The sequence below is a fragment of the Ricinus communis genome, chromosome 2 (genome assembly GCF_019578655.1).
Source record: "Ricinus communis isolate WT05 ecotype wild-type chromosome 2, ASM1957865v1, whole genome shotgun sequence".
NCBI lineage: Eukaryota > Viridiplantae > Streptophyta > Magnoliopsida > Malpighiales > Euphorbiaceae > Ricinus > Ricinus communis.
In genome coordinates, this window is record NC_063257.1 from 15,827,078 (window position 1) to 15,899,166 (window position 72,089).

At 38.1% G+C, this 72,089-nt stretch overlaps 5 non-coding genes across 5 annotated transcripts; 2 read left to right on the forward strand and 3 right to left on the reverse strand.

The window, feature by feature from the left end:
• The first annotated feature begins 3,027 nt into the window (after positions 1-3,027).
• On the forward strand, positions 3,028-3,134 carry LOC112534976. Its single transcript, XR_003079183.1, has one exon. It is a non-coding gene; the product is annotated as a small nucleolar RNA R71 (small nucleolar RNA).
• A 5,033-nt stretch (positions 3,135-8,167) lies between these two features.
• Positions 8,168-8,274, reverse strand: LOC112534981. The gene has a single exon (XR_003079188.1). It is a non-coding gene; the product is annotated as a small nucleolar RNA R71 (small nucleolar RNA).
• A 9,609-nt stretch (positions 8,275-17,883) lies between these two features.
• On the reverse strand, positions 17,884-17,990 carry LOC112534974. The gene has a single exon (XR_003079181.2). It is a non-coding gene; the product is annotated as a small nucleolar RNA R71 (small nucleolar RNA).
• Positions 17,991-51,591: 33,601 nt separating this feature from the next.
• Positions 51,592-51,698, forward strand: LOC112534982. Its single transcript, XR_003079189.2, has one exon. It is a non-coding gene; the product is annotated as a small nucleolar RNA R71 (small nucleolar RNA).
• A 12,837-nt stretch (positions 51,699-64,535) lies between these two features.
• Positions 64,536-64,641, reverse strand: LOC112534977. Its single transcript, XR_003079184.1, has one exon. It is a non-coding gene; the product is annotated as a small nucleolar RNA R71 (small nucleolar RNA).
• Between the last annotated feature and the right edge of the window lie 7,448 nt (positions 64,642-72,089).

Genomic DNA, 72,089 nt, shown 5'->3' on the forward strand with positions numbered 1-72,089 from the left:
GCGAAACCATGATCGGGGCTATAGTCAGAAGTTTCTTAAGTAACTCAAAAGCAGCCAAGCATGCATCATAAAAAACAAAAGGTACATCCTTAACTAACAATTGAGTAAGAGGCCTAGCAATCTTAAAGAAATCTCTAATAAATCTCCTATAAGACCCTGCATGGCCTAAAAAACTCCTAATTGTCTTAACAGAACTAGGAGGAGGTAGCTTAGATATAACCTCTATCTTAGATCTGTCCACCTCCATCCCAGCCTGAGAGATCCTATGCCCTAACACAGTCCCCTCTCTTACCATGAAATGGCATTTTTCCCAGTTCAATACCAAGTTAGCCTCAATACACCTAGCTAACATGCGCTCAAGATTTGCCAAACAAAGAGAGAAGGAATCACCAAAAATAGAGAAGTCATCCATAAATACCTCCATAGGCTCCTCAATCATGTCCTCGAAAATAGCCATCATGCACCGCTGAAATGTAGCCGGTGCATTGCAAAGTCCGAATGGCATCCGTCTGTAGGCGAACGTCCCATAGGGGCAGGTGAAAGTAGTATTCTCTTGGTCCTCAGGTGCAATAGGAATATGAAAATAACCTGAAAAACCATCAAGAAAATAATAAAACATATGACCTGCCAAATGCTCAATCATTTGATCAATGAAAGGAAGAGGGAAATGATCCTTTCGAGTTGCATCATTAAGCCTCCTATAATCAATGCAAACTCGGAAGCCCGTTACCGTCCGAGTCGGGATTAACTCATCCTTCTCATTCCTTACCACCGTGATGCCGTCTTTCTTGGGCACAACCTGCACAGGACTCACCCACGAACTGTCAGAAATGGGATATATCAAACTTGCATGAAGAAGTTTAATTACCTCCTTCTTCACCACTTCTTTCATGTTCGGGTCGAGTCATCTCTAAGGCTGAACAACCGGCCTGAAACTGTCCTCCAACGAAATCTTATGGGAGCAGAAACTTGGATTTATGCCTGGGATGTCAACTATCTTGAAGGCAAAGGCCTTCTTGTACTTCCTTAGAACTTCCAAAAGCATGGCTTGTTCTTTGGGAGTCAGATCAGCTTCTATGATCACTGGCAAGCGCTTCTCTTCATCCAAGAAAGCATAAATTAAGTGGCTCGGTAACTCCTTCAGTTCTAAGACTGGTGGGTCCTCGAATGAAGTCTTTACCTTCTGCACTCCAGACCTGTCAAGAAAAAGATAAGAATCAGTTGACAAGCTCGGCTCAGAAGCCAACAAAACAGTGAGTTGCTCCAACACTTGCTCACTGGACAACTCCTCCTCATCCTTAGCTAATGCTACCTGCAAAGGGTCAGAACATAACATTTCCTGCAAATGGGACTCAACCACATCATCAATCACATCAACAGAATCCACAGCATTATCATGGTCTAGTGACTGTCTCATAAAAGTGGCTAGGTCAAAGGTAATGGTCTCATCATCAACTCTAAGCTTAAGCTTCCCATCGCTTACATCGATAACAGCCCTCGATGTAGCTAGGAAAGGCCTACCCAGGATAAGAGGCACAGTGCTTTCACCCTCCATATCCATCACCATAAAGTCCACAGGAAAGATAAATTTATCCACCTTCACAAGTACATCCTGAACAATACCTCTAGGAATCTTAACAGTCCTATCAGCTAACTGAATACTCATCCTAGTAGGCTTGGGTTCATGCAATCCTAATTAACAAACAAACTAGTGGGCATCAAATTAATACTAGCTCCTAAATTAGCTAATGCACCACTAATTGGCAAATCGCCAATAACACAAGGGACAGTAAAACTCCCTGGATCTCGTCGCTTGAGTGGCAGCTTGTTCTGGAGAATAGCTGAACACTCCTCATTAAGTACTACCCGACCAAGATCCTCCAACTTCCTCTTATTGGTCAAAATCTTCTTTAAGAACTTGGCGTACTTCGGCATCTGCAAAATCGCCTCAACAAAAGGTAAGTTAATTCTCAGCTGCTTAAACAAGTCTAAAAACTTATTGTATTGCTTGTCCACCTTATCCTGCCTCAACCTCACAGGATATAGAATCGGAGGCTGATACTCCCGCACAGGGCTCTTTTGCCTGTCTTCTTTCTTCCTCTCGATCTCCACCACCTCAGGCTCTAGTCCTTCCTTAGCTGGCTCGTCCTACACAATCACATCATCCTTATCAGCTAAAGGTAAAGAACCAGACAATTGCTTACCTGATCGCAAGGTGATAGCCTTGCAATGCTCCCTTGGGTTTGCCTCTATAGTGCTGGGGAGCGATCCTGAGGGTCTCTCTGAAAGCATCTTAGATATCTGGCCAATCTGAGTCTCCAAGTTTTGAATCGAGGTCTGCTGATTCTTAAGTGCACTATCAGTCTGCTAGAATCTCATCTCCGTAGACGTCATAAACTTCATCATAAGCTCCTCTAAATTTGACTTCTTTTCTAGTGGAGGAGGAGCTTGTGCAGGCCCAGCTGGCTGTTGTTGTGGCTGCTGATGAAGTCTCTGAAAACCTGGTGGACCCTGGGCGTTATTGTTCCTCCAACTGAAGTTGGGATGGTTCCGCCACCCAGGGTTGTATGTGTTGCTGTAAGGGTTATTCTGTGCCTTGGGGCATTCCCCATATAATCAACCTGCTCAACATTAGAAGACACAATAAAAATAAATAGAAAAGTAGAGGAAGATGAAGCAAACATACCTCCCGCAGTACAGTTCGTACCGTAGTGCGGGCCACCACAAAACTCACAGCCAACGTTCGCTGCATGAATCGGCATCTAGAGTTGGTCAATCTTCTTGGTTAGAAGATCCACCTGAGCTGCCAAGGCTGTTGTAGAATCTACTTGGTTGACCACTCCCTATCTTCCTAGTCGGCTCCTAAAGGATTGCCACTGATAATTGTTCATGACCATTTCCTCTATCAAGTTCTAAGCCTGCTCGGGCGTCTTACTGTTTAGCGCCTCACCTACTGCAGCATCCATTATCTGCCCCGTCGTAAGGTTCAACTTGTTGTAGAAGGTTTGAACCTGCATCCATACTGGCAATCTGTGATGTAGGCAGCATCTCAAAAGATCCTTAAACCTCTCCCATGCATCATACATTCTCTCATCATCAAACTGCACAAAAGTAGATATGTCATTTCTAAGTTTAGCAGTTTTAGCGGGAGAAAATACTTATATAGAAATTTTTTAGCCAACGCCTTCCAGATAGTAATCGTCTGCTGTGGAAGAGATTGCAACCATCTCTTTGCTCTGTCCCTCAAGGAAAATGGAAACAATCTCAGCCGAATGGCGTCATCGGTTGTTCCATTTATCTTGAATGTGTCACAAATCTTCAAAAAGTTGGATATATGTGCATTGGGATCCTCGCTGGGCAATCCTCCAAACTGCACGCTCTGCTGGATCATCTGGATAACACTAGCCTTTATGATATGAATCAAGGCTGCCATGAGATTCCATTGCAAAGGCATGCACCAAAAGGTCCAAAATGGAAATGCAACTCATGCATGAAAATAAGAGTCAAGCCTTATAATGAAGCATCCAGTCCATTTTGAAGAATAAAATCCATTCGGCTAATGATTAGGCCTTTGGGCTTAATTCATATTTATATGGGTTCTTATTTTTTGGGTTTTAGCTTAAGTAATTGTTTTAGTTTATTTTTATTTAATTAGGGATTATTTTATTAGGTGTGAGTTATATGAGTGTAATATGGAGTTACAAATGAGTGCACATATTTAGTTGTCATTTGGGAGTTACAAAATGAGGGCCATCAATGTAAAAAACAACCATTTTTAATGAGTTTTTAGGGGAATTAAAGGGAAAACGTGGGAAAGTAGAAAAGACATCCATTTAGGTTTTCTTTGTCTTGTTTTGGCTATAAATATCAAAGCCAAATTCATTTGTAAGTATAGAATTTTGAATGATAATCTTTGTTTGCTCTTTGTGAGTGTTTTTGCTTAAGTTCTTGCATTAACTTTGAACTTATCAAACTATTTTTAGTTTGTGGCGTTCTCTAACCAAAATCTTGTGTTTGATTCATAATTTATCAAATCATACTTGGTTTGTGGCATTTGGAGTTGAATTCAAGTGCTAGTTTCATTGTTGGAACTAGTTTTTTCTATCTTCACTTGAGGAGATCCTTGGGTTTTGGAATCATCTTGATTGGAGGGTGTTTTCTTGCATTCCATATGTATCATAACTCATTAGTTATTAAAGTGTGTGTTTTATTTTTTTAATAATAATAACACAAGTGAAAAGAAATTATGAACAACACAATTTGTTTTAATAACTAATGAGTTATGATACATATGGAATGCAAGAAAACACCCTCCAATCAAGATGATTCCAAAACTCAAGGATCTCCTCAAGTGAAGATAGAAAAAACTAGTTCCAACAATGAAACTAGCACTTGAATTCAACTCCAAACGCCACAAACCAAGTATGATTTGATAAGTTATGAATCAAACACAAGATTTTGGTTAGAGAACGCCACAAACTAAAAATAGTTTGATAAGTTCAAAGTTCATGCAAGAACTTAAGCAAAAACACTCACAAAGAGCAAACAGAGATTATCATTCAAAATTCTATATTTACAAATGAATTTGGCTTTGATATTTATAGCCAAAACAAGATAAAGAAAACCTAAATGGATGTCTTTCTACTTCCCACGTTTTCCTTTAATTCCCCTAAAACTCATTAAAATGGCTATTTTTACATTGATGGCCCTCATTTGTAACCCCAAATGACAACTAAATATGTGCACTCATTTGTAACTCCACATAACACTCATATAACTCACACCTAATAAAATAATCCCTAATTAAATAAAAATAAACTAAAACAATTACTTAAGCTAAAACCCAAAAGATAAGAACCCATATAAATATGAATTAAGCCCAAAGGCCTAATCATACCGAATGGATTTTATCTTCAAAATGGACTGGATGCTCATTATAAGGTTGGACTCTTGTTTTCATGCATGAGTTGCATTTCCATTTTGGACCTTTTGGTGCATGCCTTTGCAATGGAATCTCATGGTAGCCTTGATTCATATCACTTTATCTCAAAATTGTTAGCCGCTACAGGAGGTCTGACTATACTAGTTTTCGTCCCATCCAAAGATGGTTGAGCAAACTCGTACATCATCCTCTGATCGTCATCGGCCTGGGGGTTGTGGTTCTCCATCACATTAGCTCTTTGAACCTGAACTATAACTCCGTCCTCCTCCTCAACTGCCTACAAACGTTGTCTCAATAATCTGAGAGAGCGCTCCGGGTCAGATAAGGGTTCTATGGGATCAGGATTAGAGCTCCTAGTCATAAACTACCCGAAAACAACAATCCAAACAACCACCAATCAACAAAAATAATAAAATAAAGAATAAAGAATAAATAAATAAACAAATAATGACTAAAGTAACACCAAAATAATTCACTTTAGTTCACCGTTACGGTTCCCCGGCAACGGTGCCAAAAACTTTATGGGCTACTGATGCAACCTACACCTAAGGCAGTGAACCTATCAATGCGGTCTAGCACTAGTGAGTATCAAGGTCGTATCCCTGGAGATCAGGTGAACCTAAAGTTACTACTGTTCGCTATGTTATCTAGTTTGAAATAAGGTTTGAGAAGTCTAAATTAATTAACTAATGACTATGAATGCAAATAAATGAATGAACAACAACTAACAATCGAAAGACAACCGCAACAAGAGAAACAAACCCAAAGGGGACCTAAGTGATGGAATTCTAAAGTTATTTATAAATTACCAATCTTGCTTACCCGTGCCTAAATCCTGAATCGAACTCGGTTCCTCTCTCGAGCATACCGAGTTCCTAAACCTGCACTAACCTAATGGAATCTCTTCCTATCAAATTATTACAGAATAGCATTAAGCATGATTTAGAACTATTAAAAGTTATTAATTCTTAATCCGGCGAGTAAATTAGCCTTATCTTTAAGTGTTAACTACCAGTTCTTACTATTCAAATTCGAGTTGTAACAAGCATTTCTCAATGTCAAGAAACAACCTAAAAGACAATTAATTCAACTTCTCAAATTAACTGAATCAAACTTTATTACTAAACAGCAAGAAGATTACAAGAATGGCAAATAAAAATCTAATAACTAAGCACAATCCATCAACAAAGGTGAACCCCAATGGGTTCGACAGCCCTAGCTACTCATAATGAAAGAAATAAATACAAAAGGAAATAAACAACAGAAAATGAAATGGAACACGTAACCCCTCTTCTCTCGAATCAGAGTGGAAATGTCGCAAGCACTAACTCTGAAACCAGCCTCGAGTATGGATTTCGGATGTCTCGATCAATCATCTAGAACCTTCAATCTTTGCTTGAATCTCCCAAATCAATCCTTTGAAATGACGTTGGTCTCCCAAAATGTCAAGAACAGAGGAGTAGAAGTGAGGGGTCGCGCGTATAGGGAAGTCTAGAAATTAGAAGCGGAACCCTGTCTCGTTTTGCATGAGCCTACTTATAGGCAGAAGTGCCATGGCCTGTGCCACGGTCCGTGCAGATATGCATGGCCCAGGCAACGGGCACCAACATCCACGAAATGCCAAATTTCCAAAATTGTCCAAGGGAGGCTGTGCAACGGACTGTTGCATGGCCCGTGCAAAAGCCTCGAAATGCGTGCCAACAAGGAATCGACTCCGACAAACATCTAATATGCGTAAGTCATCAAAATAGCTTGATTTCTGCTCGAAAATCAATCAATTTCTAATCATAGAGTTCGAAAACCTGAAAAACTCATAAACATACCAAAGTGCAATCAAACAGGAATAAATATGACTCAAATACACGAATAAACGACTGATAAACGGTCAATAAACATGTATAGAATCATCTACATCAATTATTAATGAGAAATCATATTATTCATGAGACGTTGTGAGTTGTGGTATTTAGATTGCTTTAAGTAATTGAGAAATTCATTTAGTAATTGGAAATTTGAATAGCAAGAACTGGTTTATGGTCACTTAGAGATAAGGGTAATTAGCCGGATTAAGAATTAACAAAGCTTAATAGAGGCGGGTTAAAGCTTAATAATCATTCGTTAGGAAGAGATTCCAACTTTAGGTTATTAGGTTTAGGAATTCGGTTATCTCGAGAGGGAGATCGAATTCAGTTAAGAATTCATCCACGGGTAATTGCAATTGGTAATCAATATAATCTCTATCTTCACTAAAATCCAACTAGCTTAGGTCCCCTTGGGTTTGCTTTTTCTTTCGATTATTTTCCTAAATCCTTTCAGATTATTTGACACTTAGTTAACCGGTTGTTTACATTTAATCATAGCACAATAACTTGATCGATTTTGTTAAGGTTAGATAATATAAGACGCTGCAGTAGTTCTAGGATCATCCTTTCTCGAGAATATGACCTTGATACTCACCATTTGTGTTAGTCTACATCGATAGGTTCACTGCCTTAGATTTTACTACACAAATAGCTTATCAAGTTTTTGGCACCGTTGCCGGAGAATTTTTTTGTGAACTAGAGTGAATTTGTGTTTTTGTTAATCTAGCCATTTTTATTTTCTTTGTCTTTTCATTTTTTATTTATTCTTTATTATTGTATTTATTCTTGTGTTCTTTGGTTGTTGTTTTTCCATTTCAGGTAGTTTATGGCCAGGAGCTCTAATCCTACTACTATAGACCCTCTTGCTGAACCAGAGCGATCCCTCCATTTATTGAGGAAGTGTATGCAAGAAGAAGAGGAGGCGCAGATAGAGTTTGAAGCCCTTATGAATAGACCAGCAGGGATGGGAGACAACAATCGGGCTGCGGATGAAGACAGGACTATGTACGAGTTTGCTAGACCTTCTCTTGAGGGGACACAGACGAGTATATTGCCACCACCTGTGGCAGCCAACAATTTTGAAATAAAGCCAAACATGATACATATGGTGCAAGATAGTGTACAAGTTGGGGGACTACCGAGCGAGGACCCAAATGCTCACATAGCCAACTTTTTAGAGATCTGCGACACCTTTAAGATAAATGGAACAACTGATGATGCCATTCGGTTGAGGCTGTTCCCTTTTTCTCTGAGGGACCGAGCGAAAAGATGGTTGCAGTCGCTCCCAGCCAACACTATTACGACATGGAGATCATTAGCTGATAAATTTCTCTACAAGTACTTTCCTCCAGCTAAGACTGCTAAATTAAGGAATGACATTTCTTCTTTTGTGCAGATGGAAGACGAGAGCATGTATGATGCTTGGGAGAGGTACAAGGACTTGTTGAGATGTTGTCCACACTACGGTCTACCAGTCTAGATGCAGTTCAGACATTTTACAGTGGTTTGAACCTTGCTACTAGACAAATGGTTGATGTAGCAGCAGGAGGGGCGCTGAACAGTAAGACACCCGAGCTGGCTCAAAATTTAATAGAGGAGATGGCCATGAACAATTATCAGTGGAAGTCTTCTAGGAGCCGATCAGTGAGGCAGGGAGTGGTCAATCATTTGGACTCCACAACAGCCTTGGCAGCTAAAGTGGAGCTTTTGACCAAGAAGTTAGACCAGCTTCAGATGCCAGTTCATGCAGCCTAGATAAGTTGCGAGTTTTAGGGTGGCCCGCACTACGGTGCAAACTATAATGCGGGAGGTATGTTTGCTTCAACTACTAAATCTTCATCTTCTATTGTTTCTACTGATATTGAATAGGTAGACTACATGGGTAATGCACCTAGACAGCAGAACAACCTATACAACAACAAATACAATCCCGTCTGGCGTAATCATCCAAATTTGGTGCGAAACAACGCCCGAGGTCCACCAGCATTTAGAGATCGGCCACCACAAAGCGCTAAGCGGTGTACTATCCGACTTCCTCCACCAACCGAGAAGAAATCTAACTTGGAGGAGCTGATAATGAAGTTTGTCACATCGATTGAGACGAGATTCCAGCAGACAGATAATGCTCTTAGAAATCAGCAGGCTTCCATTCAAAATTTGGAGAGTCAGATTGGGCAGATTTCTAAGATGCTGTCTAAGAGGCAGCAATGATTGCTCCCCAGCACAATAGAGTCAAACCTAAGGGCACATTGCAAGGCTATCATCTTGTGATCAGGTAAGCAATTATCTAGCTCTCTACCATTAGCTGATGATGATGATGTTTTATTGCAGGATAAGCCATCTAGGAAGGAGCCAAAGCTTGAGGCAATGGAAGATGAGAAGGTGGAAGACAGACAGAAGAACCTTGTGAGAGAGTACCAACAACCAGTCCCCTACCCTGCTCGACTTAAGCAGGAAAAGGTTGATAAGCAGTTTGGTAAGTTTCTTGACTTGTTTAAACAACCGCGTATTAACCTACCTTTTGTTGAAGCTATTTCACAGATGCCGAAGTATGCTAAGTTCTTAAAGGAAATTTTGAGTAACAAAAGGATGCTGGAGGATTTGGGACTAGTGACTCTAAATGAGGAGTGTTCAGCTATTCTTCAGAACAAGCTGCAACTCAAAAGGAGAGATCTAGGGAGTTTTACTGTTCCTTGCATTACTGGCGATTTGCCTATTAGTGGTGCATTAGCTGATTTAGGAGCTAGTATAAATTTAATGCCCACTAGTCTGTTTGATAAGTTAGGTTTGAGTGAACCTAAGCCCACTAGGATGAGCATTCAATTAGCTGATAGGACTGTTAAGATTCCTAGGGGTATTATTGAAGATGTGCTTCTTAAGGTAGACAAGTTTATTTTTCCTATGGATTTCGTAGTTATGGACATGGAAGGTGAGAGTACTGTGCCTTTAATCCTAGGTAGACCCTTTCTTGCAACATCTAGGGTTGTTATAGATGTTTGTGATGGAAAGCTTCAGCTTAGGGTAGATGATGAGACCATTACCTTCGACCTAGCTACTACTATGAGACACTCTTTAGACCATGATGATGCTGTGTTTTCTATTGATATTCTAGATGATTTGGTTGAGTCTCATTTACAGGAAATATTGCTTGATGATCCTTTGCAGGTAGCTTTGCAAGGAGAGGAGGAGGAGCTGTCCAACGAGCAAGTGTTGGAGCAGGTTGCTAGTTTGTTGGCTACTGAGCCTAGCTGTTCTACTGGCCCTTTTCTTTCTCTTGACAGGTCAGAAGTGCAGAAAGTAAAGTCTTCTTTTGATGACCTCCTAGCCTTAGAATTGAAGGAGTTACCTAAGCACTTGAGCTATGGATTCTTGGATGAGGAAGAAAAGTTGCCGGCGATTATTGCAGCAGATTTGACACCAAAAAAGCGAGCAAAAACTCTAGATTCACTCAAGAGGAATAAGAAGGCCTTTGCCTACAAGATTGCTGATATTCCTGGGATCAACCCTAGTTTCTGTTCTCATAAGATTCTTATGGAGGATAGTTATAGACCAGTAGTTCAGCCACAGAGGCGGCTTAACCTGAACATGAAGGAAGTAGTGAAAAAAGAGGTAATTAAGCTCCTTAATGCAGGATTGATTTATCCTATTTCTAACAGTTCTTGGGTGAGCCTTGTGCAGGTTGTGCCGAAGAAAGGAGGCATGACAGTAATTCGCAATGAGCAGGATGAGCTGATACCTACATGGACGATTACGGGATTCCGAGTTTGCATTGATTACATGAGGCTTAATGATGCAACTCGGAAGGATCACTTCCCTCTTTCTTTCATTGATTAGATGTTAGAAAGATTAGCAAGACATATGTTTTACTGTTTCCTTGATGGTTTTTCAGGATATTTTTAGATCCCAATTGCACCTGAAGACCAAGACAAGATGACTTTCACCTGCCCCTATAGGACCTTTGCTTATAGGCGGATGCCTTTTGGTCTATGCAATGCACCTGCTACATTTCAGTGGTGTATGATGGCCATTTTTGATAATATGGTTGAGGAGTTGATGGAGGTATTTATGGATGACTTCTCTGTTTTTGGTAATTCATTTTCTCACTGTTTGGCAAATTTAGAACGCATGTTAGCTAGGTGTATTGAGGCTAACTTGGTGCTAAATTGGGAAAAGTGTCATTTTATGGTGAGAGAGGGAATTGTTCTAAGGCATAAGATTTCAATGCAGCGATGGAAGTTGATAGAGCTAAAATAGAAATAATATCTAAGCTACCATCCCCTAGTTAGGGCTGTTAGGAGTTTCCTAAACCATGCTGGGTTCTACAGAAGATTTATTAGAAATTTCTCTAAAATTGCTAGGCCTCTTACTCAATTACTAGTTAAGGATGCACCTTTCATTTTTGATGATGCATGTTGATCTTCTTTTGAGTTATTAAAGAAACTTTTAACCACAGCCCCTATCATGGCTTCGCCTTATTGGGGGCTGCCCTTTGAACTAATGTGCAATGCTAGTGACTGTGCAGTTGGAGCTGTGCTTGGACAAAGGTTTGATAAGAAGTTTCAACCCATTTACTATGCTAGCAAGACTTTAACAGAAGCCTAGGTACATTATACTACTACAAAGAAGGAGTTGTTGGTTGTTGTTTATGCCTTCGACAAATTCATATCATACCTCGTCTTATCAAATCTTCATTAACCATTCAGCTTTGAGGTATTTGTTTAATAAGCATGGTGATAAGTCAAGATTGATCAGATGGATTTTATTATTGCAGGAGTTCGACATTGAGATCAGAGATAAGAAGGGCGCAGAAAATTTGGTAGCGGATCACCTATCCAGACTGGAGAATCCGAGCTTGGAAGCACTTGATGAGAGCACGATAGATGATCGATTTTCAAAGGAGCACTTGTATTCATTGAAGGTATACTCCGATTCTCCTTGGTTTTTTGATTATGCTAACTACCTTGTGGCTAGGGTCTTAGCAAAGGGTATGACTTATCAGCAAAAGAAGAAATTCTTTGCTGATTTGAAATACTACATTTGGGAAGATCCCTTCCTACATCGAGTGTATGCAGACCAGGTCATTCGCCGATGTGTTTATGGTGAAGAGAGTCTCCAGATTTTAAGGCACTATCATGAAGGACCAGTAGGAGGCCATCAAGTGGCAAACCATACTGCTAGGAAGGTATTGGATGCAAGCTTTTATTGGCCAACTTTCTTCCAGGATGCTAGGACATTTGTTCAGGTTTGCGACGCTTGTCAATGCTCAGGTAATATCTTTACCCGTGATGAAAATCCCCAAACTAGTATACAAACTGTTGAGATATTCAATGTTTGGGGTATTAACTTCGTAGGACGCTTCCCTTCTTCAAATGGCAATAAGTATATCCTCGTGGCTATTGAGTATTTCTCCAAATGGCCTGAGGCACAGGCCTTACCTACTGATGATGCCAGAGTTGTTTACAGGTTTCTTAAGAGTTTATTTGCTAGGTTCGGCACGCCTAGAGTGCTAATTAGTGATAGGGGAACACATTTCTGCAACGCTCAATTGGAGAAGGCACTCAAGTGCTATAGTGTAACTGATGTGTGCTACTTGCATTAGCTACAATCTAAGGCAGTGTACCTATCGATGCAGTCTAGCACTAATGGCGAGTATCAAGGTCGTATTCCTTGGGAAAGTGAAAGCCCAGATTTACTCCTTTGTTCTTTGTTATATTAACCTAAAATGAATGATAAATAATTTCTAAACTAACTAATAGCTACAAGCTAAGTTCTAAGGGAGATATAGGAGTAATTGATAAATAAAATAACCAAGACAAGAAAGCAAACCCAAAGGGAACCTAAACTAGTTGGCAATCAAACAAAAGATAAAGGATTGGTGAGTCTAATTATGCTACCCGTGGATGAATTCTTAACTGGATTCGGTTTCTCTCTCGAGATAACTGAATTCCTAAATCTAATAACCTAAAGTTGGAATCTCTTCCTAACGATTGAGTCTTAAATCAGCATTAAGCTTTAATCTGCCTCTATTAAGCTTTGTTAATTCTTAATCTGGCTAGTTAATTATCCTTATCTCTAAGCGATTATTAACCAGTTCTTACTATTCAAAATTCCAATTGCCAAATGGACTTCTCAATCACACAAAGCAATCTAAACACACAATTCACAACGTCTCATGAACAAGAAGAATACAAAACTAACCCAAACAATCCAACAATATAATATCAAGCCAATATAGTAAAGAAATCCCAATGGATTTAATCAATCTAGCTAATCATGTTCATTATCAAAATCCACAAGAATTCAATTACAACAATGAGTAAAGGTAGAGAAACCCGATTACACCCTTGGATGAGAGTAAACATCCCCAATTCCTCTTACTCAAATTGAATCGATTCTTGTTCCTCTTGCTCGATTTGAAAACCAATCAACGAACCTAGCCCAATCTTCAATCTTTGAAGGGAATCCAATTGAAACTTTGATCCAAGTCTCCTTTTCCCTTGGTTCCAGCTTAAAAAACCCTTAGAGAGAGAAATATTAGGGTTTGGGACGTTCTCCCTCGCTTTCCCTCTTTCTTTTCTCTCTTCTTTCTCTTAATTAATTCCCCCTGTCACCGCTAACTCGGCCGTGTTGATGACCGTGTTCCCAACACGGTCTGGTGTTTATGCCTGTGTTACTCTCTATGGTCGTGCTCCCTAAGAACTTCCTTTTCTTTGATGTTTGATGTACCCAACACGGCCGTGTTGGGAACACGGCCAGTGTTGAAATCAACACGGCCATGTTCAGCTTCCTCATGCTCGTACTTAGCTTGTTTCGGCAGCTTCAGCATCCAATTATGCTCCAATTCTTCCCTTTATCATCCTTTGACTTCTTTTGGACCTAATGCACACAAACAAACATATAGGGTGAGTGTTGGGACCAATTCACATCCAAATGTCCATAAAATCAATCTTAAAAACCCTATTTAGATTTTTGTATTTTACGCACATTAGTAACGCATCGGTTCTCTACTCCCTATCACCCACAGACCAGTGGGCAAGTTGAGGTTACTAATAGGGGTTTAAAACGCATCTTAGAGAGAACTGTGGGTGTAACTAGGAAGGATTAGGCTTCGAAACTGGATGATGCATTATGGGCATTTAGAACTGCATATAGGACCTCCATAGGTTTTACGCCCTATAGGCTTGTGTGTGGGAAGTCTTGTCATTTACTTGTCAAATTAGAACATAGGGCTCTTTGGGCCCTTAAAAGTTGCAATTTTGATGTTGATTCTGCAAGTAAGGAAAGACAGTGGCAATTTAGTGAATTGGAGGAGTGGCGTCAACAGGCGTATGAAAACTCTTCAATTTACAAGGCTAAGACAAAGAAGTGGCATGATCAGAGGCTCAAAGGTCCCAAGGAGTTTCAGATTGGAGATAAAGTATTGCTATATAACTCACGTCTTCGTTTGTTTCTAAGGAAGCTCAGGAGTCGATGGTCGGGGCCATTTGTGGTTAACCAAGTTTTCCCATACGGCACAGTCGAGCTTCATCATCCCAAGAAGGGTGATTTCAAGGTCAATGGACATAGGCTCAAGGTGTATCACAGAAACTCGTTAGAGATTGAGCAGCGGGTTAACATGATTCTGTATCTGCAAGGATAATCCATGTCGAGTCTAGCTAAATGACTCAAGAACCAAAAAGAAGCGCCCTTGGGAGACATTCCCATTTTACTTTTATGTTTTTCGGTTTACTTTTATGTTATCAATCGTTTGCATGCTTGATGATCTTTAGAACACTTACTTTATATACTAAACATAGTTGTATGAATCTAGGGTTTGAGTAACTTAAGTCAGATTTTTGGTAATTTGTGAAGACGGATTTCCCTGTTTGATATATTTTACTTGATTTACAGCCTAAATGTGTGTGTATATGTGTTAAATGTAGGTAGGGAGCTTGGCGACTCGAGATGATGAAGGAAAGCTCGAACTTCACCCGTCCACCACAGTTTCCATAGGCATCACGGGCTACAACACCAGGTCGTGCTAGAGTCATACTCGTGATGAGTATGCACATAAAGAGTTTGGGAAAATAGCCATCCACCACAGCTTTCGAGGCCACCACAGGCTGCAACACCAGGCCGTGCCGGTCACCACACCCGTGCCCCAGTCAGTGATGGAGATGCATGTAAAGCGCAAAGCAAAACCAGCCATCCACCACGGCTTCCGAAGGCACCACAGGTAGCAACACCAGGCCGTGCTGGTCAGTGCGGCCATGCCCTCGCCCGTGATGGATTGGCACAAGGATGTGGCTTCAGGGTTCAGCACAGACCGAGTGGTCAGCACGGCCTTGCCCTCACCCGTGCTGACCCCCGTGACTATATAAGCTGGCCTTTTCAATAAATTTCATACCTTTCCCTCTCTAAGCTCTAAGGTGTTGTTTCTTCTTTATCTTTGATTTTTCTTACCTGTCACGGCAATTTCAAGTAAGTCTCTTCGCCTTTTGCTTTTATTTGATTAAATTTGATTTTTCTTTTATGCAGTTTTTATTATTTAGGACAATTTGATATGCTTTAGTAGTTTGTTTTGTTATACTGCTTAAGTTTGACTTAGATTAGATTTAGTTAAGACTAGTTGCTATTTTTATGTGATTTTGAATAATGAAATGTTAAGTGTAGGGTTGGCAGCAATAAAGTTTATTCATGACATTTTATTATGAAAAATTAATAGCATAATTTTCTTTATCTGGTGCGCAATAAAGTGGGCTGGAATGTAATTGTGAATTAGTTTTCTGCAGGAGATTGAGGCTTTAGTTTTAGTTTTAAGTCTAAAGTTTTATGTTAGTCAAATTATAGCCGTTATGCTGTTTAATTTTCGGTATAATTTATGTTAACTTGATTCTTATTCGAATACTAATGATTCACTACATTAGGCATTACGAGGGACTGATAAGCATCATACTACACATGTTTTCATGCCCGATTGTTTACATTTTTATGCATGATTATCCCGTTTTATGCTAGAATCACCTGTCTTTTGTTTCCTTTCTCGTTTCGGAGTCATTTTGAAGGGCATCAATAATCGAGGGAAATACGTGTGATTACGGACCAAAATCCATCAAATTGGGTGAGAACTAGCACCAGGGTTCATGCGGCTGGACTCGGCCGTGCTGAATTACTAAAAGGCTATCCCCAATTGTGCCATTTGACGACTTGGTAGCCACCACGGCCTCCGGCCACGGCTGTGGTGGCTTAGCAGGCACGGCTTGGAAGAGTCGGCCTGTGAACTCCACAGTTGACCTTGCTGGACTCCGGCCGTCTGAATTATCCTGACACGGACTCGGCCATCTTGAATCAACTATATAGGCAATTTTGAGTTCTTTTGGAGGGGGACGATTTTTGGACTCAATTCCAAGACACACACTTAATCAATTATTTCCTATACCTCAATTGTAGACCTTGAGAGATAAAAATTCATCAATTGAAAGGGGGATTTCACTTGTTCCAACATCGAATTGAAGATCAAGACAAACTTTGGGAGCATTCAAGAGGCAACTAGGGTTTGAGATTTCGAATTTTGCAATTTTAGGGTTTCTCATTCAGCTTGAAAGAGAAGGGTGTACATGCCTTTAATTTGTTTTTCCTTATTTTCTTCCCTAATTGCTTTAACCATGAACATGAGTAGCTAGATCTTTTGAATCCATTAGGGTTCACCTTTGTTGATGGATTATGCTTAATTGTTAGTTTTTATAATTGTCATTCTTGCAATCTTCTTGCTATTCGGTAATAAAAGTTTGATTCGGTTAATTTGAGACGTTGGATTAATTGTTTATTCGGTTGTTTCTTGACATTGAGAAATGCTTGTTACAACTGGACATTGAATAGTAAGGCGGTAGTTAACACTTAGAGATAAGGTTGATTTACTCGTACGGATTAAGAACTAATAACTCTTAATAGTTTTAAATCATACTTAATGCTAATCTGTGTCAGATAGGAAGAGATTCCATTAGGTTAGTGCAGTTTAGGATTCAGTAAGCTCGAGAGAGGAATCGGGATTCGATTCGGGGATTTAGGCACGGGTAAGCAAGATCGGCAATCCATAAAATCCATCTTTAGAATTCCATCACTTAGGCTCCCTTTTGGGTTTGTTTCTCTCTTTGTAATTGTCTTTTGATTGTCCGTTGTTCTTTATTTACTTATTTGCACTCATAATCATTAGCTGGTACGTTAGAACTTCCACACCTTATTTCGGACTAGATAACATATGTGATAGTAACTCTAGGTTCACCCGATCTCCAGGGATACGACCTTGATACTCACTAGTGCTAGGCTGCATCGGTAGGTTCACTGCCTTAGGTGTAGGTTGCATAAAGAGCCCATCAAGCTTTTGGCTTCTGATGAGTGAACTAGAGTGAATTATTTTTTTGTGTTAATTTAGTCATTATTTGTTTATTCATTTATTCTTAATTTATTTTTTATTTTTTTTATTTTTTTTATTATTTATTATTTATTATTTATTATTATATTATTTTTGTTGATTGGTGGTTGTGTGGACTTTCAGTTTCAGGTAGTTTATGACCAGTAGCTCAAACTCGAATCTTATAGAGCTTTTATCTGATCCAGAACGATCCCTCAGACTCTTAAGGAAGAGGTTGCAATTAGAAGAGGAGGAGATTGAGGTTGAGGTACCTGTGGATAGGCTAGACATGATGGAAAACCATGACCCCCAGGCCAATGACGATCAGAGGATGATGTACGAGTTTGCTCGACCATCTTTAGATGGGGCCAGCAGTATAGTCAATTCTTTATGTGACCAATAATTTTGATATAAAGGCCAATGTTATCCAGATGATCCAGCAAAGCGTGCAATTTGGAGGATTGCCCAGCGAGGATCCTAATGCACATATCTCTAACTTTTTGGAGATTTGTGACACACTCAAGATAAATGGAACACCTGATGATGCCATTCGGCTGAGATTGTTTCCATTTTCCTTGAGGGACACAACAAAGAGATGGCTGCAATCTCTTCCACAACAAACAATTACTACCTGGAGGGCGTTGGCTGAAAAATTTTTATATAAGTATTTTCCTCCCGCTAAAACTGCTAAACTTAGAAATGACATATCTTCTTTTGTGCAGTTTGATGATGAAAGCATGTACGATGCATGGGAGAGGTTTAAGGATCTTTTGAGATGTTGCCCACATCACGGATTGCCGGTGTAGATGCAGTTCGGACCTTCTGGCCGGGTTGAACCTTGCAATGAGGCGGATGGTGGATCTTTGCGCAGCGGTGGGGCGCTAAGCAAGAAGACGAAGCGGCGGGGCTCGAACGATAGAGGAAATGGCCATGAACAACTATCGTTGGCAATCCTCTAGGGAGCCGAGCCGGGAAGGCGAGGGTGGTCAGCCAAGTGGACTCACAGCAGCCTTGGCGAGCTCAAGTGGAGCTTCTAGCCAAGAAGATCGACCAACTCAGGATGCTTGGCTCATGCGGTGACGTTGGCTGCGAGTTTTAAGGTGGCCCGTATTACGGTCTGTGCTCTGCGGGAGGTATGTTGCTTCATCTTCTACTAGTTTTCCATCTAATTCGCTATGTCTTCCGATGTTGAACAGTTGATTATATGGGGAATGCCCCAAGGCGGCAGAACAATCCTTGACAATACATACAACCACGGGTGGCGCAATCATCCCAACTTGATTGGAGGAACAATAACGCTCGGGGTCCACTGGTTTCGGAGACTTCATCGGCGGCAGCATTGGTGGGCTGCTAAGCTCCTCCTCTACCGGAAAAGAAGTCAAATTTAGAGGAGCTTGTGATGAAGTTTATGACGTCTACGGAGATGAGGTTCCGTAATCGATAGTGCACTTAGGAACCGGCAGGCCTCAATTCGAACTTGGAGACCCAGATTGGCCAAATCTCTAAGATGTTGTCCGAAGGCGAAGGAGGCGCTCAGAGCACCAGAGTCTAACCACAGGGAGCACGTGAACGCCATCACTTTGCGTTCGAGGTAAGTTAGTTTCAGCTCCTTCTAAGCCTATTTTGATGACGCCCACTATTGATGTGCGGGTTAAGGCAAGCGGTAAGGTTAGGGAACCTGAGGGACAAAAGGTGAAATCAATTCCGGTCGGGGAATATCAACCTAAGATTCCTTATCCCTGCTAGAGCTAAACAAGCAGAGGCGAAAGAGCGGTTTAGTAAGTTTTTAGATATTTTTAGACAACCCATATTAACTTGCCTTTTATTGATGCATTGGGCGAGTCAAGTATGGTAAGTTCTTAAAGGACATACTTAGCGGAAAAGGAAGTTGGAGGAGGTCGCCTATGTTCGACAATGAGGAGTGCTCGGTGTTTGAGCAAGTTGCCGGAGAAACGTCACGATCCAGGGAGTTTCACTATTCCCTGCACTTTAGGTAATTTATGTGTGGATGATGCATTAGCTGATTTGGGGGCTAGCATAAATGTCATGCCCACTAGTTTGTTCAATAAGCTAGGTTTGGGGGAGGCAAAATCCACTAGGATGTGCATTCAATTAGTGACGGATTACATTAAGCTTCCTAGGGGAATTGTGGAAAATGTGCTAGTTAAGGTAGATAAGTTCATATTTTCTATGGACTGTGTGGTTTTGGATATGGACAATGAGCATGGTGTACCATTAATTTTGGGGAGACCTTTCCTTGCCACAGCTAGAGCTAAAATAGATGTATTTGAGGGGAAGTTAGAACTTAATGTAGGGGATGACTATGTCACTTTTAGTTTACCCTCATTTGATAGTTCTTCCACCGACCATGTTCATGCCATTTGTTGTATTGATGGAATTGATCTTGCATGTAATACACAACCACAAGATGTACAAATGGATGATGCTATACATGTTTCTTCCCCTACTAGTATGTGTTATTCATCTGGAAAAAATAACTTGTATCAATATGAGACTTTGTGCTGTGATAGACCCGAGAAGGGTAGTTGCAAGTTTGTTTTTGACAAGTCACTTAGCCGGAATTCGGAGTGGATGAATGGACATCCTAAATCGGTCTAGAGAGCACCTCCTTGGTCATCTACTGCACACATCGGACCTTTTCATTGCGCTTTTATGCCTCGAGCCCCAACTTACATTGAGCCTACCTTCTTAATTTGCCCGCGATGCAGGAATGCTGATCTAGAGTCCAGCTAGATGACTCGAACAAAAAGAAGCGCCTTCGGGAGGCATTCCGAATCTATTTTGCTTTCCGAATTTTTGGACATTTTTATTTTATTTTATGTAGTCATTTGCGGTTAGATATTTGATTCTGTTTTTAGTAAGTTTGATTTTGAGGAGATGCTATCTTATTGAACCTTTTACTAGATGTTGCTTGGAATGTGTTTATTCTTGAATTTTGCAGGAGTTAGCCTACTTGATGCTCGTCACGTAATTTTGAGGACTAACATATTTTGAAGTGTTAAAGTACACATCAAGGCGGTATCTAGTAGACTTTCTAGTTTTTATCTCTTTTGTCGTCTTGTTTTTCTCTTAGTTTTCTAATTTCTTTTATGGACTCCCATAATTAGCTTCATTTTACGTATTTTATTCCTTTTATTTTGGAGTGCCTACCTTGTTCTGCGAGGGCAGTGTTTTTCTGAAGTGTGGGGTAGATGCAGTAGATGCGGTACCAATTTTATCTTTGCTATTTTTATCTTGTTTTAATATCCCTTATTGATTGAGTCCATTCATTATTACTGTCCTTATCTTGAGTTTTGTTTTAATCGAGTAGTTAATAATTTTCTCCTTTGAATGGATTCCCTTATAGCTTTTATCGAACCTTGTTGGAAGAAGGCAATGAACGAATCTCTTAATTACAATCCGGCCAATTAAAGCGGTATTTTTCCTTAAATTCTTCCATTTTACTTTATCTTAGATATAGAACACTGTTAATATTGTTGCTTATTATTGTGATTGATTGTTTAAACTTTGGTTTGAGAATTCATGCAATTTTAACCCACTCAAATGGTGAGATTTTGAGCCAATTGGTTCATCACTATTATGCTCCCTTTTCTTTCATTAGTGAGCATTGTACAGAATCTCTGTTTCTAGAACTTGCTTTACGATATCTTTTGAGATTACATGAATTGTCAATAATCGTGAGATGATTTGGGCACTTAGGATTTACACAATTTGGCCAAAAAGCCTAACCCTGTTTTTCCCTTAGTGAACCAATTTTGAGCCTTAGCCTTTCCTTTCGTGATAATAATAACGGTGACACTCATTTTATCACTTCTATTCATTTGACCATTCTTTCTACCATTGTTGCTGGAAATTATGTAAGTTTATACTGCATTTTATTTTGGATCAATCTGTAATCATATATTTCACTAAGTTGCTAGATTTTTCATAGATGCTCCCTTCAATTAAAAAAAAAAAAAATTTTGATATTCAGTCTTATTGTATGTGTCAATAACCAACAACCCCTACATAAGCTGTTGTAATATATATACATAGTATATATATATTCAATAAAAAAAAAGAGTATTAATTTAGTTCATTTTGAGCATCATCTTATTTTTAGAGCAACTTAGTGTTCATTTTGGTACAACACTTGATCCTTCGTTACTTTCTTGCATTACTTGCTTAACTTCTAGCAACTTGTAGCCTACTTTCCATATTTATACGTACCCTACCTTAACCCCATTACAACCTGGCTCAAGACCCTTTGATCATGATTATTGATTATTTCGTAGTAGTGGAGATTGGATCTATAAGGAAGCCTATGGTAAGCACTTTTTCTGTATTTTTTGCGTTGCGAGCTTGGCAATCTTCTTTCACCTATATACACTTGTGTGTTTTGAGTGACATCTTGTGAGGCATGGTTCTCAATTTCTCAATTTAGATGGTTTATCATTTTAACTTTAGCAACTTTATTAAGTTTGTTCTCTCTCTTAAAGATTTAGTGATTTAGGGATTTTGGAAAAAATCATTATGGAGTTTTGAAATTTGTTTTGAGCTAACCTCCTGCAATGCATTGGATTGAGTTATTTGGTATCTGTTTGAGGAGTGAGTTGTTGATTGCTTGAGGACAAGCAAAAGTTTAAGTGTGGGGTAATTTGATAAGCATCATACTACACATGTTTTCATGCCCGATTGTTTACATTTTTATGCATGATTATCCCGTTTTATGCTAGAATCACCTGTCTTTTGTTTCCTTTCTCGTTTCAGGTCATTTTTGAAGGACAAAATCAATAATCGAGGGAAATACGTGTGATTACGGACCAAAATCCATCAAATTGGGTGAGAACTAGCACCCCGAGGGTTGAGCACGGCCTGGACTCCGGCCGTGCTGAATTACCAAGAGGCTATCCCCAATTGTGCCATTTCGTACGACTTAGTAGCCACCACGGCCTCCAGTATGGCCTGTGGTGGCTCAAGACTTGGGCACGGCTTGGAAGGAGTCGGCAACAGATTCCAGATTCAAGATCGCCTAGACTCCACTGGTAGTCTTTGAATCATCACAGCCTGGACTCCGGCCATGCTGAATCAACTATATAGGCAATTTTGAGTTCTTTTGGAGGGGGACGATTTTTGGACTCAATTCCAAGACACACACTTAATCAATTATTTCCTATACCTCAATTGTAGACCGTGAGAGATAAAAATTCATCAATTGAAGGGGGGATTTCACTTATTCCAACATCGAATTGAAGATCAAGACAAACTTTGGGAGCATTCAAGAGGCAACTAGGGTTTGAGATTTCAAATTTTGCAATTTTAGGGTTTCTCATTCAGCTTGAAAGAGAAGGGTGTACATGCCTTTAATTTGTTTTTCCTTATTTTCTTCCCTAATTGCTTTAACCATGAACATGAGTAGCTAGATCTTTTGAATCCATTAGGGTTCACCTTTGTTGATGGATTATGCTTAATTGTTAGTTTTTATAATAGTCATTCTTGCAATCTTCTTGCTATTCAGTAATAAAAGTTTGATTCAGTTAATTTGAGACGTTGGATTAATTGTTTATTCTGTTGTTTCTTGACATTGAGAAATGTTTGTTACAACTGGACATTGAATAGTAAGAACTGGTAGTTAACACTTAGAGATAAGGTTGATTTACTCGCCGGATTAAGAACTAATAACTCTTAATAGTTTTAAATCATACTTAATGCTAATCTGTAGTAATCCGATAGGAAGAGATTCCATTAGGTTAGTACAGGTTTAGGAATCCGGTAAGCTCGAGAGAGGAACCGGGATTCAATTCAGGATTTAGGCACGGGTAAGCAAGATCGGCAATCCATAAAATCCATCTTTAGAATTCCATCACTTAGGCTCCTTTTTGGGTTTGTTTCTCTCTTTGTAATTGTCTTTTGATTGTCCGTTGTTCTTTATTTACTTATTTGCACTCATAATCATTAGCTGGTACATTAGAACTTCCACACCTTATTTCAGACTAGATAACATAGCAACAATAGTAACTCTAGGTTCACCCGATCTCTAGGGATACGACCTTGATACTCACTAGTGCTAGGCTGCATCGGTAGGTTCACTGCCTTAGGTGTAGGTTGCATAAAGAGCCCATCAGGGACCGCGACCAATCACGTAGAAAGCAACCCCAACGCGCCACTCCTAGCAAGCGCTCGCATGGTGAAGGAATATCTTCCACCGCTTCACCTTCATCAGCACCAGCACCAGCACTTCCACCACAACATCAACTAGTCCGCGTACGGAGAGCACCAGCTGTAAATCCACCCGTACCTGGTCGACATCCCTTATGGACATTTCAGAATGCAGATAACGAGAGCCGCTTCCAAGTGATGAGATGGAAGCAAGTGATGGCTGGATGTTGGATGGACTTAGTATCCCTGGAGAGAGTGGGATTGGCTCAGGATGTGCGTGCCCTGTTCGAAACTCTACCATACGCATGATTCTTCAACATCATTGAGCCAATCTACCGCAAGCTCACAATTGAATTCCTCAGTACCTTCTTTCTGCAGCAACAGATCACAAACTGGCATAAGCCTGATGCAGTTTACTTCAGACTTGGAGGAAGGGAGTTCTCAATGTCAGTTCCACAATTCGACATGCATTTGGGATTATGGACTGAGTAGGAGACCTCGGGCGAGGAGTATCAGGGATGCATCTACGTCAACCTAATCTCGTACGACACCATATGGGATTCATTAGTACTCGGGCTGGAATCATACTACCCCAGCAGGTTTAAGGCGTCTAGCCTTCCGGATCATCTCCGCTATCTCCATGCTTTATTAGCTTACACGATTACAAGCAGGGGAGATAGTTTTGGAGCAGTCACACAGACCGATGTATTCATCCTCTGGGCTATGCAACATCGTAAGAAGCTTGACTTGGGATATCTGTTGGCTCTTCAAGTCCGTTCATTCATAGTCGACGCCCATAAGAAGATGCACTGTTGTTTTGGCTCGTATGTGACTAGGTAAGCCAAGAGACTAGATGTATTGGATGACTGTCTGTCAGAGCTTTCATAGATTGGTTATATGACACCACTAGGGATCAGACAGATGATCAACATGTAGATGATCACGGCTACTCGACACCCATATGGCATAGAGTACAGGCTCGTCAGCGCAATAGTAAGGGAGGCTAGAGAGACAGCAGCTAGAGGAGCCCAAGACCCGACGGCTGAGATTCCAAATGTTAGGATTCCTAACCCAACCAGAGTGTTTATGCCTACATTTGGAGCCTCCTCTTCTTATTCTGTAGGGACATCGAATGCTCAGATTAGTGCTTTGGCTAACCAACTACATCGAGTCTGCGATTTACAACAGCAACATTATACTGAGTTTGTGTAGCATAGAAAGGAGTTTGGGTAGTTTCAAAAGGAGACTAGGGCACAGTTTCAGGGTTTAAACGATATGCTCTAGCAGCTTATGCATGGGCTGGAGGCAGGCCACCCAGACAGACCTAATGGCGGAGCAAATTCAAAAGATGGCGGAGACCGGAGCATAAAATCAGCGATTCATCGATGATATGGAGTTCGAGCTAGTAGGTTGCTTCACGGACCCTGTACCACCACCACCGCCCCCTCCTTCAGTGCCTTCCCCTACTCCTCACCCTCCAGCAGATCCAGCCAGTGAGGATGCGCCTTTGGCAGACTACCAGCAGTAATAAAAATTTGTGCTATTTTTCTTTTCCTTTTCCTTTTCTTTTTCCTTTTCCTTTTTATTTTCCTTTTTATTTTTATTTTACTTTATTTTCGTTTCTTTTTGCATTTTCATTTTATGTTATTTTCTTTCATTTTCCTTTCATGTTATGTTATTTTAGTGGAACATATTGCTTTGTCGTCTTGATATTTACATTTAATATGATCTTCATTTTTTTTATGATGTGCTAGTTATGTGCTAGACGTAGTTTTAATTTTTCTAACACTATGGATAGTGTTATACTCAAGTGTGGGGTAGGTATATGTGGCTCTATCCCTTAATTGTTTAAGGCAATGATAATGGACTATTCTTAGGATGTTAGGACCTAGGTTTTTCATAACATTTAAGTTTAGTTTATTCTTTCATAATTAATGACTTAATTCACACACTAGTAATTGATTGTCCTTTTCGATCGTTTGTTCTTGAAAGCAATTTCACTGTATTCAATATGTCAATTTGGTCGGGTTAAACCGGTGTTACTTGAGTTCCTTGCAAATTTACAACCTTTGACTTTGAACTTTGATTATGCCAATCTCGTATTCAATTTATGTGATGATTCAATTGATAAGTCTTGGAACCAATTGCAAATTTTAGCCACTTTAAATGTGAGTTTTTGAACCAAAATTTGATCATCCAATGCACATTATGCTCGTGACTTTTCTTGCTTGAGTGTGCGCTGTACTTAATTTTGTTTCTAGAACTTGCCCTATAATGCTTGTTGAGGTTACATGAATTTTGAATACCATAGGGCAACTTAGGATTTCACCACATCTGGCCAAAAGTCTACCCTTTGTTTCCATTAGTCAGCCAATTTGAGCCTTAACCTTTTCTTCATGATTTACACCTAATCACTACACATACACCATTCTATACATCTATTTTCCTTTCACCTTGTATACAGAGTAATTATGTGTTATGCTTCTTCATTTATGGAATCATAGTGCCTAACGTTGTTCTAAATTCACTTAGTCTTTTTTAGTCATTCTTTGATGCTCCCTTTAATCCAAATTGGATAACTATTCTTATTGTTTATGTCACTAATCATGCAGCCCCTATATAAGCTACTGTAATATATATACATAGTATATATAAAAAAAAAAAGAAAAAAAAATTTGACTTATTTCTTAGCTCTTAGTTCTTCTGAATTTAATTCTTATGAGCATCCTTTACTTCAAATAAGGTTTAGTGAGTATTTTTGTTGTTTTGGCACTCAGCTCCTGAAGCATTTATTTTAAATAAGTGCATGATTTTTCAGTATACCTTACACTTCTATCCAAATATTCTTACCTTTACCTCAGCCACATTTCAACCCTTGTAAAGACCCTTTGATTTTGGTATTCATTTATTCGCAGTAGCGAAGATGAGATTGATGAGCAAGCTTATAGTAAACAGGTTATGTGCAGCTGCATTGAGGGAATTTTCTTGTTTACCTTTAAACACTGTGAGTGATTTGAGAGGTTCCTGTGAGGCAATGATTCTTAGTCTTTAATGCTGAATTGTTATATAAGTTGTACTTCGAGATGGTATTATTATAGTTTTTCCTTAAAGGTGTATAACTTATTAGTTACTTGAATTTCATTCTTTATATGTTGAATAAGGTTGAGTTGTGAACTTTAGCATGGATTTTGAGGGTTGATTGTTGCTTGTGCATGTATTGAGTTATTGATTGCTTGAGGACAAGCAAAAGCTTAAGTGTGGGGTGATTTGATGTGCATCATTTTATACATGTTTATATGCCTAATTGCTTACATTTTTGTTCATAGTTATCTTGTTTTATGCCATAATCACCTTTGTCTTGGTTCCTTTCACGTTTCAGGTCATTATCAAGGGACAATACCAGTAACCGAGGGAAATACGCGCAATTAAGGACTAGAATCCATCAAAGTTAAGCAAGGACTAGCATTCCAAGGTTAAGCATGGCCTGAACTCTGGCCATGCTGAACCATCAAATAGTTGACCTTCAAGAGTGCCATTTTGGCACGGTTTCCGAAGCTACCATGGCCTCCACCACAGCCCATGGTGGCTTAGCACCGGCGAGGGCACGGCTAAGAAGAAGTCGTGAGTTGTGGGACGCGGAGGTCCAGCACGGCCTGGACTCCACCCGTGCTAATCAGCACGGGTTTGACCACGACCGTGCTGAGAGATTTATATAGGCAAATACGACTTATTGAATTAGGGTTCGATTTTCTGACTTGATTTCACATATACAAGCATAAGCCATCTATTCCTAGACTTCAATACTCGACTTTAGAAGACCATTTCATCTATTGAAGGAAGGATTACATTGGTTTTAACATTAAATTGAAGATCAAGAGGAGATTTGGGGCATTTAAGAGGCAATTTAGGGTTCATCATTCTGAATTGGGAATTTAGGGTTTTTCATCCAACTTGAAGAAGAAAGGTGTACATGCCTTCAATTTACTTTTCTGAATTTGTTCTTTACTTTGTGTTGCTTATTAGTATGAGTAACTAAATTTGTCAAACCCATTGGGGTTTCTATGTTGTTGGATTGATTCTAATGCTTATGAGATTTTGATTATCAATGCTTGTCTCTTCTTACTTTCATTATTAATGAGAAATCACATTATTCATGAGATGTTGTGAGTTGTGGTATTTAAATTGCTTTATGTAATTGAGAAATTTATTTAGTAATTGAAAGTTTGAATAGCAAGAACTGGTTAATGATCACTTAGAGATAAGGGTAATTGACTAGCCGGATTAAGAATTAACAAAGCTTAATAGAGGCGGGTTAAAGCTTAATGCTAATTTAATAATCGATCGTTAGGAAGAGATTCCAACTTTAGGTTATTAGGTTTAGGAATTCGGTTATCTCGAGAGGGAGCCCGAATTCAGTTAAGAATTCATCCACGGGTAATTGCAATTGGTTATCAATATAATCTCTATCTTCACTAAAGTTCAACTAGCTTAGGTCCCCTTGGGTTTGCTTTTTCTTTCGATTGTTTTCCTAAATCCTTTCAGATTATTTGACACTTAGTTAAAGCTTGTTCACATTTAATCATAGCATATTAACTTCATCGATTTTGTTAAGGTTAGATAACATAAGATGCTGCAGTAGTTCTAGGATCATCCTTTCCCGAGAATACGACCTTGATACTCACCATTTGTGCTAGTCTCACCGGCCAAGCTTGTCAACTGCCTTCTCATGATTCTTTACGCTAATCCTTGTGCCATAAGGAGTCCTCGTGCCGAAAGGAACAAGGAATGATGATCATTCGAGAATGATATAAATACTCGATCACCTAATTTAATTTCCTCGCATTTGTCCAAGCAATGGATCTGTGCCTATGCTTGCCACTTACACGCGCTTTCTCTCGACACTCTTGCTTGTGCTCCCCAAATAAAACAAAGGATCATACTAAACAAAGATTAGAAAGAGAGGCCCAAAAGAAAGAAAAGAAATCGCAAGTTCTTTGCTATTCTCCGTACGGCTGGGCGTAAGGATAAAAATGATTTGATTTAGACACCAGGGTAAACAAAGAACACAAAAAAAAGGACGGACGCGAGCGATAAGTCTATGTTTTCCAGGGCGACTAGTGATTAGCTCGCAACGTTCTTGAAAGAACCCATAACTTGATTCTCCACAAGGTAGAAAAATGAAATAGTATGCTTATTAGCCTCAAGTATTCGGTTGCATGCAGTTTTTATGGTGTGAAATCTCTCATTCCATAAGAAAAAGACACTAGAAGCTAAATACAAATTAATAAATAAAGAAAGATGAATAAACTAAAGTCAAATCAAGAACTAGAGAGGAGTTGATGGGTCAACCGTAGTCCAAGTCCCGAATTTGGGCATGGTTCGATTCTTGTTGTTCCCTCCTTCCTCCAAAAGATTCGACCGAGATAATTCGAGAATGATATCAATGATTGATCAACTGATTTTATTTCATTTGAGAATGATATCAATACTCGATCAACTAATTTAATTTCCTCACATTTGTCCAAGCAATGGATCTGTGCCTATGCTGATACGATCTCAACTAAGAATGGAGGCACTCGCACCAATATGCTTGAAATCGTTGCCAAGATCGAAAACTTGAATGTTTGCCCAGAATGCGAAACTAATAACCTTAGCTATAATGAACTAAGACCTTTAGTTATAATAAGACAAATACTCAATTAATTCTAAAACTAACAAGTTTTAGCTAGATTAATTAAGGTAGAAGTGAATCTAGACTAAACAAATTAATTTAAATTCAAGAAACACAACAGGGGAACCCCTTAGCAAAGCAAAGCTTTTGATTTAATAATGACATTCTCCTTGTGGCCGAATGGCTTTTCTTCTATTTATACATAATTCTCCTAAACTTATTCAACTAAGGAATACAATGAATGGTTAGAAATAAACTAATCTAAGGCCTTTAACAATTCAGCCAAAAAAAGGAAAGCCAAATCCTTTTTTAATAAGGATTTTGGCCAAATAAGAATTCTAAATCAAAGAAAAGTCAAATCCTTTTCCTAAATAGTATTCGACTTCCTAAAGAAAACAAATAAAGATAATTATGTTCACACCCATGCACATGCATGCAAACCCATGCAAAGGTGTTCACACTTATGCACGTGCATGCATAATTCGACCAAATAAAGGGTAGCCCCATGTGTTGTCTCTTCATTGGTCCATGTTGCACCCACGTGGCTTCAATCTTCTTTTAAACTTTGTCCTCTTGGTATGAAATGCAAGAAACAAGCCTTGGATCATCTTCGAATGCATGATCTCCCACACCCATGTAGCTAAAGTACATCTTGCTTGTAATATGCTCCATGAATGAATACAAGGCAGGGTTGAACCTCTTACTTCTAGATCTCGTCATTGGACCTTCATACTTCAATGGATCATCTTCAGCCTTGCTAGGTGAAGTCCTTACCTTGGTTGCATCATTCCCTCCTTCCTCAAGAGGATTCATCCTCGAATCAAGACCTTCATCAAAATCAAAAGGAGATAAATCAGTAACATTAAAAGTAGCACTAACTCCATACTTACCTAGTAAGTCGATCTTGTAGGCATTGTTATTGATGCGCTCAAGTACTTGGAATGGTCCATCACCCTTTGGCATCAGTTTGGATTTTCTCTGGTTTGGAAAGTGTTCTTTCCTCAAGTAGAGCCAGACCTAGTCACCTGGTTCAAATACTACTTTTCTACGCCCTTTGTTGGCTTGTTTGGCAATTTGTTCATTCTTTCTTTCAAGATTGGCTCGCACTTGATCATGCAACTTCAAAACATATTCTGCCTTTTTCTTTCCATCAATGTTAGCTTGTTCACTCAAAGGTAAAGCAACTAAATCAAGAGGACTCAAGGGTTTAAAACCATAAACAACTTCAAATGGACAGAAATTAGATGAAGAATGCACACTTCTATTATAAGCAAACTCAATATGAGGCAAGCAATCTTCCCAAGATTTTAAATTTCATTTAATCATGGTGCGCAATAATTGTGATAGTGTTCTATTTACTACCTCAGTTTGACCATCTGTTTGTCGATGAGAAGTAGTAGAAAATAACAAACGAGTCCCTAACTTTCCCCACATGGTTTTCCAAAAGTAGCTTAAGAATTTTACATCTCTATCACTAACAATAATTCTAGGCATACCATGTAAACATACAATTTCCCTAAAGAACAATTCAGCAACATGTTGTGCATCATCAATTTTCTTGCATGCAATAAAATGAGCCATTTTTGAAAACCTATCTACAACAACAAAGATGCTATCATGTCCACACCTAGTTCTAGGTAATCCATGCACAAAATCCATAGATATATCAATCCAAGGAGAACTAGGTACAGGTAGGGGCATATACATCCCATGTGGTTTAAGCTTAGACTTAGCTTGTTTACACACAATACATCTATCACATATAAGGATTATATCCTTTTTCATGTTAGGCCAATAGAAGTAATCATGCAAAACATCTAGGGTCTTTTGAACACCAAAGTGTCCCATTAAACCGCCTTCATGTGCCTCGCGCACAAGTAACTCACGCATAGAACAAAAGAGGATGCATAAACGTTTTTCCTTAAAAAGAAAACCATCGTGTCTATTAAACTTATCAATCGCCCCTTATTCACTTGCTATATAAACAGATCCAAAATCATGTTCTTTTTCATATAATTCTTTTACATACTCAAAACCAAGTAATTTTGCATCTAAAGAAGCAAGTAAAGCATACCTTTACGATAGTGCATCGACTACAACATTATTTTACCTTTCTTATATTTGATGACATAAGGAAAGGCTTCAATGAATTCACTCCATTTAGCATGCCGTCTATTCAACTTGTTTTGTCCCTTCAAATGCTTTAATGATTCATGATCAGTGTGAATTACAAACTCCTTGGGCAGCAAATAATGTTCCCAAATGTCTAGGGCTCTAACAAGTGCATAGAGTTCATTATCATATGTTGGATAATTTAAGCTTGCTCCATTGAGCTTTTCGCTAAAGTAGGCTATTGGCCTTCCATCTTGAATTAGAACAGCTCTAATGCCTATTCCAGAAGCATCACAATCAATCTCAAAAGTTTTAGTGAAATCAGGACGTGAAGGAATAGGAGAAGAAGTAAGTTTATCCTTCAGCATGTTAAATGCTCATTCTTGAGATTGTCCCCACTCAAACTTTACATCTTTCTTCACAAGCTCATTTAGTGGTGCAGTTATGGTGCTAAAGTCCTTTACAAACCGCTTATAGAAGCTTGCAAGTCCATGGAAACTTTGGACTTCACTAACACTTTTGGGTGTTGGCCATTTTTTGATTGCTTTCATCTTTTCTTCATCGACTTCAACTCCTTTTGCACTAACAACAAAACTAAGAAACACAAGCTTGTTTGTGCAAAAATCACACTTTTTATGGTTAGCAAACAAAGATTCCTTGCGCAGGGTTTCTAAAACCAAACGCATATGTTCTACATGTTCATCTTAAGACCGACTATAAATAAGTATATTATCAAAATAAACCACAATGATGTTTCCTATATAAGCACGCAACACATGGTTCATTAATTTCATGAATTTACTAGGTGCATTGGTTAAACAAAATGGCATGACTAACCATTCATATAAACCAAACTTAGTTTTAAATGTAGTTTTCCATTCATTTCCCTCTTTCATTCTAATTTGATGATAACCACTTTTCAAGTTAATCTTAGTAAATATGATTGCCCCATGCAATTCATCCAGCATATCATCTAACCTAAGAATAGGATGATGATATTTAATTATTAATTGCATGACAATCCACACATATATGTCAAGAACCATCTTTCTTAGGGACATATAACAAGAACAGCACATGGACTTAAACTTTCCCTAACATAACCTTTACTCATGAGGTCTTCAACTTGGCGTTTTAACTCCTTTATTTCCTCAGGATTAGCTCGATAAGCCGACCTATTAGGTATAACAAAACCAGGTACAAAGTCAATTTGATGCTCAATTCCACGACTGGGAGGCAAACTATTTGGAATTTCTTCTAGAAACAAGTCTTCAAACTCCTATAGAAGAGAAACAAAACCACTAGGCAAAGAGGGGTTAAGTTCGTTAGTTAATTTTCTTTATACATAAGTACAAGTACTGGCCTATTTTCACTCATTGCTTTCCATACATTTCTCTCTCTTACAAGAAAACTCACTTTTCTCTCTTTACTCATCTCTCCTTTTTCTTGCGCATCACATATTAGACTATTCTCCCTTTTGCGCATACTCTCTTTATTCTCTCCTTTTTCCTCTCTTTTCTCACGCCTCTCATTGTTTTCCACTCTACTTTCCTTTTGCTTGTGCACTTTTTCTTTTTCTCGTGCACTCTCACGCTCTCTTTTCTCTTTTTATATGCTTCTATACATTATTTCAACACCTTTTAATCTTCAAACGCTTCATTAGGTGTTAATAGTACAAGAGTATAGAATCTCCCATGTAAAGTGAGTGAATAAGAATTAGCACGCCTATTGTTCATTACAGACCTATCATACAACCATGGTCTACCTAACAAGATATGGCATGCTTGCATTAGAATAACATCACAAATTACCTCATTATGGAACTTTTTAACTTTAAATGTGATCTTAACTTGCTTAGTCACCCTAATACCCGCATGTTCATTAAGCCAATGTAGAGTGTATGGCCTAGGATGTCTCATAGTTGGTAACTTAAGCTTATCCACCATCATGGTACTTGCAACGTCAGTATAACTACCGCCATCTATTATCATGCAATAAACTTTTTCTTGTACTAAACAACGAGTATGGAAGATGTTTTCCCTTTGTACATAATCATTCCCATGTTGCAAGTTTAAAGCTCTAAGTGTTACAAGAATGTCACCTTCTTCGCCATCTTATTGATCTTCATCATGGTTCATCTCACTTGGATTGCAGTCTTCCATTTCAGGCATCTCATCATCATCACTTTCTTCATCACTAGCAAACACCAATTCACCACCTCTAATCGCCATAGTGCGTTTGTCTGGACATTGAGAGGAGATGTGTCCATAACCTAAGCACTTGAAGCATTGAATCTTCTTGGGCTTGTCATCTTGTGTTTTTCCCTTAGGATTAGGATCAAACTTTGTGTTTCCCTTGGTGTCTTTTGCTACATCTTTCCCTTGCTATAGGGCTGGTTGCCACCTTTCCAATTAGGATTTGTTTTCCAATTTGAAATCGTGGAGGTCTTGCTTTTATTCTTCAATTGCTTCTCAATTTTAATCGCCATATGCAACATATCTTCCATATCTACATAATGCTGCAATTCAACAAGGTTAGCATTATCTTTATTTAAACCATGCAAGAATCGAGCCATGGTGGCTTTCCTATCCTCCTCTATGTTCGCCCTTATCATAGTAATCTCCATAGCTTGGTAATACTCTTCAACACTTTTATTTCCTTACACTAAGCTTTGTAGCTTGTTGTACAACTCTCCATAGTAATATGAAGGTATAAACCTCTTCCTCATGATTCTCTTCACCTCATCCTAAGAATCAATCTCCCTATCTCTATTTCTACGTCTACTAATAATTAATTGATCCTACCATACAACTGCATAATCTGTAAATTCTACTACGACGAGTTTCTCCTTTTTCTCCACACTATAGTTGTGGCATTCAAATACCCTCTCTACTTTCTTTTCCCACCCAAAATAAGTTTCAGGATCACTCTTACCTTGAAAACAAGGTATTCTCATCTTAATGCTAATCAAGTAGCTATCCACCCTATTTCCTCCAGTATTTTGCACTTCATCTTCCTCATCATTGCGCCATGTTCCTCTTCTAGGACACATTCCAGATCCACTCTTTCTTTCTCCATGATGTTGAGAACGTAATTCATCTATCTCCCCCATAATTTTTTCTTCCATCTCTCAATTTGATTTTTCCAACATGGCTTTCATTGCTTCAGTGAAAGCTCTTAGATCAGGCATGGCAAAAGCATCTTCAGGTGTGTGGCTTGAAGTCTATTTAGACATGTTTAAAGCAACAAAAATAAAAGGATACTCTCCCTCACGTGTTTCACTCAACAAGATTAAAAAGGTTCTAATATGGTTCCTTTAAACTTCAATCAATTTTGTAAAATCAAACTCACATCCAACTTAATTAAACAAATAAATCAATGTTAATTCTAAAATCACAATAAGCACTCAAGAATCAATAAAACATAAATAAGTATGGGAACAAATCACACTTAGACTTGAAAAATTAACCCTTTTATAACCCAAGAAATCAAATTTTAGAACTTTAAGAAGAAGAAGTAGCTTACAGCCGAATATCTTTAAGAATTTCAGAATTGAGTTAGCTCAACTTCGTTTAACCAATTCAGAATAAACTTTTTTTTTATAAATAGATGGACAAGTCAAGAACTAAACACATTTAAATTCAGTCAATTTCAGTTTGAATGAATTCGTACAAAGATCAAACAGATCTGAATTTTCTCCTTTTTTTCATAATAAACGAAAGAAAATCAGATTTTTACTTTCTGATTTGAATCAATATATGAATAGAATTTAGATGGAAAAGAAATCACACAAGAAAGAATAAAAGAAGAAGATCACGCACAATGAAGAACAAGATAATGAAAATAATTAAAAAGATAAGTAACCAAACCTTGAAGTTTGGCTCTGATACTAAACTGATACGATCTCAACCAAGAATGGAGGCACTCGCACCAATACGCTTGAAATTGTTGCCAAGATCAAAAACTTGAATGTTTGCCAAGAATGCGGAACTAACAACCTTAGCTATAACGAACTAAGACCTTTAGTTATAATAAGATGAATGCTCAATTAACCGTAAAACTAACAAGTTTTAGCTGGATTAATTAAGGTAGAAGTGAATCTAAACTAAACAAATTAATTTAAATTCAAGAAACACAACAAGGAAACCCTTTAGCAAAGTAAGATTTTGATTTAATAATGATATTCTCCTTGTGGCCGAATGGCTTTTCTTCTATTTATACATAACTCTCCTAAACCTATTCAACTAAGGAATATAATGAATGGCTAGAAATAAACTATTCTAAGGCCTTTCACAATTCGGCCAAAAGAAGGAAAGCCAAATCCTTTTCTAAAAATGATTTTGGCCAAATATGAATTCTAAACCAAAAAATGTCAAATCCTTTTCCTAAATAGTATTCGACTTCCTAAAGAAAATAAATAAAGATTATTATGTTCACACCCATGCACATGCATGCAAACCCATGCAAAGCTGCTCACAGTTATGCACGTGCATGCATAATTCGGCCAAATAAAGGGCAGCCCCATGTGTTGTCTCTTCATTGGTCCATGTTGCAGCCACGTGGCTTGAATTTTCTTTCAAACTTGGTCCTCTTGGTATGAAATGCAAGAAACAAGCCTTGGATCATCTTCTAATGCATAATCTCCCACACCAATGTAGCTAAAGTACATCTTGCTTGTAATATGCTCTGATATGCTATTTATGTGGCTACAATCTAAGGTAGTGAACCTATCAATGCAGTCTAGCACTAATGGGAAGTATCAAGGTTGTATTCTCGAAAAAGTAAAAACCTAGACTTACTACTTCATTCTTTGTTATCTAACCTAAAATATATGATGGATGAATTCTAAATTTACTAATAACTATAAGCTGAGTTCTAAGTGAGATGCAAGAATGAATGGATAAATGAAACAACCAAGACAAGAAAGCAAACCCAAAGGGAACCTAAACTAGTAGGCAATCAAACAAAAGATAACAAATTGATGAGCCCCATTATGCTACCCATGGACGAATTCTTAACTGAATTTGGTTTCTCTTTCTCGATAACCAAATTCCAAAACTCAAGAACCTAAAGTTGGAATCTCTTCCTAACGATTGATCCTTAAATTAGCATTAAGCTTTAATCCGCCTCTATTAAGCTTTGTTAATTCTTAATCCGGCTAGTTAATTATCCTTTTCTCTAAGTGATCATTAACCAGTTCTTGCTATTCAAATTTCCAACTGCCAAATGAACTTCTCAATCATATAAAGCAATCTAAACACCACAATTCACAACGTCTCATGAATAATACATTATCTTATTAATATTGAAACCAAGAAGGATACAAAACTAAACTCAAACAATCCAACAATTTAATATTAAGCCAACATAGCAAAAAAAACCCAATGGATTTAATCGATCTAGCTACACACGTTCATGTTTAAAACAACTAGGAAATCAATTATAATGAAAGAATAACAAAAATGAAACATATACACCCTTTTCTCTCGAATTGGATGAATAGCTCCAAATCTGAATCTGCACTACAATTGATCTCCCCAATTGCCTCTCGATTTGCTCTACTACTGTTTTGCACTCGGAACCTTGCGATTCCGAGATTCTCCCTCTCTACAACTCCCTCCCGAACTCAGTACTCTGCAAAAACCGAACCAGCCGCCAAATCTCTCTCTGCTCCCCCTCTCTACAGGAAATTATTTTCTCTATATAATTGTCCCAGCACGGCCGAAGTCCAGGCTGTGCTGAACCTTTGGATCTTGCAAGTTAGGTCTTCTTCCTGGTCGTGCCCTCGCCGGTGCTGAGCCACCATGGGCCGTGCTGGAGATTGTGATAGCCTCAAAAACTGTGCCAAAATACCACATTTGAGGATCAAAGGCTAATGGTTGAGCACGGCTAGAGTCCAGGCCGTGCTGATCAGCACGGCCTCGACCTAGGTCATGCTCAATGTTTGAAATGCGAGCCCTTGTCCAATTTTTGATGAATTCCCGTCCGTTTTTGCATGTATTGATATAAAATTGCTCAAACGCTGATGATGGACCTATAAATTCTCCTAAAATGCAAAAGAACACAAAACACGGGTGATCTTGGAATAAAAGCACAATAATTGCTAAAAAAATACACAATAATATGCAAGCAAATATGTGTAAAACTATGCACATCAAATCACCCCACACTTAAGCTTTTGCTTGTCCTCAAGCAATCAATAACTAAATACATGCACAAGCAACAATCACCCCTTAAAATCCATGCTAAAGTTCACAACTCATCCTTATTCAACATATAAAGAATGAAACTCAAGTAACTAACAAGTTATACACCTTTAAGGAAAAACTATAATAATACCATATCAAAGTACAACTTATGTAAGAATTCAGCATTAAAGATTAAGAACCATTTCCTCACAGGATTCTATCAAATCACTTACAGTGTTTAAAGGTAAATAAGAAAATTCCCTCAACGTAGCTACACACAACCTGCTTACCATAAGCTTGCTCATCAATCTCATCTTCGCTATCGCGAATAAATGAATACCAAAATCAAAGAGTCTTTACAAGGTTGAAATGTGGCTGAGGTAAAGGTAAGACTATTTGGATAGAAGTGTAAAGTATACTGAAAAATCATGTAATTATTTAAAATGAATGCTTCAGGAGCTGAGTGCCAAAACAATAAAAATACTCACTGAGCCTTATTTGAAGTAAAAGATGCTCACAAGAATTAAATTTAAAAGAGCATAAGAGCTAAGAAATAAGTTAGAAATATTATTATTATTAATTTTTTTTGATATATACCATGTATATATATTACAACAGCTTATATAGGGGCTACATGATTAGTGACGTAAACAATAAGAATAGTTATCCAATTTGGATTGAAGGGAGCATCAAAGAATGACTAAAAAGATTAAGTGAATTTATAACAACGTTAGGCACTGTGATTCCATAAATGAAGTAGCATAACACACAATTACTTAGTATACAAGGTGAAAGGAAAGATAGATGTATAGAATGGTGTACGTGTAGTGATTAGGTGTAAATCATGAAGAAAAGGTTAAGGCTCAAAACTGGCTGACTAATGAAAACAAAGGGTAGGCTTTTGGCCAGATGTGGTGAAATCCTAAGTTGCCCAAATCATCTAATGGTATTTAAAAATTCATGTAACCTCAACAAGCATTACAGAGCAAGTTCTAGAAACGAAATTAAGTACAGTGCAGACTCAAACAAGAAAAGTCATGAGCATAATGTGCAATGGATGCTCAAATTTTAGTTCAAAAACTCACGTTTGAAGTGGCTAAAATTTGCAATTGGTTCCTAGACTTATCAATTGAATCATTACATAAATTGAATATGAGATTGGCATAATCAAAGTTCAAAGTCAAAGGTTCTAAATTTGCAAGGAACTCAAGTAACACCGGTTTAACCTGGCCAAATTGACATATTGAATACAGTGAAATTGCTTTCAAGAACAAAAGATCGAGAGGGACAATCAATTACTAGTGTGTGAATTAAGTCTTTAATTACGAAAGAATAAACTAAACTTAAATGATATAAAAAAACCTAGGTCCTAACATCCTAAGAATAGTCCATTATCATTGCCTTAAACAATTAAGGGATAGAGCCACAAATACCTACCCCACACTTGAGTATAACACTGTCCACAGTGTTAGAAAAATTAAAACTGGGTATAGCACATAACTAGCACATCATAAAAAAATGAAGATCATATTAAATGTACATATCAAGATGGCAAAGTAAAGTGTTCCACTAAAATAACATAACATGAAAGGAAAATGAAAGAAAATAACATAAAATGAAAATGCAAAAAGAAACAAAAATAAAGTAAAATAAAAATAAAGAAGGAAGAGGAAAAGGAAAAGAAAAATAGCTCACAAATTTTTTTTGTCACTGCTGGTAGTCTGCCGAAGGCGCATCCTCACTGGTTGGATCTGTTGGAAGGTGAGGAGCAGGAGAAGGCGCTGAAGGAGGGGGGGTGGTGGTACAGGGTCCGTGAAGCAACCTCCTAGATTGAACTCCATATCATCAATGAATCGCTGATTTTGTGCTCTGGTCTCCGCCATCTTTTGAATATGCTCCACCATTAGGCTTGTCTGGGTGGCCTGCCTATCCAGCCCATGCATAAGCTGCTGGAGCAAATAGTTTAACCCTGAAACTGTGCCCTAGTCTCCTCTGGAAACTGCCCAAACTCCTTTCTATGCTACACAAACTCAGTATAGTGCTGCTGCTGTAAATCGCATACTCGATCTAGTCGGTCAACCAAAGCATTAATCTGAGCACTCGATGTCCCTACAGAATAAGAAGAGAAGGCTTCAGATGTAGGCATAAACACTCTAGCTGGGTTAGAAATCCTAACATCTGGAATCTTAGTCGTATGGTCTTGGGCTCCTCTAGCTGCTACCTCTCTAGCCTCCCTTACTATTGCGCTGACGAGCCTGTACTCTATGCCATGTGGGTGTCAAGTAGTCGTGATCATCTACATGTTGATCATCTGTCTGATCCCTAGTGGTGTTATATCACCAATCTGTGAAAGCTCTAACAGACAGTCATCCAATACATCCAGTCTCTTGGCTAACCGAGTCACAAACGGGCCAAAACATTAGTGCATCTTCTTCTAGGCATCGACTATGAATGAACGGACTTGACGAGCCAAGAGATATCCCAAGTCAAGCTTCCTACGATGTTGCATAGCCTAGGGGATGAATACATCAGTCTGTGTGACCGCTCTAAGACTATCTCCCCTGCCTGTAATCGTGTAAGCTAATAAAGTATGGAGATAGCGGAGATGATCCGGAAGGCTAGACGCCTTAGACCTGCTGGGGTAGTATGATTCCGGCCTGAGTACTAATGAATCCCATATGCTGTCGTACGAGATTAGGTTGAAGTAGATGCATCCTTAATACTCCTCGCTCGAGGTCTCCTGCTCATTCCATAATTCCAAATGCATGCCGAATTGTAGAACTGACATTGAGAACTCCCTTCCTCCAAGTTTGAAGTAAATTGCATCAGGCTGATGCCAGTTTGTGATCTGTTGCTGCAGAAAGAAGGTGCTAAGGAATTCAATTATGAGCTCGTGGTAGGATGGCTCAATGATGTCGAAGAATCGTGCGTATGGCAGAGTTTCAAACAGGGCATGCACATCCTGAGCTAATCCCACTCTCTCTAGGGATACAAAGTCGATGCAACGTCCAGCCGTCATTGGCTTTCATTGCATGACTTGGAAGCGGCTCTCGTTATCAGCATTCTGAAATGTCCATAAGGGATGTCGACTAGGTGCGGGTGGATTTGTAGCTGGTGCTCTTCGTACTCGGACTAGTTGTTGTTGTGGTGGAGGTGCTGGTGCTGGTACTGATGAAGGTGAAGTGGAGGAAGATGTTCCTTCGCCACGCGGGCGCTTGCTAGTAGCGGCGCGTTGCGGTTGCTTTCGACGTGATTGATCGCGGTCCCTCATATTGCGTAATACAGTGAATCATTAGAATTCCAATAAGAAACCAAGTTAACATAAATTATACCGAAAATTAAATAGCATAAAGGCTATAATTTGACTAACCTAAAACTTTAGACTTAAAACTAAGACTAAAGCCTCAATCTCCTGCAGAAAACTAATTCACAATTACATTCTAGCCCACTTTATCATGCACCAAATAAAGAAAATTTATGCTATTAATTTTTCATAATAAAAGCCATAAATAAACTTTATTGCTGCCAAACCCCACACTTAACATTTCATTATTCAAAATCATATAAAAATAGCAACTAGTCTTTACTAAATATAATCTAAGTCAAATTTAAGTAGTGTAACAAAATAAAATACTAAAGCATATCAAAATGTCCTAAATAATAAAAATTGCATAAAAGAAAAATCAAATTTAATCAAATAAAAGCAAAAGGCGAAGAGACTTACTTGAAATTGCTGTGACAGGTAAGAAAAATCAAAGACAAAGAAGAAACAACACCTTAGAGCTTAGAAAGTGAAAGGTAGGAAATTTTTTGAAAAGGCATGCTTATATTGTCACGGGGTCAGCATGGCCAGGACTCAGCCCGTGTTGAATCCTGAAGCCACATCCTTATGCCAATCCATCACGGGTAAGGGCATGGCCGTGCTGGTCAGCACGGCTTGGTGTTGCTGCTCGTGGTGCCTTCGGAAGCCGTGGTGGACGGCTGGTGTTGCTTTGTTCTTTACGTGCATCTCTATCATGGGCTAGGGCACGGGCGTGGTGACCGGCATGGCCTGGTGTTGCAGCCTGTGGTGGCCTCAGAAGCCGTGGTGGACGACTATTTTCCCAAACTCTTTATTTGCATATTCATCACGGGTATGACTTCGGTCGTGCTGATCAGCACGGCCTAGTGCTGTAGCCCGTGATGCGCACAGAAACCGTGGTGGACGGGTGAAGTTTGAGCTTTCCTTCGCCATCTCGAGTCGCAAAACTCCCTACCTGCATTTAACACATATACGCACACATTTAGGCTGTAAATCAAGTAAAATATATCAAACAAGGAAGTCCATCTTCACCAATTACCAAAAATCCGACTTAAGTTACTCAAACCCTAGATTCATACAACTATGTTTAGTATATAAAGTAAGTGTTCTAAAGATCATCAAGCATGCAAACGAATGATAACATAAAAGTAAACCGAAAAACATAAAACTAAAATAAGAATGCCTCCCAAGGGCACTTCTTTTTGGTTCTTGAGTCATTTAGCTGGACTCGACATGGATCATCCTTACAGATACAAAATCATGTTAACCCGCTGCTCAATCTCCAACGAGATTTCATGATACATCTTGAGCCTATGTCCATTGACCTTGAAATCACCCTTCTCAGGATGATGAAGCTCGACTGTGCCATATGGGAAAACTTGCTTAACCATGAATGGCCCCGACCATCGACTCTTGAGCTTCCCTGGAAACAAATGAAGACGTGAGTTATATAGCAATACTCTATCTCCAATCTGAAACACCTTGGGACCTTTGAGCCTCTGATCATGCCACTTCTTTGTCTTAGCCTTGTAAATTGAAGAGTTTTCATATGCCTGTTAACGCCACTCCTTCAATTCACTCAGTTGCCACTGTCTTTCCTTACTTGCAGAATCAACATCAAAATTGCAAGGTTTAAAGGCCCAAAGAGCTCTATGTTCTAATTCGACAGGTAAATGACAAGACTTCCCATACATAAGCCTATATGGGATAAAACCTATAGAGTTCCTATATGCAGTTCTAAATGCCCATAATGCATCATCCAGTTTTGAAGCCCAATCCTTCCTACTTACACCTACAATTCTCTCTAAGATGCATTTTAAACCCCTATTAGTAACCTCAACTTGCCCACTGGTTTGTGGGTCATAAGGAGTAGAGAACCGATACGTTACACTATAGCACCTGAGTGCCTTCTCCAATTGAGCATTGCAGAAATATGTTCCTCTGTCACTAATTAGCGGTCTAGGTGTGCCGAACCTAGCAAATAACCTCTTAAGGAACCTGCAAACAACTCTGGCATCATTAGTAGGTAAGGCCTGTGCCTCAGGCCATTTGGAGAAATACTCAACAGCCACGAGGATACTTATTGCCATTTAAAGAAGGGAGGGGTCCCATGAAGTCAATACCCTAAACATTGCATATCTCAACAGTCTACATATTAGTTTGAGGCATTTCATCACAGGTAGAGATGTTACCTGAGCGCTAACAAGTGTCACAAACTTGAACAAATGTCCTAGCATCCTAGAAGATAGTTAGCCAATAAAAGCCTGCATCCAACACCTTCCTAGCAGTATGGTTCGCCGCTTGATGGCCTCCCACGGGTTCTTCATGACAGTGCCTCAAAATCTGGAGACTCTCTTCGCCCTAAACACATCGGTGAATGACCTGGTCTGCACACATTCGATATAGGAAGGGATCTTCTCAAATGTAGTATTTCAAATCAGCAAAGAATTTCTTCTTTTGCTGATAAGTCATACCCTTTGGCAAGACCCTAGCCACAAGGTAGTTAGCATAATCAGAAAACCAAGGAGAATCAGAGTATACCTTCAATGAATACAAGTGCTCCTCTGGAAATCGATCATCTAGCGTGCTCTCATCAAGTGCTTACAAGCTCGGATTCTCCAGTCTGGATAGGTGATCCGCTGCCAAATTTTCTATGCCCTTCTTATCTCTGATCTCAATGTCGAACTCCTGCAACAATAAAATCCATCTGATCAATCTCGGCTTAGCATCATGCTTATTAAACAAATACCTCAAAGCTGAATGGTCAGTGAACACGATGGTCTTTGATAAGACGAGGTATGATATGAATTTGTTGAAGGCATAAACAACAGCCAACAACTCCTTCTCTGTAGTAGTGTAATGTTCCTGGGCTCCTGTCAAAGTCTTGCTAGCATAGTAAATGGGTTGGAACTTTTTATCAAACCTCTATCTAAGCATAGCTCCAACTGCATAGTCACTAGCATCGCATATTAGTTCAAAGGGCAGCCCCCAATCAAGCGAAGCCATGATAGGGGCTGTGGTCAAAAGTTTCTTCAATAACTTAAAAGAAGATAAACATACATCATAAAAAATGAAAGGTGCATCCTTAACTAGTAATTGAGTAAGAGGCCTAGCAATTTCAGAGAAATTTCTAATAAACCTTTTGTAGAAGCCAACATGGCCTAAGAAACTCCTAACAGTCCTAATATAACTAGGGGGTAGTAGCTTAGATATTGTTTCTATTTTAGCTCTATCAACTTCCATCCGTGCATGTGAAATCTTATGCCCTAGAACAATTCCCTCTCTCATCATAAAATGACACTTTTCCTAATTTAGCACCAAAGTTATCCTCAATGCACCTAGCTAACATGCATTCTAAATTTGCCGAACAGTGAGAAAATGAATTACCAAAAACAGAGAAGTCATCCATAAATACCTCCATCGACTCCTCAATCATATCCTCAAAAATGGCCATCATACACTACTGAAATGTAGCTGGCACATTACATAGACCAAAAGGCATCCGTCTATAAGCAAAGGTCCCATAGATGCAGGTGAAAGTCATCTTCTCTTGGTCTTCAAGTGCAATTAGGATTTGAAAACATCCTGAAAAACCATCAAGGAAACAGTAAAACATATGTCCTGCCAATCTTTCTAACATCAATGAAAGGAAGAGGGAAGTGATCCTTCCGAGTTGCATCATTAAGCCTCCTGTAATCAATGCAAACTCAGAATCCCGTAACCGTCCGTGTAGGTATCAGCTCATCATGCTCATTGTGAATTACTGTCATGCCTCATTTATTCGGCACAACCTGCACAGGGCTCACCCAAGAACTGTTAAAAATAGGATAAATTAATCCTGCATCAAGGAGCTTAATACCTCCTTTTTCACTAGTTCCTTCATGTTCAGGTTAAGTCACCTCTATGGCTGAACTACTGGTCTATAGCTATCCTCCATAAGAATCTTGTGAGAATATAAACTTGGGTTGATCCTGAGAATATCAGCAATCTTGTAGGCGAAGGCCTTCTTATACATCTTGAGTAAATCTAGAGTTTTTGCTCCCTCCTCAGGTGTCAAATCTGCTGCAATAATTACTAGCAACTTTTCTTCCTCATCCAAGAATCCATAGCTCAAGTGCTTAGCTAACTCCTTCAATTCTAAGGCTGGGGGGTCCTCGAAAGAAGACTTTACTTTCTACACTTCTGACCTGTCAAGAGAAAGAAAAGGGTCAGTAGAACAGCTAGGCTCAGTAGCCAACAAACTAGCGAGCTGCTCCAACACTTGCTCGTTAGACAGCTCCTCCTCCTCTCCTTGTAAAGCTACCTAGAAAGGATCATCAAGCAATATTTCCTGTAAATGAGACTCAATCAAATCATCTAGAATATCAATAAAAAACACAACATCATCATGTTTAAAGAGTGTCTCATAGTAGTAGCTAGGTCGAAGGTAATGGTCTCATCATCTACCCTAAGCTGAAGCTTTCCATCACAAATATCTATAACAGCCCTAGATGTTGCAAGAAAGGGTCTACATAAGATCAAAGGCACAATACTCTCACCTTCCATGTCCATAATTACAATATCCACAGGAAAAATAAACTTGTCTACCTTAACAAGCACATCTTCAATAATACCCCTATAAATCTTAACAGTCCTATCAGCTAACTGAATGCTCATCCTAATGGGCTTAGGTTCACTCAAACCTAATGATAAGCATAGTTTTACACATATTTGCTTGCATATTATTGCGTATGTTCTTAGCAATTATTGTGCTTTTATTCCCAGATCACCCGTGTTTTGTGTTCTTTTGCATTTCAGGAACATTTATAGGACCATCATCGTTGTTTAAGCAATTATAGATTAATACGTGCGGAAACGGACGAGAATTCATCAAGATCGGACAAGAGCCCGCAATGCATACATTGAGCACGGCCTGGACTCTGGCCGTGCTCAACCATTGGCTTTGATTCTTGAAATTGGCACTTTGGGCATGGTTTTCGTAGACACCACGGCCTTCAGCACGGCCCGTGGTGGCCAACACGGGGAGGAACACGGCCGTGGTAAAACCCTACTTGGTGAGATCCACAATTTCAGCCGTGCTAAGTTAAATATATAAGAAAAATGAATTTTCCTTAGAAAGGAGAAGGAAAAAATAAGTGACATTGAGCCCTAGTGGCTGGTTCGGTTTTTGCACAATACTGAGTGCGAGAGAGAGTTGCAGTGAGTAAGAATCCCGGAATCGTAAGATTCCGAGTGTAAAACAGTAGTGGAGCAATTCAAGAGGCAGTTTGGGAGATTAATCAAAGTGTAGATCCAGATTTGGAGCTGTTCATCCAATTCGAGAGAAAAGGGTGTACATGTTTTATTTTCATTATTCTTTCATTGTAATTGATTTCCTAGATTGTTTTAAACATGAACATGTTTAGCTAGAATGATTTAATCCATTGGGATTTCTTTACTATGTTGGCTTGATATTATATTGTTGGATTGTTTGAGTTGGTTTTGTATTCTTCTTGTTTTCAGTATTAATAAAATAATGCATTATTCATGAGACGTTGTGAATTGTGATGTTTAGATTGCTTTATGAGATTGAGAAATCCGTTTGGCAATTGGAACTTTGAATAACAAGAACTGGTTAATAATCACTTAGAGATAAGGATAATTAATTAGCCGGATTAAGAATTAACAAAGCTTAATAGAGGCGGATTAAAGCTTAATGCTAATTTAAGAATCAATCGTTAGGAAGAGATTCCAACTTTAGGTTATTAGGTTTAGGAATTCGGTTATCTCGAGAGAGAAACCGAATTCGGTTAAGAATTCGTCCACAGGTAGCATAATTAGACTCACTGATCCTTTATCTTTTGTTCGGATGCCAACTAGTTTAGATTCCCTTTGGGTTTGTCTTCTTGTCTTGATTATTTCACTTATCAATTACTCCTGCATCTCCCTTAGAACTTAGCTCATAGTTAATAGTTAGTTTAGAATTTATTCATCATCCATTTTAGGTTAATATAACAAAGAACAAAGAAGTAACTCTGGGCTTTCACTTTCCGAGGAATCGACCTTGATACTCGCCATTAGTGCTAGATCGCATCGATAGGTACTGCCTTAGATTGTAGCTAACACGAGTAGCACACATCAAGTTTTTGGCGCTGCTTAGGGAATGTTTGAAAACTAGAGTGAAATTTGCTATTTGTTAATTTAGCCATTTTTTTTCTTTTCTTTCTTATTATTTTATGATTTTTATTTTTATTTGTTTAATTATTTTATCTTTGTACATATTTATTTAGTTTAAGTTTATGATTCATATAGTGAATGATAAGGAGGTTCAATGCTAAATTTAAACTCTTTGTATGATACATTGGAAAATGGGATCAGGAACCAAGAGAGTGCTAAAAATTGGGATGCCCGTGCATATTTAGATGCTCGAGTGGAATCGTTTTGCAGGGCTACCGATCAACTCTCTTCTCCTATCCTTTCATCTCAAGTCTTTTGTGAATTTTGTTGTGGTTTACATGTGTGTAATGATTGTCCATTGTATAGTGATGTTGCTCATTGTTCTTATAACTGTGAACAGGTGAATTATACGGGAAGTTGGCCAAATGACTCGTATGGAAGCACCTACAATCAAGAGTGGAACACTCATTCACCCTTTGGATGGAGCTTAGATGGCCAAGAACCACTAGGAATTCAGCAACTACATCGGCCTAATGTTGCACCTTCAACTCAAGATGAAGAGTTAGTGTCGGGAGGAGGCCGATGATGAGGTTCATTACAAGTCTTGATGATGATTCCAACAAACGGAGAGGATACTTGAAGATCAACAAGCCTCGATTAAGAACATAGAGCATCAAGTAGGCTTGATCTTTCAGTTACTAGCGGCAGAGCAATTGGAAACTCCATCAAACGCTACTGAATCCGAGGAGCATTTGAGCGCCATCACTTTGCGTTCAGGTGAGAATTTTTCTGGTTTATCTATTATGTTTGACGATGATGCTTATGTGCAGGACGACTCTTTGAACATGGAGATAGAACCGGAAAGGAAGAAACAAACATGATCCTCCGAAAGACTATCAACAGGAATGTCGATTGATGATGCTGAGTTGCAGTTAGAGGAATTGTTGGTAGATTTTCCACAAGTCCCCTCGATGATGGAAGATGAGCACGAGTTGTCCAATGAAGAAGTCTTGGAGGAGCTCGAGTTTCTCCTAGCAAGTGAACCAAGCCAGGGACTGAAGAAAACCATCGACACTCCTGAAGAGATTGCCCAACCATCGATCCTTCCAATTGTTGAAACTCCAGCTTTCAAATTGGAAGAGCCCTGAAACATCATGACTACATCCAATTATACGAGGAGCGAGTCTTGCCCATCATATTGGCGGCTTGTTTGATAGTCGGGAAGAGGAAATTGACGATTATCCCTCTAAGCGGATACTTGAAGACATTTGCTTGGAAGAAGGATGGATGGTCGTCGATCATGCCCATTTGCCTTTCACCATGAGTCCAGTAAGAAGACTCATCACATAAAAAGAAGCGCTTTGGGAGGCACCCCAAACTTTATCTTTAATCTTTAATATTTTAACTTTTGTTTTGAAACATTTTATTAGTTTTAATTTTCATATTTTCAGTTTTAATTTTATTTCTTTATTTTATTATTTTGATTCTCTGAGGAGGCACCGAATTTCCACAACATCGGCCTCGATGGATGATCAGGCGATCCCTAGATCTTTTATTTTTTTTCTGCATTTATTTACTTTATTTTTCATACATGTCATGCACTTGGATTGTATTGCCTTTGTTCTCTGAGTTGAGCATTCCATGCGGGGTATCCATAACATTTTACACTGAGGACAGTGTGTTCTTCAAGTGTGGGGTGCTTATGGATAAACCTTAATCTCTCATATGGATTTTTAATATATCTGAAATTGCTATGGCTAGGTGTTGTGTATTTTTAGGGGATGTTAGGACACTGTGTTTTTATGCACTTGAGTATGCTATTTTTGAGCTGATTGATGACTTGATTTATAGAATTGTAGTTACTTTTCTTTGCTGTTCATTGTCCTTAGAAAACAATTTATGGTGTTTTACACATCAACCCCGCCGGGTTAAACCGGTGTTATTTAATTTTTTTTTCGAATTGTCAAATTTTAACTTAGAACGTTGATAATATCATATGCATGTGTTTCTTAAGTAATGATTCAATTAATGATGTTGCGAACCAACTGCACCTAATACCACACCTGAAAGTGAGATTTTGAGCCAGTTGAGCATTCATTATACTTACGCTTTTTATATTTCTTGTTTGAGTGTGCATTGTACTTAACTTTGCTTCTAGAACTTTCTTTGTAATGCGTGTCGAAGTTACATGAATATTGTGAATACCATGAGATGATTTGGGCGATTTAGGATTCCCCACATTTGACCAAAAGCCTACCACCTTATGTTTCCATTAGTTAGCCAATTTTTGAGCCTTAACCTTTTCTTCATAATCTACACCTATACACTTCAATTATACCATTCTTTACATTTATCTTTCCTTTACCCTTATGCTGGAATTTCTTTCTGTGATATGTTCGACTTTATGTGGGATTAAAATGCTAGTTGCTATTTTGGTAAATTCACTAAATCTTTTTGATATTTTAAATGCTCCCCTTGATCCAATTTGTATTTGTTATTCTTTATGTTTATTCGAGTTGTATGCGGCGGTCGCTAATAAGCTGCTAGTTCATTTCTTTAAAAAAAAAAAAAAAAAAAAAAAAGAAGAAGAAGAAGAAAAAAATATAATAAACAAATCTCTTTAATTATTTATCTTTTTATTGGATTTAGAGCATTTGTTATTCTATGAAGTAGGGATTTTAGTGAATGATTCTTTTTGTGATCTTAGGCATTTAATCCTTTGAGCATATAATATTGTTTATCGCACGAATTCCAGCATTTTCATACTTCTGTCCAAATCTCCGTACCTTTACCCTAGCCCCATTACAACCTTGGTAAAGACCCTTTGATTTTGGTATTTACTTATTCACGATGCTTGAAGATATGATTTATAAGCAAGCTTATGGTGAGCGGGTCTTGTGCATTTGCTTTGAGGGATTTGTTATTCACTTAATATACACTTTGAGCGACTTGAGTGATCCCTGTGAGGCATTGGTTCATGATGTTTGTGTTGAGTTGTCATTTAAGTTACTCATGCATTAATATTATTTCCATTCTTTGTTAATGATTTGTAATTTGATTTATGATTGAGTATCCTTTGAGATGTGTTGAATACTCTCTATTGTGGACTAGGGGCATAAACTGAAAGGAATTGCTAACTGTAGTTTTATGAGGTGAGTTGTTAATTGCTTGAGGACAAGCAATAGCTTAAGTGTGGGGTAATTTGATAAGCATAGTTTTACACATATTTGCTTGCATATTATTGCGTATGTTCTTAGCAATTATTGTGCTTTTATTCCCAGATCACCCGTGTTTTGTGTTCTTTTGCATTTCAGGAACATTTATAGGACCATCATCGTTGTTTAAGCAATTATAGATTAATACGTGCGGAAACGGACGAGAATTCATCAAGATCGGACAAGAGCCCGCAATGCATACATTGAGCACGGCCTGGACTCTGGCCGTGCTCAACCATTAGCTTTGATTCTTGAAATTGGCACTTTGGGCACGGTTTCCGTAGCCACCACGGCCTTCAGCACGGCCCGTGGTGGCCAACACGGGGAGCAACACGGCCCGTGGTGGCCAACACGGGGAGGAACACGGCCGTGGTAAAACCCTACTTGGTGAGATCCACGGTTTCGACGCCCGGACTTGGTAGTCTTGACTGACCTTGAACACGGCCGTGCTGAGTTAAATATATAAGAAAAATGAATTTTCCTTAGAAAGGAAGAGGAAAAAAGAAGTGACATTGAGCCCTAGTGGCTGGTTCGATTTTTGCACAATACTGAGTGCGAGAGAGAGTTGCAGTGAGTAAGAATCCCGGAATCGTAAGATTCCGAGTGCAAAAATGATAGTGGAGCAATTCAAGAGGCGTTTGGGAGATTAATCAAAGTGTAGATCCAGATTTGGAGCTGTTCATCCAATTCGAGAGAAAAGGGTGTACATGTTTTATTTTCATTATTCTTTCATTGTAATTGATTTCCTAGATTGTTTTAAACATGAACATGTTTAGCTAGACTGATTTAATCCATTGGGATTTCTTTACTATGTTGGCTTGATATTATATTGTTGGATTGTTTGAGTTGGTTTTGTATTCTTCTTGTTTTCAGTATTAATAAAATAATGCATTATTCATGAGACGTTGTGAATTGTGATGTTTAGATTGCTTTATGAGATTGAGAAATCCGTTTGGCAATTGGAACTTTGAATAACAAGAACTGGTTAATAATCACTTAGAAATAAGGATAATTAATTAGCCGGATGAAGAATTAACAAAGCTTAATAGAGGCGGATTAAAGCCTAATGCTAATTTAAGAATCAATCGTTAGGAAGAGATTCCAACTTTAGGTTATTAGGTTTAGGAATTCGGTTATCTCGAGAGAGAAACCGAATTCGGTTAAGAATTCATCCACGGGTAGCATAATTAGACTCACTGATCCTTTATCTTTTGTTCGGATGCCAACTAGTTTAGATTCCCTTTGGGTTTGTCTTCTTGTCTTGATTATTTCACTTATCAATTACTCCTGCATCTCCCTTAGAACTTAGCTCATAGTTAATAGTTAGTTTAGAATTTATTCATCATCCATTTTAGGTTAATATAACAAAGAACAAAGAAGTAACTCTGGGCTTTCGCTTTCCCGAGGAATACGACCTTGATACTCGCCATTAGTGCTAGACTGCATCGATAGGTACACTGCCTTAGATTGTAGCTAACACGAGTAGCACACATCAAGTTTTTGGCGCCGATGCCCCTCCTACTGCTGTATCAACCATTTGTCTATTAGCAAGGTTCAAACCATTGTAAGATGTCTGAACCTGTATCCAGACTGGTAGATCGTGGTATGGACAACATCTCAACAAGTCCTTATACCTTTCCCAGGCATCATACAAGCTCTCATCTTCCATCTGCACAAAAGAAGAAATGTCATTCCTTAATTTAGCAATCTTAGCTGGAGGAAAGTACTTGTAGAGAAATTTCTCAGCCAATGTCATAATAGTGTTGGCTGGGAGCGACTGGAACCATCTTTTCGCTCGGTCCCTCAGAGAAAAAGGAAACAGCCTCAACCGAATGGCATCATCAATTGTTCCATTTATCTTGAAGGTGTCGCAAATCTCCAAGAAGTTGGCAATATAAGCGTTTGGGTCCTCGCTCGACAGTCCCCCAAATTGTACACTATTTTGCACCATTTGTATCACATTTGGCTTTATTTTGAAATTGTTGGCTACCATAGGTGGTCACAATATACTTGTCTATGTCCCCTCAAGAGAAGGTCTAGCAAACTCGCATATAGTCCTGGCTTCATGTGCAACCCGATTGTTGTCTCCCATCCCTACTAGTCTATTCAGAGGGGCTTCAAACTCTATCTGCGCCTCCTCTTCTTCTTGCATATGCTTCCTCAACAAATGGAAGGATCACTCTAGTTTAGCAAGAGGATCTACAGTAGTAGGATTAGAGCTCCTGGTCATAAACTACCTGAAATGGAAAAGCAGCAACCAAAGAACATAAGAATAAATACAATAATAAAGAATAAATAAAAAAATGAAAAGACAAAGAAAAATAAAAATGGCTAGATTAACAAAAACACAAATTCACTCTAGTTCACATAAAAGTTCCCCGGTAACAGCGCCAAAAACTTGATAGACTATTTGTGTAGCTAAAACCTAAGGCAGTGAACCTATCGATGCAGACTAGCATAAATGGTGAGTATCAAGGTCGTATTCTCGGGAAAGGGTGATCCTAGAACTACTGTAGCGTCTTATGTTATCATCCTTAACAAAATCGATGAAGTTACTATGCTATGATTAAATATAAACAAGCGGTTAACTAAGTGTCAAATAATATGAAAGGATTTAGGAAAACAATTGAAGGAAAAAGCAAACCCAAAAGGGACCTAAGCTAGTCGAATTTTAGTGAAGATAGAGATTATATTGATTACCAATTGTAATTACCCGTGGATGAATTCTTAACTAAATTTGGTTTCCCTCTCGAGATAACCAAACTCCTAAACCTAATAACCTAAAGTTGGAATCTCTTCCTAAAGATCGATTATTAAATTAGCATTAAGCTTTAACCCGCCTCTATTAAGCTTTGTTAATTCTTAATCCGGCTAGTCAATTACCCTTATCTCTAAGTGATCATTAACTAGTTCTTGCTATTCAAATTTCCAATTACTAAATGAATTTCTCAATTACATAAAGCAATCTAAATACCACAACTCACAATGTCTCATTAATAATGAAAGCAAGAAAAGACAAGCACTAATAATCAAAATCTCATAAGCATTAGAATCAATCCAACAACATAGGAACCCCAATGGGTTTAACAAATTTAGTTACTCATACTAATAAGCAACACAAAGTAAAGAACAAATTCAGAAAAGTAAATTGAAGGCATGTACACCCTTTTTCTTCAAGTTGGATGAAAAACCCTAAATTCCCAATTCAGAATGATGAACCTTAATTTGCTTCTTGAATGCCCAAATCTCCTCTTGATCTTCAATTTGATGTTAAACCCAATGTAATCCTTCCTTCAATAGATGAAATGGTCTTCTAAGGTCGAGTATTGAACTCTGTAAAAAGATGGCTTATGCTTGTATATGTGAAATCAAGTCAGAAAATCGAACCCTCATTCAATAAATCGTATTTGCCCATATAAATCTCTTAGCACAGGCCGAGTCCAGGCCGTGCTGGACCTCCGCATCCTGTAACTCACGACTTCTTCCTGGCCGTGCCCTCGCCGGTGCTGAGCCACATGGGCTGTGTGGAGGCCGTGGTGGCTTCGAAAACCATGCCGAAATGGCACTCTTGAAGGTCAACTATTTGATGGTTCAACACGGCCAGAGTCCAGGCTGTGCTCAACCTTGGAATGCTAGTCCCCACTCAATTTTGATGGATTCTGGTCCGTAATTGCGCGTATTTCCCTTGATTACTGATAATGTCCCTCATAATGACCTGAAATGTAAAAGGAACCAAAACACAATGATTCTGGCATAAAACAAGATAACTATGCACTTGGCCCTATAAACATGTATAAAATGATGCACATCAACTCACAAAATATATTAATAATTAATCTTTTGTCCCTACAATCTATCATAAGATTGATAAAGAAGATCTCGACGTGCTCTAGTAAACTCCTCTTGGCAAAACATCTCTCACACACAATCTCACGTGTTTAACACTCAAAGTAAAGAGATTTACACTCGTGTTTCACTCAATTAGGTTTTTACCCTCTAATGAGCTCACCACTTGCCTTTTACCACTCAATCTCTACTCTTTGTCACTTATAAAGGCTAAACTAATCAAATACCAAACAACCAAAGTTGTAATGACTTAATAAGCAATGGACCAGATTTAGAACACACAAGAACACAAACTAAGAAAATAAAACTAGGCTTAATGACCAAGATTAAGTCTAAACATAATAATACACACAAGAATAAGATCAACTAATGAAGAACTAAGTGAACGACGAATTAAACGAAAAGGACTGATTTGATTTCTGTAGAATAAATAACTTATTTAACACTTAAGAAATAAAGGAGAAAAAACAAATTGGACTCTGAAAATAGTAAAGAATACAAACTGAACAAGAAAAATACTCTACACAAGAAAACAAATTACAAAGAAGAAGAAAATAATCGATTAAGATATTTTTTTTGTTTTTTTTTACATTAAAGAAAACAAATCAACTAAAATAATCAAAGTTACGCACTTGATTAATGAGCCAAAGCTCTAAACGGTCGTGGCTAAGTTGTGCCAAACCCGTATTCAATGTTGATGTCTTCACCAAGGATCATTACCTTATCCAGCAAAAAAGCTCTAACTCCCAACAAGATCATCAAATAATTTGTACTTAAGAACCTTAATTATAAGGAATTAAAGGTTGTTTAACATAAACATAAATTTAGGTTAAACTAAGTTTGTAAAATACCAAGCCTTCACTTAATAAATTCACCAAGTTCATAAAAAATAAAATAAGAGAATTAACTCTAAAATTATCAATATTCAACAACCATTAGATAGAAATTCGTACTAGCTTATATAACCTTAGAAAAACCTAATTCTATAATGATAAGGAAGCAAATAATAATAAGACTAGGAATAGAACTCCTAAACCAAAAAGATAACTTAAAACAAGACTTCTAACTATTGAAAGACTTCTTTAAATGAACAAATGCTCCTAAAATTCATCCAACCCTAGCCCATATAATAAATATGACAGTTCGGCTTAAGTGACATGTAAAAAGCGGCCCATGCTTGAGTATTAGACTCCAAATAGCTTGACTTGTTTATTTTAGGCCTATTTTGACTTGTTCGTGCTTTCATAAATTGAATTAAGTTGATAAGAGTATCTTGAGGCCCATTATTTTGATTAAGCCCAATCTCACTTAGACTTTGAATCCGACTAGGACTCTTAGTTGGATTAGGATATCTAGTGGAAATAGGATTACTTTCATCGCTTGAACTCCTAATGTCATTAGGACTCCTTGCTGGATTAAGATTCCTAGTAAAATTAGGATTCCTTATTAAAGTAGGATTCCTTGAGCAAGTAGGATTTCCATCATTAGGATTCTTTGTGCTACATGGGTTCTCATCACTATTTGTATTGCTTGCTCAAGATTCAATAATAGTGAATTAGTCTATATAACACTAAAACACATTTTATTATGTGTTATCAGGTATAATTTAGTTTATTCTTAAGTTTTGACCAAGTTTTCCTTTTGTAACTTATGTGAAGTGTGAGAGTTTTATTTAGGAGTTATAAATGTGGGAGTTAAGTCTCTAACAGCTATATTTTTAATTGTGTATTAGTGGGGAGTTATGTGAGGTGTTTAGACATGTCTAGGAATTCTTTAAGTCTAGCTTGAGCTATAAATGCCAAGTTAAGCTCCATTCTGTAGAAAATCTTTTGATGATTAATATAATATATTACGCTTGTGAATTTTTTTCTTAAGTTCTAGTATGAACTTTGAACTTTTCAAACTTCTTTTACTTTATGGCGTTCTCTAACTAAAAATCTTATTTTTGATTCTTTACTCATCAAATCTTTTTGGTTTGTGGTGTTAGGATTGGATTCAAGTGCTAATTTCATTATTAATCAATAATTAAATTAATTTCATGAACTTCTTTTAAGGGATCCTTAGGATTTTGGAATCATCTTGATTGAAGGGTATTTTCTTGCATTCCATATGTATTATAACCTGTTAATTATTGGGGTGTATGGTTGCTAAAGAGGTGATTTCTTATCATTAATGATGGGAGTCCATCTAGCACAAGGAAGTCTACTCTAACAAGGAATCAGATTGATGCGAAAAGGGTTGGTTCAACTAATAATCCCTTTGATATTCAAGGTCCAATAACTAAGAATGAAGCATGGGCATTCTTAAAGCCGTGTCACCTACTACTCTTCAAATCAGAAGGAAGCATGGGATGTAACATGGCCGTGTTTAAAGCCGTGTCACCTACTGTTCTTTAAATCAGAAGGAAGCGTGGCATGCAACATCGCCGTGGTTAAAGCCGTGTCACCTACTAGTCTTCAAATTAGAAGGAAGCGTTGGATGCAACATGGCCGTGCTTAAAGCCGTGTCTCCTACTGGTCTTAAAATTAGAATACAGTGTAGGATGCAACATGGTCGTGCTGAAAGCCATGTCCCTATTTGATACAAACCTAACCTATATCAAAGGATTACAAATGTATGTCAATGTTTGATTTCATTGCCTAAGATCTATCTAGAACTAGATCAATGGAAACCTTAGACCCTTCAAGTATATTAAACTATCAAACTTAAGGTATTAAAGGTAGAAGATGCCATAATTTAGTATTGATTCTAAATTAATAGGTCGGATTTGAATGCCACAAACAATGAATTACTTGATAAGTTCAAATTAGCTCTAAACCAGAACTAAGAATAGAGTATAAACTCATAAAATATATTAATCATTAATCTTTCGTCCCCACAATCTATCGTAAGATTGATAAAGAAGATCTCGACGTGCTCTAGTAAACTCCTCTTGGCAAAACATCTCTCACACACAATCTCACGTGTTTAACACTCAAAGTAAAGAGATTTACACTCGTGTTTCACTCAATTAGGTTTTTACCCTCTAATGAGCTTACCACTTACCTTTTACCACTCCATCTCTACTCTTTGGCACTTATAAAGGCTAAACTAATCAAATACCAAACAACTAAAGTTGTAACGACTCAATAAGCAACGAACCAGATTTAGAATACATAAGAAGACAAACTAAGAAAATGAAACTAAACTTAATGGCCAAGATTAAGTCTAAACATAATAAAACATACAAGAATAAGATGAACTAATGGAGAACTAAGTTTGGTGAATGAATTAAAGGAAAAGGACTAATTTGATTTGTAGAATAAAGACGTATTTAACACTTAAGAGACAAAGGAGAAAAAATGAATTGGACTTTGAAAATAGTAAGGAATACGAACTGAACAAGAAAAATACTCTGGATAAGAAATCAAATCACAAAGAAGAAGAAAATAACCGATTAAGATATTTTTCTGGTTTTTTGACACTAAAGAAAATGAATCAACTAAAACAATAAAAGATACGTACTTGCTTAATGAGCCAAAGCTCTTATACCAAATGACACGAACATGGCTAACTTGTGCCAAACCCGTATTTAGTGTTGATGTCTTCACCAAGGATCTTTCACCTAATCAAGCTAAGAAACTATAACTCCGAAAAAGATCCTTAAATAACTTATACTTAAGAACCTTAATTATAAAGAATTAAAGGTTGTTTAACATAAACAAAAGTTTAGATTAAACTAAGTTTGTAAAATACCAAGCCTTCACTTGATAAATTCAACAAGTTCATAAAGAACAAAAGAAAAGAATTAACTCCAAAATAATCAATATTTAACAACCTTTACATAGAAATTCATACTAGCTTTTATAGCCTTAGAAAAACCTAATTCTATAATGATAAGGAAGCAAATAACAATAAGACTAGGAATAGAACTCCTAAACTAAAAACATAACTTAAAACAAGACTCCTAACTATTGAAAGACTTCTTTAAAAGAACAAATACTCCTAAAATTCGTCCAAGCCTAGGCCATATAATAAACATGATATTTGGGCTTAAGTGACATGTAATAAGTGGCCCATGCTTGAGTATTAGACTCCAAATAGCTTGACTTGTTTATTTTGGGCCTATTTTGACTTGTTCATGCTTTCATATATTGAATTAAGTTGATAAGAGTATCTTGAGGCTCGTTGTTTTGATTAAGTCCAATCTCAGTTGGACTTTGAATCTGACTAGGACTCCTATTTGGATTAGGATTCCTAGTGGAAACATGATTCCTTTCATCGCTTGAACTTCGAATGTCATTAGGACTCATTGCTGGATTAGGATTCCTAGTAGAATTAGGATTCCTTATTGAAGTAGGATTCATTGAGCAAGTAGAATTTTCATCATTAGGATTCCTTATACTACATGGGTTCTCATCACTATTTGTGTTGCTTGCTCAAGATTCAATAATAGTGGATTAGTCTATATAAGACTAAACCATATTTTGTTATATGTTATTAGGTATAATTTGGTTTATTCTTAAGTGTTAACCAAGTTTTCCTTGTAACTTATGTTTAAGTGTGAGAGTTTTATTTAGGAATTACAAATATGGGAGTTAAGTTTCCAAGAACTATATTTTTAATTGTGTATTATTAATAGGGAATTAGGTGAGGTGTTTAGACATGTCTAGGAATTCTTTAGGTTTAGCTTTGGCTATAAATCCCAAGCTAAGCTCCATTTGTAGCAAAACCTTTGATGATTGATATAATATATTACACTTGTGGGTTCTTTTGCTTAAGTTCTTGTATGAACTTTGAACTTATCAAACTTCTTTTAGTTTATGGCGTTCTCTAACTAAAAATCTTATTTTTGATTCTGTATTCATCAAATCTTTTTGGTTTTTGGCGTTGGGATTGGATTCAAGTGCTAATTTCATTGTTAATGAATAATTGAATTAATTTCATGAACTTCTTTTGAGGGATCCTTGGGGTTTTGGAATCATCTTGATTGGAGGGTATTTTCTTTCATTCCATATGTAACATAACTTATTAATTGTTGGGGTGTATGATTGCTAAGGAGGTGATTTCCTATCATTAATGATCGGAGTCCATCTAGCACAAGGAAGTCTACTCCACCAAGGAATCAGATTACTGCGACAAAGGTTGGTTTAACTAATAATCCCTTTCATATTCAAGGTCCAACAACCAAGAATGAAGCATGGAATGAAGCATGGAATGAAGCATGGCCCTGCTTAAAGCCGTGTCACCTACTGGTCTTCAAATCAGATAGAAGCATGAGATGCGACATGGCCGTGTTTAAAGCTGTGCCACTTGCTAGTCTTTAAATTAGAAGGAAGTATGGCATGCAATATGGCCATGCTTAAAGCTGTGTCACCAACTAGTCTTCAAATTAGAAGGAAGTGTGGGATGCAACATGGCCATGGTTAAAGCCATGTCTCCTACTGGTCTTCAAATTAGAAGGAAGCATGGGATGCAACATGGTTCGTGCTTAAAGCTATGTCCCTATTTGATACGAAACTAACCTATATCAAAGAATTAAACCCGTATGCAAGTTTGATTTCATTGCCCTAGATCTATCTAGAACTAGATCAATGGAAACCTTAGACCCTTCAACTGTATTAAAATATCAAACCTAAGGTATTAAAGGGAGGAGATGCCACAATTTAGTATGGATTCTAAATTGATAAGTTGGATTTGAAAGCCACAAATAATGAATTGCTTGATAAGTTCGAATTAGCTCTAAACAAGAACTAAGAATAGAGTATAAACTCACAAAATATATTAATCATTAATCTTTCATCCCCATAATCTATCATAAGATTGATAAAGAAGATCTTAACGTGCACTAGGAAACTCCTCTTGGCAAAACATCTCTCACACCCAATCTCATGTGTTTAACACTCAAAGTAAAGACATTTACACTTATGTTTCACTCAATTAGTCTTTTACCCTCTAATGAGCTCACCACTTGCCTTTTATGATGTGAACCTTGGCAACTTGTGGCAAGACCCAACATGCAGAATTGGAATAAGATTCCCAAGAAAGCAAAACTTGAACTTTGATGACCTTGACCCAAAGATAACTTGGATCTTGAACCTTGGTATAAGAAAGATTGTTGACGCCACACTCAAGAAAGGTAGAAGATGAGTGATAAGTTAATGTTAAATGCCATAAGAACAAGTTCTTGATAAGTTCAAAGTTCTTCCAAAGAACTAAGCAAGAATAATTCTCACAAATATGTTTAACTCAAAATATTCATTCACTGGTGCCATTCGACTACATATGATTTAAATAGACAAAGACATTACCCTAATTTCCTGTTTTCATAAAGGAGATAAACTGAATAGGAATTAACTAAATTATATGCTAAATAGAAGTTTTCCTAAATAAAAAAAATAAGGAACTATGCTTAATTAAGAAATAATGAAAAAAACCTATTCTACAAGGAAATAATAAAAGACTTGCAAAATAACAAAAGAAGAAGCCTAATTGATTTAGTCAATCATAATCAATAAAGATATGACTAAATTAATCAAGATTTATTCTTAAATAACAAGATATATGGTTGCCTCATTGTTTCCTCTTTGAATTTAGCACACTCTTATGTCAAGCAACACATATTAGGCATCTTCTTTTGGTTTCCTTTTCAAGAAAATTCGTTAGGCCTATTCCATTCCAAGCTAAAAGTATGTCATGGCTTGAATAAGACCAAATACAAGCCCAAATGATCATGCACGGTTTGGCCAGCCTCAGGCTTGATATTTTCTTGCATTTATCTTTCATGTCACGCCCCAAATCCACTAATCTTGTACATCCATATTTTCTTTCATAATTGGATCTTCTACTAAGGCATTTGACATTGGCATTGCATTAATTTGCCTAAATTAGGCAAATTTATTTCTTTCAGATAATCTTGCCATACACGAAATCTCATGCAATTCAAAAGCTTTAATTATTCTGATTGGATCCGCATTAGGACATCGAGATCATGTAATTCTCATGCAATTCAAAAGAAGATCTCGACATCCTGATGCATATCGAATCAGAAAAACACTAGGTCTAGAGAATCGGTATCGCCAACGATGTCGGATTTCCAATCCGAAGATACCTATAGGAATCTTGAGCTGTGGGGAGTTTAAAAATGTAGATGTCTTCGCCTGAAACTCATAGAAGCCACTAGATCGAGGCTGAAAATTTTCAGCTCCGACAAGGCTTTAAGGAGTTGGAAAAAAGCTGGTCAACGGCGAGGAGGGCTGACCTTGGGTTATTGATATCCTTGATATTACACATGTTTGCATGCTTTATTTTGAGTTATTTTTAGAGCAAATTATGTCTTTTAGTTTCCTTTGTGTCTCAGGTATTTTTCTAAATACATCATCAAAGTTAGAGAGAAATCGGACCAAAATCGGGAAGAAACCGTCGAATCGGGCGCATTAGACTGTTCAACACGCCCGTGTTGAGGAGCACGGTCAGGATCAAAGGGCATGTTAAAATGCCTTACCTATGGCAAGAAGAAGTGATTTTGAACATGGTTTCCATGAGCGACATGGCCTAGGAGCATGTCCGTGCTGAGGAGCACGACCTAGATCCAAGTCGTGCTAAAGAAGGCTAGATGTACACTTTTAGATCGACATGGCATAGATCCAGGCCGTGCTAGTCAGCAGGGCCAAATTCAGGCCGTGTTGGATCTCCAAACCTAATTGAAAAGAAAAGAAAAAGAAAGTAAAAAGGAGCTGAGAGAAAAAGGTGAAGAGAGAATTTTGGGGTATTCAAGACAGACCTTGAGAGCAACCTTCCAAACGATCAAGAAGAGGAAAACGAAGATGAATTCCACTTCAACATCATCCAGATAATTGTTCTTGAGGATTGGTTTGAAGATTCAAAGGAAAGAAGAAGGAGACCTTGAGCTATAAAGATCATATCTAGAGTTATTCAAGAGGGGATAACATTTCACCATTTGAGAAAAGGGTGTTCATATTCTTTTTGATTCTTGTTAATTTTGTATTTGATATTTGTAGTAGTTTAATTATGAACATGTGTAACTAATTTTGTTAAACCCATTTGGGGGTGATCTTTAGCTATGCTAGGCTTGTTTTGTGCTTAACTAATTGGATTGTTGAATTAAGATTGTAGTTTTCATTCAAGTATAATAAAATCTATTGTTTCTTCTTCATTGTTGAATCAATTTGAGGACTCATTTGTAATTGAGAAATTCAATTGAGTTTGGACAACTACTTGTGTGATTGATTTGCATTTAGAGAATAATGTAATAACTTACTGGAATAAGAACTAGACATTCTTATTAAAGGTAATTTAAAGATTAATGTTATTCTAAAATCAATTGTTAGGAAGAGATTCCAACTTTAGATCTTTAGGGTTAGGAATTCATTAACTCGAGAGAGAGGCCAATTCATTTAAGAGATTGTGCACAGATCGAAATTCTTAATCAATCAATTCATAATTTATTTTTTTTAAGCCGGCTAGCTAAAAGGATCCCCAATTGGGTTAACTCATCTCATTGTCTTTTCCAAACTTTCATAATCTTTGTTAAAATTTAGTTTTCATTTGCATTCTTATTTATTTTTAGTTAATGATCTTCACCACCTTTTGATCGGTTAGATAATAGGAATAGCATAGTAGCAGTAGTTTCTCGGTTCCCGTGCAATATGGCATTGATACTTGCCATAGCTAGATTACACTCGATAGGTGCACTTGCCTGTAGATCGCTAGTCATGTTTAGTGAGCCATCAGTTATCGACAGTGGGGAGCATGATTTCATCGCCGGATTAGCGAGGAGAAGGTGGTAGGTGGCTGTTTCGGCGATGAAAGTAAGGGAGGAAGCTTCCTCCTTGCGAACAGCTCTTCCTCGACGGTTGGAGGCAGTGTGGATGGTGGCGACGGGCTAGCAACGTCGAGAGAAGCTCATGGCAGGAGAGGGACGGAAGGCCGGCAAGAGGAGCGACTAGAAATGGAAGTTGCAGGGGGAGAATAAGGTGGCATCAGGGAGAGAAAGGAGAAGAGGATGGGGGTTTTGTAATTTTTCTTTTATGAAAAGATGAAAAAAATGCACATAAGTCCCCTCCATACTAAAGTAGCTACAGTAACACCCCCACTAAAGAAATTAACCATATATCTACATATATTTATACACTTAGGGTTGTAATAATAATTCAAGCTTAGCTAAAGCTCAATAAAATCATGAATGCCATTACTAACAAGGTTTAGGTCCACTTAAAATAAAATAAAATAATAAAAGTAAAAATATAATAAACAAGTAAAATAAACATTCATATTAAAGCCTAATAAAATAAAATAAAATTTGGCTTTCTAAAATTTGATTGAACCCATTGGGGTTCCTTGCTATGTTGGCTATGTACTTAATTATTAAGATTGTTTGAGTTTCCTTTCTTGTATTCTTTTTGTAATTAATAATATAAATCCAGTTTTCATTACGTTGATTATATTGATTACTATTCATCGAATTCTTTTAGCAATTGAGAAATTATAATTGAGTTTGGAAATTTAACTGCAAGAACAGGTTAATTTTCACTTAGAGGTAAGGTTAATTAATTTACCAGATTAAGAATTAACAAAGCTTAATAGAGGTGGATTAAAGTTTAAGACTAACCTAATAATCAATTGTTAGGAAGAGATTCCAACTTTAGGTTCTTAGGTTTAGGAATTCGGTTGTCTCGAGAGGAAAACCAAATTCAGTTTAGAATCCATCCACGGGTAGCATAATCGAACTCAAAAATCTGTTATCCTTTGTTTGATTGCCAACTAGTCTAGGTCCTCTTTGGGTTTGCTTTCTTGTCTTAATTATTCTCTTTACTCATTCATTCTCGCATTACACTTAGAATTTAGTTTTTAGTCATTAGTAAATTTAGAAACCTATAACAAGGAACGAAGTAGTAACTCTAGGATTTCACTTTCTCGAGGGATACGATATTTTTAATACTTGTCATTGTGCTAGGCTGCATCGATAGGTTCACTACCTTAGTTGTAGTTGCATAAGAATCACATCAATTTTTTGGCGCCATTGCCGGGGACCTTGTTTGAAAACTAGAGTGAAATTTGCTATTTGTTACTTTAGCCATTTTTCTTTTTTGTTTTGGTCATTACCATTTATTTAGTTATTCATTCATTTATTTTTAGGTTGTTCCTGCCTTGTTCATTTCCGGTAGTTTATGATAAGGAACCAGTAGACCCTTTGCCCGAGCCAAATTGTTCCTTCAGGCAGCTGAGGAAGCCATTAGACATGGAGGAGAAGGAGGAGCATATAGAGATTCTTGTCCATACACTAGTGAATATGGGAGACGGCAACAACACATCGCTAAAGCCAACAGGACGATGTACGAGTTTGCTAGACCTTTCCTGGAGAGGACGCACACCAGTATATTGAGGCCACTTATTGCAGCGAATAATTTTAAAATTAAGCCAAATGTCATTCAGATGGTGTAGTAGAGTGTACAGTTTGGGGGCTTGCCCAATGAAGATCCTAATGCCCACATCGTGAATTTCTTAGAGATTTATGATACCTTCAAGATCAATGGGACTACCAATGATGCCATTCGGCTTAGGCTGTTCTTATTTTCCTTGAGGGATAGAGCAAAGAGACGGCTGCAGTCCCTACCAGCTAACACCATCATCATATGGAGTTCTTTGGCTGAAAAATTTCTTTATAAGTCCTTTCCTCCTGCTAAGACTGCAAAGATGCATAATGATATTTCTTCCTTTGTGCAGTTTAATGATGAGAGCATGTATGATGCATAGGAGAGGTACAAGGACTTACTGAGATGTTGCCCACACCATGGTTTGCCATTATGGATGCAGGTGCAGACCTTTTACAGTGGCTTGAACTCAGCCACGAGGCAGATGGTATATGCAGCTGCAGGTGGGGCCATTAATACTAAGATGCCAGAGCAAGCCCATAACTTAATTGAGGAGATGGCCATTAACACATATTAGTGGCAGTCTTCTAGGAGTAGGCTAGGACGGCAAGGAGTGGTGAACCAGGTAGATTCTACATCAGCCTTGGCAGCTGAGGTATGGCTTTTGGCCAAGAAAATTGACCAGCTCCAGATGCCAGTCCATGCAGCACAGTTTGGCTGTGAATTTTATGGTGGCCCGCACTACAGTGCAAATTGTAATACGGGAGGTATGTTTGCTTCTTCTTCATCTTCTTCTGCTGACCATGAACATATTGATTATATAGGAAATGCACCCAAGCAGTAGAGAAACTCCTACATCAACACATACAACCTAGGGTAAAGAAACCATCCTAACTTTAGGTGGCGAAATAACAAAACCCAGGGTCCACTAGGATTTCAGATGTTGCACCAGCAGTAGCCTTAACAACAAACTGTTCTCCCTGAACTCCCTGAGAATTAGGAGAAGAAGTCCAATTTAGAGGAGTTAATAATGAAGTTCATGTCCACTTTAGAGAACAGGTTTCAGCAAATGGACGTAGCTCTTAGAAATCAACAGGCCTCTATACAGAACTTGAAAACTCAAATAGGCCAGATATCTAGGATGTGGGCTGAGAGGCAAGAAAGGACTCTGCCTAGCAATACAGAGTCCAACCCGAGAGAGCATGTGAACGGAATCACGTTGCGGCCAACTAAGTATATTCCTAGTTCTTCTCCTGTTTATAATAATGATGTTGATGCACAGGTAGATTCAAGCAAGGAAGTTGAAGCTACCAAGGCGAAGGAACCAAAGAAGGAAGAGGCAAAGGAGATTCCACTGAGGGAATACCAGCCTAAAATATTATACCCTGCTAGATTGAAGTAGGCGCAAGTTAAGCAGCAGTTTGGTAAATTGTTGGATATATTTAGACAACTGCACATAAACTTACCTTTTATTGAAGCTATTTCGCAGATGCCTAGGTATACGAAGTTCTTAAAGGAGATTCTTAGCAACAAAAGGAAGTTTGAGGACTTGGCATGCGTGACACTAAATGAGGAATTTTCGGTAATTTCCCAAAACAAGTTACCAGAAAAGTGACATGATCTAGGGAGTTTTACTATTCCTTATGTTATCAGTAACTTAACTATTAATGACGCTTTAGTTGATTTAGGAGCTAGCATTAATGTAATATCGTATAGCCTGTTTACAAAGTTGGGGCTAGGAGAGACTAAATCCACTAGGATGAGCATACAGTTAGTTGATAGGTCTGTTAAGTATCCTAGGGGTATTGTAGAGAATGTTCTTGTAAGAGTAAATGAATTTATATTTCCTATTGATTTTGTGATCTTAGATATGGACGGTGAGAGTAGTGTACCTTTGATTCTAGGTAGACCTTTCCTTGCAACATCTAGGGCAATTGTAGATGTTTTTGTGATGGAAAGCTAAAACTTAGGGTAGGGGATGAGGCTATCACTTTTGACTTGAATAATTCTATAAGACAGTCTTTAGATCATGATGATGTTGTGTGTGCTATTAATGTACTTGATGATGCTATTGAGATACAGTTGCATAAAATATTAGTTGAAGACCCTCTACAAGTTACTTTGCTAATGGGAGATGAGCATGAGCTGTCAAATGAGGAAGTGTTGGAGCAGCTCGAGTTTCTGTTAGCAAATGAACCAAGCAACAATACTAATAAGTTTATTGTGATTGATAGGGTAGGTGTGTAGAAGTTGAGGCCATCACTTGAGGAACCACCAGTCCTCAAATTGAAAGAGCTCCCACAACATCTCAACTATGCATATCTGGATGAGGAAAATAGGTTGCCTATCATTCTAGCTACTGACTTGACATTCGAGTTGAGGGAGATGACAATGCACTGTCTAAGGCAGCACCACAAAGGGTTTGCTTGGAGGATTGCTGATGTTCTAGGCATTAGTCGCACTTATTGCTCATCCAGGATTCTTATGGATGACATCAATAACCTGGCGATTGGACCGCAGTATAAGTTAAACCCGCACATGCAGGGAGTGGTCAAGGAGTCTAGCTATTTTAGTTTTCATATTTCATTTAATTTTCAATTTCAATTTCTGTTATTTCTGTATTTTCCAATTACAACCCCTATTGAGAACGTACTGATTTTCACTCCACTAGCCTCGATGGATGATCAGGGTAGTCTTCCTTAGATTTTATTTCATTTTCTATTTTTATTTACTTTATTTTTCAAACATTTTATGTACTTAGATATTATTGATTTTGCTTTCCTTATTTGTACTCCCCATGCGGAATAGCCACTTTGTTTTACACTGAGGACAATATATTCTTCAAGTGTGGGGTGGGTAAATCATATGTCCCTTATTCTATGTTGTGATGTTCTTTTAGCTGTATCTAAAATTGCTATCACTGATTATGTATATTGTTAGGATGTTAGGATACTATGTCTTTATGCACTTAAGTATGCTATTTTTGAGCTGATTGACAATTTGATTTCTAGAATTTCAGTTACTTTTTTTGTTGTTCATTGTCCTTGGAAAATAATTAATGGTGTTTAATACATCAACACTGTCGGGTTAACCAGTGTTACTTAATTATTTCTCAAGTTGTCAAATTTTAACTTAGAAGGTTGACTATGTCACATGCGTGTGTTTCTTAAGTAATGATTCAATTAATGATCTTGAGATTGCAACTAATGCCACACTTCAAATATGAGATTTTGAGCTAGTTGAGCATTCATTATACATATGATATTTATATTTCTTGTTTGAGTGTGCATTATACTTGGCTTTGCTTCTAGAACTTGGTCTGTAATGCTTGTTGATGTTACATGAATTTGTGAATACCATGAGATGATCTGGTCAACTTAGGATTCACCATATTTGGCCAAAAGCCTACCCTTTGTGTTTCCATTAGTTAACCATGTTTGAGTCTTTACCCCTTTTCTTCATCTTTACACTTCACACTTTACATCTTAGCCCTTTCATTTTATCTTTCTTTTACCTTTATACTGTAATTTTTTTTTGTGATTTACTTACTCTTATTTAGGATTAAAATGCCATTTGCTATGTTGGTAAATTCACTAAGTTCGTTTTGATATTTTAGATGTTCCCTTCAATCCAAACTGTATTTTTGCTCTTTACTTTATTCAGTTATATGCAGTAGTTCTCTTATAAGCTACTAGTCTACTTTTCATAAAAAAAAAAACAAAATTCTTTATTTCTTATTCTCTTTATTAGATTGATAGTATTTTCGACCATTATTCTACAAATTGAGGACTTAGTGAATATGTTATGTATTTTTGGGGATTTAATCCTTTGAGCTTACATTATTGTTTATTGCAAGAATTTCCAGCATTTTCACACTTCTTTCGCAAATCTCCATACCTTTACCTTAGCCCCATTACAACCCCAGTAAAGACCCTTTGATTTTGGTATTCATTTATTCACAGTAGCAGAAATAGGATTTATGAGCAAGCTTATGGTAAGCGGGTTTTGTGCATTTGCTTTGAGGGATTTGTTTCTCACCTTATATATACTTTGAGTGACTTGAGTGATCCCTGTAAGGCATTGGTTCTGGATGTTTGTTATTGAGTTGTCGTTTAAATTATTCATGCATTGATATTATCTCCATTCTCTACTAATAATTTGCAACTTGACTTATAATTGAGTCTCTTTTGAGATGTGTTGAATGCTATTTGTTGTGGCCTAGGGGCATGAACTTTGAGGACTTGCTGACTGCGGTTTTGTGAGTTGAGTTGTTAATTGCTTGCAGACAAGCAAAAGCTTAAGTGTGCGGTGATTTGATATGCATAGTTTTACACATATTTGCTTGCATATTATTGTGCATTTTCTTAGCATTTATTGTGTTTTTATTCCAAGATCACCCGTGTCTTGACCTTTAGAAAGCCAACACGGCCCGTGTTGGAGACCGTGCAGAAATTCCAGGCCATGTAGCTTAAGCACTTTGAAGCAGCATGTTTTCCGAGGGTACTAGAAGCCCCAGAGTACGACCCGTGTTAGCTAACACGGGCCAGAACACGGCCTTCCTCAATTCAGTTCATTCTGTCATTTGGAGACCAAAATGGAACGAGCCAAAAAGAGAAAGGAAGAGTTCCGAATTGGTGATTTTGACTCTTCATCTTCCTTTCTAGTTTTGCTAGACGTGCTTCAGGCGGCTTCCAAGAGACTGATTCCACCTTGGAATGTCGGATTCGTGATTTTGGTTTTGGATCGAAGATTGAATAGGAGTTTTGGAACAAATCAAGAAGCAATTTTGGAGATCAACTGCAGTGTAGATCAAGACTTTGAGTTGTTCATCCATTTCTAGGAATAGGGTGTATATGTTTCAATTTCTTTATTCTTTCATTATAATTAAATTCCTATTTGCTTTAGTCATGATCATGTATAGCTAGATTGATTGAACCCATTGGGGTTCCTTACTATGTTGGCTTTGTACTGAATTGTTAAGATTATTTGAGTTTCCTTTCTTGTATTCTTTTTGCAATTAATAATATAAATCCAGTTTTTGTTACATTAATTGTATTGATTACTATTCATAGAATTCTTTTAGCAATTAAGAAATTCTAATTGAGTTTAGAAATTTAATTGCAAGAACAGGTTAATTTTCTCTTACAGGTAAGGTTAATTAATTTGCTGGATTAAGAATTAACAAAGCTTAATAGAGGTGGATTAAAGCTTAAGGCTAACCTAATAATCAATCGTTAGGAAGAGGTTTCAACTTTAGGTTCTTAGGTTTAGGAATTTGGTTGTCTCCAGAGGAAAACAAAATTCAGTTTAGAATCTGTCCATGGGTAGCATAATCAGACTCAACAATCTGTTATCCTTTGTTTGATTGCCAACTAGTCTAAGTCCTCTTTGGGTTTGCTTTCTTGTCTTGATTATTCTCTTTGCTCATTCATTCTCATATTACACTTAGAATTTAGTTTTTAGTCATTAGTAAATTTAGAAACCTCCGTTATTAATTTTAGGCTAGATAATAAGGAATGAAGTAGTAACTCTGGGATTTCACTTTCCCGAGGGATATGATATTTTTAATACTTGTCGTTGTACTAGGCTGCATCTACAGGTTCACTGCTTTAGTTGTAGTTGCATAAGCATCGCATTAATAATGCATAGCCAACCAGTCCATTCCTAAAATTATTTTAGAGTCCATTATGTCCAACAGGATTAAATTAGCAATAAAATCTCGACCCTCAACTGACCGAACACGACTGAAACACAATATCGGTCTCTAAGGCATCACTTAACTTTGTAGTAATCAACATAGAAACATGAAGCCTAATCGGTTGAACACCCAACCTTAAAGCAAAACTAGGCGATACAAAGGGATGGCTAGCCCAAAATCTAACAAAACTCTAACCTTAGAATAGCATACCAGAATAATACCTGACACCACAATATTAGAGGCTCGCGCATCTTGATAGGTGAGAGTAAACATTCTTGCTTGCCCATGGCTTGAATGCTAAGAGCCCGAAGCCTAAATCTGAACTTTCCCCCCCCTGATTGGCCTCCCATAGCCCTGCCTTTAAAACCACGGCACTGCTGGCCAGCAAACTGAGATCTACCTTGAGAATATCCAAGAGCTGCAGAAAAAGCTAGTCGAGCTATACTAGCAGATGAGCCCTGAGAGAAAGCTGGTTGGCTGAAATAGTGAGGACATGCTCAATTCATATGACCCATATCGCCACACCTGAAACAGGCTACGCTAGAAACTAGGCATGGTCCTTGATGTGACCTATCGCATACTTGACAAGTGTTGGCTCTAGAACTAAAACTGCTGTAACCAGAACTTTGCCTACTCCATCTAAAGCCCGGCCCCTGCTTGAATCCTCGGCTACCCTTTAGGTTGTGTCTACCCTTCTTATGAGTACGGTAGTGTCTTTACCCAGCCCGCTGATTAGAACCCCTGAAGTATCCTCCATTACCGTAAAACAGCACTGCTGGCTGTGCACTACTTTGACCCTCAGTCTTGCTCTTCTTCTTCTTGCCTTCAGCAACTCCCTATCCAAACCTCCACAGGGTCATCTCCATGTTCCTGGCCATATCAATCACCTCTAGGAAGCTGCTCCTCCTAGATTGAACCAAGGAGACAAACTCTAGACCAAGACCCAAGATGTACTTGTTGTTCTTCTGTTCCTCAGTCCCCACTGCATAAGGTGCATACCTGCTCAGCTGCAGAAACTACCTAGTGTACTCTGCCACTGATAGGTCTCCCTTAACTAGCCTCTCGAACCTCTCTCTATACTCCTACCTCATACTGAAAGGGATGAAGTACTCTTCGAACCTGTCCTTAAACTGTCTCCCTGTCGTACCATCCAAAAAGGGACGAGTATAATCCCTGAACCAATATGATGCTATCCCCTTTAGAAAAGAACCTACCATGTCGATGGTCCTCTTGTCTGAACAGTGCAGATCCGATGCTTTCTTCTCAACCTTGTCCAGAAAGTCCAAAGGGTCCCCTGCTACCCTATCAAACTACATAGATCTTAGTTTAGTATACTAAGACATGGGAACCTCGTCCAGGTTCTAGATACTGGACCTACTACTATAGCTCCCTGAACCTTGAGCAGCCTACTGTTGTTGAAAAACCAACAACTGCTCTAAAAGCCCTCTACATCCCAGTCATGACAGCTACGAATGCTTCAATCGAGACTCCATCAGCATCGGTTGCCTCCTGAGCCCTGCCCTGATTTGGCTAGGATGCCGCTCGAGGCCTACCTCACCTCTTGGTATCATAAGCTGGTGCTTGTTAGGCCAATTGGGTAGAAACGTCATCTTGGCCCTTTTGGGCCATTGCGGCTACTACAACTGCTCGAGTTCTCCATATAGCATAAACTGAAAATAAACAACAAGATATCAAAATGACAACAGACTCTATAACGTGTAGCACAGATACTAGAATCAATGAAACATGCAAGGATAGACTCGATCCTAACTCTGTAGTAGCAAAGGAAGCTAACCTAGGTTGAAGAAAATCTAAACCTAGACTCTGATACCAACTTTGTCATGACCTGATCTGTGGGCCCATGACCGGCGCTAGGGAATGGGTAAGCTTAAGGCCATGAAACCCTTAGCAAGCCTAACTATCCAATAATCCAGACAAATGCATACATGTATATTTGCTGTCTAAAGAAACCAAAAATTCATTCACATTATCACGACAGAATTAAATTAATCCATCACCTTGAGTACCTAATAATTTTTCCATAGTTTTTAACTGACCAAAATAAGATGTAAAATTTCAGGTCCACTATTACATAGAGTCTAGAATTCTAAATAATTCGAAATACAAATAAAGAGCAAAGACGTCGGGCTGCCAAGAGAAAGTCAGCGGAGAACCT